This window comes from Rhododendron vialii, chromosome 11a (assembly GCF_030253575.1).
Source record: "Rhododendron vialii isolate Sample 1 chromosome 11a, ASM3025357v1".
Taxonomy (NCBI): Eukaryota; Viridiplantae; Streptophyta; class Magnoliopsida; order Ericales; family Ericaceae; genus Rhododendron; species Rhododendron vialii.
Window position 1 is genome coordinate 35467668 of NC_080567.1, and position 51168 is coordinate 35518835.

A 51168-nucleotide genomic window follows, 5' to 3' on the forward strand; every position below is an offset into this window, starting at 1 on the left:
TTCTCATGTTCATTCCTCCTGGATTTAGCTTTTTTAACAATCAATTTTGCAAACTAGTCTATAGCCGGCCATGCAGTTAGCCGCCTGATAGACCAGCCGCGAAGTGTCACTAACTGATGGGGATATGACTTTGATGATCACTAGCGTCTAGCCACCGCTGCAGCAACAATTAATAGACGAAAATTATGGGCCTTTCTTTGGTTTGGCCTTCTTTGGTGAGAGTGATGAAGAGTGAGAGCCTGTATTCATGGGGGCATATGCACTAGAGAAGTTTTTTAACAGAAGATCGATTTAGTTTTTAATTTTATGAACACCCCACAAGATCGATGTAGTTTTTTTTTTTGTTTTTAATCGATAGAAGAGGTCATTTACGTTATCATGAAATACTACAAAGTATAAATCCGTGACACTACATCAACTGTGAGAGTACATGAGACAACCAAGCCTAACAACTCAACCAATACAAAAAATAAACCTATTATATGGTAGAAATGAATAAAGAGATCGATGAAAAGCTCATTAAGGAAAGAACACATACACGCAGGTGGAGAGGATTTGAACTCCTGACCTCCTAACCTCCTAGTGAGATGCAAGAGTCCTGGCTAACTGAGTTATCCCCGGCCAGTTGGTTCCATTAGTAAGTACGGTTTGTTCATTTTTTGTCTCAAAATCTCCTATGCACAATTCCCAATAAATTTTCTCTATCTATCTCTCTCCAGTTTCCACTCATTACTCTCAAAATCCAAACCAAACCGGGTATAATTTCAAAATGTGCAATAACTAGCTACTTTCTAAAATGCCATCAAAATTCGTTTCTAACAACATTATTAATTTTGAATACTAGAATTTGTGGTTTCTGTTTATTTGTGTGGAATACAATACTTCTTAAGTTATTTCTCCTATCTCTGAAAAAAGATATATACTGATTAGATCACTAGATATAAGGTTGATAAAATAATCAAGCAGCGAATTATCCAAACTTGGTTAAAAAGCTGAACGAGCTTAATTTATATGTTCAAGTTTGGCTTATTTATCAATGGGGATGGATTTAGGGACAAAACATTAATTTGCCAAACTTTTAACACTAAATCCTAATCATTGCTTTAGATGGCTAGGATTAAAAATAAAAAGACCTCTCTCTCTCTCTCTCTCTCTCTCTCTCTCTCTCTCCGTCAAGTGTCAATTGTAAATCCCAAATCCAAAATAGGGGCACCCCCAAACATGGACGTAAATGAAAAACAAGCACAATAATCCAAATGAAAATCTAGGCAAAACAAAAAAAAAAATGTATCTCACTGAATCTTTTTCTTCCACGATGATTAATTTTCACCAAACAAAACAAAAATGAACAATAAATAGCAACAAGAGGATAGCATAGTTACATCAATTGAAAATAAAACACACCCATTTACAGATTTCATTTGACACCTAAATTAGATATGATTGTGTGCCGAGTCGTCTGCTACCGTTGCGCGGAGCAGCCGAATCTGCATTTCTTTCCTGTTTTGTTTCTTTCAAAACGGGGAAGGCCGAGAGCAGGGGAGGGAGAGAGAGAGGTTCAACACATATAATGTCGCGGACGAGCTGCAATCGAGAGAGCCCGTGGGTTGCATGTCTTCGTATGGTGATGCAATATCACAAAAAATCTAGATCTTTTTACAAGTGTATCTTATTTTTCCTTTTGATCTTGATGGATATTAGGGCGTAGTATCTAAAGAATAGTGGGTGTGATTTTTGTGTACTTTGTCTATTTCTCTAATAAGACTTCTTGTGACATTATATTGGACATTATTCCTGGAGGTAATTTGGCAATGGGGTGTTGGTAGGAGAGTGGGTGGGGAGGGGATGTCGTGAGGAGAGCGAGAGAGAGAGGTACAACACGTGAGAAAGAGGGAAAGAGAAAGAAAGTGTGGTCTTTTTGCTTTTAATCCTAGCAATCCAAAGCAATGGTTAGGATTTAATGTCAAAAGTATTAGCAAATGTCTTGTCCCTAGATCCATCCCCTTTATCTTTTTTTTTGAACACATTCAATTCATTTCATAACAAAGCCCGAAGGCAATACAGATTTTATCAAAAATACAAGAATTAGCCAAAACTACCCAGACTTCAACACAGGCACCCCCTGCAGAAGCAAGACCGGCGAAATCGCCAGATGAGAACCAATTAAGGCCTAGATAGTAGAGAATCCAAACGGACCGGACCCCAGCTCAAACCCGATAAGCGCATATGAAATCTGGACGGCGAGAGCCGTTCACCGGAGCAGAAGTCAGCAGCACACCCCATCACCGACAACAGCACCCAGACGAACCTCAACCCACCAACAACCCCAACTACGGACAATCCTTAATAGGCGCCGCATTATTTGCCCACCTCCTCTTCCACACCAGATTTGGGGAAGCCAAACTAGTATCAAACCGGACTGATTAGGGGGAAACCCAAATCAGCCGGTAGAACCGAGCCAAACGGCCGGACAAAAAAAGAAAGACAAAGAAAGAAACAAAAACCTAACCTCAACGCCGCCCCCCACCTCGCCGTTATTTGCAACCCACCTCCTACGCCCTCTGAACCGTCAGCCCCGCCACCAGATCTTGAGGTTGAGGAGGAGCCCGGACCAAACTAGGCTCACAGGCCGCCGGCCGGAGTCTAGAGGCGCACTCAGCAACACTCAAGCCAAAACCAAAATCAGAGGAAAGACTGAAAACAAACCCAGAGAAGAGAGAGGGGGAGAAGAGAGGGAGAGGAAGGGAAAGGGGAGGAGGAGCTCCGGGGGGAGGGGAAAGAGAGGAGGTGGCGGCCCCCTCCCCCGGAGAAAACCAGATCTGGAAAAAGGGGTGGGTTTTCTCGGGGAAAAGTCTAGAGAGAGAAATATAGAGATAGAAATACCTATGTTGATAATTATCTCTAGAGTGAACCTAGTGTGATCCATCCCCTTTATCAATTGAGTCAATTTCACAAGTTCTAATTGAGCTGATCTCGAGTAGGTGAGCTGAATAGTAGTTGTTCAAACTTAAGTTTGACAACCTAACGAACTTCATCCCTATTCAACAATTGCCTAGGTGAGTTGGTATGTGAAATTACCTTCTTGCCCTCCTCCAAAAAAAAACCTAACGAACTTCATAAATATTCAAGTTTGCCCAGCCAGCTTATTTGTGTATGGAGATCGAGTTCCAGGGTGGCTAATACCATGGTCCATAACACCAGTTTGCCCAGCCCGCTTATTTGTGTATTGTTGAGCCTAAAATTGGGGTTTGGTCCGAGTCAAGTTAAAACTATAAAGCCCAGATTATTCATTTTGGGCCAGGCTTCATGGTTGTTTAAAGCTACCCCCAGAATATTGGGTATCTTTTTTTTGTTTCTGAATTCCAGTTCCCTTTTTTATTTACACAAGAAAGATACGCCCAGAATATCGGATATATATTTTTTTATAACCGCATTTCCAAGTCAGCTTACGCGCATCTCGACTAATTCCGAGGTCCTGAAGGTAACGATCGGGCATAACCCCCAATGGCCCAAGGTTTGAGATGGTTGGCTTCCATGGGATTCGAAAATGCGAACCTCGTCGTCAAACGCTTATTATTTTCTCATATCCACTTTGCGGATAAAACTGGTTTGATGAACGATTTCAAAAGTTCTGTTACAAAAGAACTTATGAATAACAATGCATTTTCTTGTAGAATACCATAAATCGTCCTGGAAAAAAATGATCCCCACTCTCAAACTTGGGCCGAGTTCTTAAAAACCTACTGTAGTATTTTAATGGATGTTTGATCGTTTCACACGTTTTAGATGAGACCCTAAATATTATAACTGGACCGAATAATCTCTCCCAAACCATTTGTTTGAACAACCACCCGAAGGCATTGGTCTTTCTCTTTTCTCAAAAATGACAGATTAGCAACCAAAAGATTCTGGGCCAAAATGTAAAATATTAATAGAGCTACTTTTAAAAATATATATATTTAAAAACCTCATGTGTCCAAACCAGCTTGAGCGCATCTCGACTAGTTTTGGAGGATCAATTAATTCCACCATCCACTTGTGAGGGTCCTAATTAGAATCAAATCAAAACTTTGTATGGACTGGCGTTAAAAGAATGGATAGCACATGAGAAGCTTTAGAAGGGAGCAAATCTCTAAATTTCATATCTTTACCACTAATAACAAGCCAACCTTGGAGTTAAAATATTAGAGCTATTATCCTCAACAGTTCCGATATTGGTAAACCAAGCAAAAGAGTTACTCCGTAATACTTACTCCTAGTAATAATTGAAACCGGACTGGATTTTGTTTGGTGAACCGCCGAGGACCATGGAATTACGGTCTCGGTCTAAACCTGCACGTGCAAGTGATGATGATCTCTTCCAGATATTTCTCTGCTGTTTCTCTCAACAATTATTGTGAAGAAAACCGAAATGCTACTGGTACATACAATATGTGCACAGATTTTGTGGTGGAGCCCACCACGGGTCTCACATAAATGATCCGAGCCGTTCATTAAATGTAAAATATTTTTTTCAAGGGTTCCTATAAAAAATTAGCTCAATCCAATACCTATAGGTGCTTGATCTAATCATCTAACTTTTCATTACCCAGAAATCTGAATGGAAATTTAGATGATTGGATCGAGCACTTATAGATATTACATTGAGCTGATTTTTTACGGGGACTCTTGAAAAAATATTTTACATTTAATGAATGGATCGGATCATTTGTGTGGGACCCGTGGTGGGCCCCACTACAAAATCTGTGCACAATCTGTGCACAGATTGTATGTACCAGTAGCATGGTTCTGAAGAAAATCAGGTTGGCAAGAAACGAACGACAGGTCAAGATCTACATACAATCAAACTACAAGGTTTGGCTAGTTTCTTGCCACTTCCACATAAAGATAAAAAAAGTTGGGTGAGTTCAATGTAATGTCCCATTTAGAGTTAGGATAAGTTCAACGATTCGGGGCATGGGCATGGCATGCATGTCATTTTCATCCTCGTGGATGAGGATAATTAGTGAGTGAGATGGCCATATTATTGGTATTTGCTAGATTTTGTCAATTTTCTTTTGACTTTGCGTAGAGATACACTAAAAAGAAAAATACTAATAATTACCCATTAGTAACTTGGCAAAAAAAAAACCCGTTAGTGCTCCGACGCGCCAATGGCAGATCAAGTTATGTATCCGAGTCAAGTTACGTGCACCTTAACTAATTTTCTCTCTGGTCCGATTAAAAACAAATCATGCACGTCGAAATTAAAAAATTTACAAAAAAATTACTAGGCAATTATGCGGGAGAACAAACCTTTCATTCAACCGAACTAAACAAGAAATTAATTTCTTACTGCCTAGCTTCAATAATCAAGCACCAGTCAATTGTCTACCCTTGGGCTAAAATTCCTAGGTTTTCTTCTTGTCAAATGTCAATATCACTTACCAACAACTGGCCACGTGTTAGAAGCACAGCACCTCGATTTACTATTGGATTGTGCTTTTGGCGTAGAGGATCCGGTGGAACGTGGGCCAATCATGCTGTTGGGTGCTGACGGAATTACGACGTAGTTTACCGACTGCACAATCTATTTTACCAACTGCACAATTAATCTATGCACTATTCATTTCATTTCCCAAAATAAATTCTCACATCAACACAAAAAATTGAACCAAGTGGGTGTTTTTTCGTCGGGATTATTTCTCTTCTTAATAGGGGTTTGTAGTTTGGTTGGGTTTATGATGGTTTAATTATTGGGCTTAATTATCTCGTAGACTCTTACACAATCGATGTAGTGTCCTGTGAATTATACTTTGTAATTTATACATGATGTAAAAATCTCTCCTATCGATTGACAAGAAAAATACGAAAAATTGAGCGTGTTTAAACTTCTCTTATGCGTGTGCGATGGAAAGAGAGTTGGGGCACTACTTGACAATACTCATGCACTGGATAGGGGAGAAAATTAATTGAGGTACTCTAAGTTGAACTATACACCCGTAACCATTGATCAAAAATAGAAAAGGAAAAAGAACAATAACTTCATCTACCACATATTGATGCACAAACGTGTAATGGAGGAGGCATTGGCGCCCGCCACGTAACGCACTGAATTATATATCCATAAACGCACAAATTTATAAAAATGAAGGGCAAGTAATTCTTCTATATACGCGTTGGATAACCCTAACAAATCAAATCTTCTTCTCCAAAAAATTTCTTTACAGAATTTGTTATCTATCTATAGTATCTAATCTAAATACATAAATCAAGTTCCTCTTAATTTGATTAACTAGCATTACGTTTTTTTTCCCGCTGTAATGTGAACTTGAAAGAAAAGAGCTAGGAAGCTCTACCTAAAAAGAATGCCTCGAATTAAAACCTTTTCCAATTAAAGAAGATGAAAGTTGAGCTTGACATCCCTTTTCAGAATAGAAAATTTTATTTTTAAAAGGCAAATTGTTAGTGTTTATATTGAGCTTAAATTCTCCCTCGAGTCCGTGGCGACTCCAGGATTTTTTTTAGTGGGTTCATTTGATATTTTCGAAATGTTCGATCTAGTTCCGTTAAAATTGTTATTTTTTAAGTACTTATTTTATGTTTTATGAAACAGGTCATTCTTTCACTACACGTCACATTTAATTCAAAAATTAAGTACTTACTTATTTGAGTTAGGGGAACATTCCCAACACAAGCAAACCACAATATGTAACCCACAATTTCTACACTTGTACATCCAAAACCACCCGTAATTTAAAACGACGACCTTGAAACTTGCTTTTGTGCAAGCTCATCAACCGATGGTTGTCCAACACTCAAAATAATTCGAACCGTTCATCTTGTAGAGCTCACAAAATAAAGTATTCAGGCAAAAAAATCAATTTTATCGGACATTCAAAATTGAATTTTGGTTTATAAAATAGACGACCTAGATTTTGTCAATAGTTTTTAAGTTGAAATGTGCATGACCGTCCATTTTATAAACCAAAATTCAATTATAATATGAATGTCTGTTAAAATTGATTTTTTGCATGGATATACTGTTTTGCAATGAACGCGCGGTGAAGCCCACAATGAAATGGTTTCCGCCTCATCCGGAAATAATTTTTCATCCTATCACGTGGAAAACTGGAAATCGCAATTAATAGAGTAAAAATAGTGTGAACGCCTGAACGGGTGCTCCTGAAAACACGACGCAAGAACGCAACGATGCTCGATGACCAACGTAGAATACCGAAAATACCCTCACCTACTCCACGCCCGGTTTTAGATGAGATGATGAGACGTCGCCTTTCTAGCTAGTGCTTACCTTTCTTTCATCTCATGCATTGTCCCCTTCTTCTTCCTGTATATATATACACACGCACTAGACGCATCCTTCTTATCCCAAAGCCCCCGTCTCTCTCTCTCTCTCTCTCTCTCTCTCTCTCTCTAAGTTTTTCTGCCGAAGTTCGATCAAAAGAAAATGGGCAGTTTGGAAGGGGAAAGGACGACAACAGGATGGGCAGCGACGGACCCTTCTGGGGTTCTCTCTCCCTACACCTACTGCCTCAGGTAACGTAATCTCAACCCCTCCCTCCTCCTCCTCCTCCATCAGTTTTTCTCGATCTTTCCAAATTTTCAATTGCGTAATCCTCAAAAAAAAAAAAATTCAGTTGTGTGTATGCGTTTAGGTGATATCCTCTTCTCTCACAAATACGTGGTGGTGTTTTTTTTCTTAATTTACAGGAATACTGGCCCCGAAGATGTATTCATCAAAGTCATTTGCTGCGGAATCTGCCACACTGATATCCACCAGATCAAAAATGACCTTGGCATGTCCCATTACCCCATGGTTCCGGGGTCTCTCTCTCTCTCTCTCTCTCCACACACGCTCACGGAGTCACTGTATATGTATATGCACTCGTCTACATCGGGTCTAACTATTTAGTAATCTGATAGTACCGTCACGTGATGTTCCGAATTATTTTGGCACCACATATTTTTATGGAATCCACAATTGTGATTATGAAAAACATGTAAATTTGTGATTCTGAAATGATCTGAAATATCATGTGACGATGTTCTCGGACTATTAAATAATTCTAAACCTTGCAAGGGTCTGGTGGGGGCGCTTTACCACTTACTTTCGAAAGAAATTCGTTTTCACAATCACATCATTTATTAGGTGATCCTATGACCTTAAAAATGTTATCACAAATTTATCTTTATTCTTGTACGTGTCGTGCTTTTTCCTCATTATTTTCTTTTACCAAACTTGTACGATTTATTTAGCTCAAGTTTTACTTTATTTACTTTCCTTCTCTATTTATTCTCAAATTCTCCCCCCTTTCACTTTATAACATTTTTTCCTCCCATTTGTTTCCTTCACCAAAAATTCATCCCTGTCTTCATATTCCTCTATGTAATCACCGCCTTCAAGGCTCCACCCTTAACAGTCACATAATCTTTTAAAATGATTTTCACTCGCTCTGTGTTTGAACGATCAATCCTCGCATTCACAAATTTTAATTGTTTCGAAGGTTTTGAAATACACTTTCATATCTAGACTCGTGCTACGGCACCTGAACCCGTTTGCGCATTCTGTGACGTAGATCCACTTGTATGCATATGGATTACTACGCATCATTCCACTATGCATGACATTGATTAAAGAATTTAATTCTCCGTAATTAGCGCTAACATTAATTTTGCCTTTTCTCTCTTTGTAAATAAAGGCATGAAGTGATCGGTGAAGTGGTAGAGCTGGGATCCAATGTGGGCAAGTTCAGCGTAGGAGAAACAGTCGGAGTTGGGTGCATCGTTGGAAGCTGCGGAAGTTGCAGGCCGTGCAAATCAGACGTCGAGCAATACTGCAACAAGAAGATCTGGTCCTACAACGATGTCTACACCGACGGCAAGCCCACCCAGGGAGGATTCGCCGGGTCCATGGTCGTCGATCAAAAGTAATCCCACGTACCCTTTACAAATTGTGCTTGATTTCATCATGTACCACCATCGTTGCACTGAATTATACCCATTTTCCTAGTAGTCAATAATTTTGGATTTATAAAATACTCTTTGACATCATGCAATATTACTGTTGGAAACAAGTAAAGAGTCTTTTATGTTAGGCACTCATAATCTTCACCTAAAACAATATCTCGAAAGTGATGTGTATGGAATAGAATTAAAGGTCCCTAGAGTTTTGAGTCGTGTAGGTTACATCCAAAATGTCATTTTCTAAGTGTATCCACAGTCGAATAATCAAAAGTTAATAATAAAAAGTTGCCACATCATCTTTTGATTATGCATTTAAAGGGTTGCTAAGGTTAGCAATGTAGAGGTCCACAATGGTTTAATCAAATTTGAATAATCAAAACTTGCCACATCACCATTTCAATTTATAAAAATCTAAAACTTGTGAACATAAAAAACAATTTTTTTAAAATAGGTTTCAAACTAATAAAAATAGGTTATTAGGAAAAGAGAAAATAAATTTTTGAAAACTTTGATTTAAAAAAAAGGTTTTCAGGAAAAAGTAAAAAAAAAAAACCAGTTTTCAAATAAAAAAATAGTTTTTTAAAAAGAACAGTTTTTGAAAAAATAATAATAATAAATAGTTTTTGCAAAAAAAAAAAAAGTTTTGGAAAAAAAAACAGTTTTTGCAAAAAAATAGAAACTTTTTTTAAAAGTATTTTTCTTAGAAATATATTGAAAATGGAACAGAGAGAAGGTTTTTGTGTTATGATGGTGTACTTGAATGAGAAAATGTGAGGACAATTAAATTTGATTATTGGCAAAAAGTTGCTAATTTTGATTATCCAATGATCAAAATTTGATGAGTTGCTAAGAGATTGCTAAGTTTGATTATTCCACTGTGAGCTCTTTTTTGAGCAAATGTTGCTAACTTTATCAACATTTTAACTTTGATTATACCACTGTGAATGCTCTAAGTAAACATTTTTGGTACTCCCTTCTCCGTTCTCATTTAACGGTCCCTTGTTCCGTTCTAACAGGATTCAAAATGAATTATATTTTTAAACCGGTAATAAATTTTATATGTATTTTTTTTATAGATTTTAATTAGTTCTATTAGATGATGTTTTCAAAATCACATAAAACATTATATATTACGAGATATGAGCAATTGAAAAGTTGTACAAACTTTCAAAAGAGATTATCAAATAGAGATGGAGGGAGTAATTTTTTTTTTTTTTCATGGAAAAATCCTTGGCATGTAGTATTTCATGGAAAAGTCCCTTCTATGACAATTCTTGGTGTTTTTCATTTCATGGAAAAATCCTTCGTATTTCTACTAGAAGTCTCCTCCATTGGCCATGTTCCGCTAATACTTATTTTTTTTAATTAAAGATGATGCATTATGAGAGAATAACCTGTATTATAAAGCGAAAAATAAGTACTTAAGAAATAAGAACCTTAGCGGAACAGGACCTGTTCTTTTTGTATTTGTCACCACACTAATTTAGTTGAGCAGTAACTAACGTATTTCGTAAACTGACTCGTACACTTATTAAAAAAGTATTAAAATCTGGAATAGCGTTGTACTTCGAATTGGTGGACATTAATTTTTGTTTTTAAACCTTTTGACCATATGCTAGGTTTGTGGTGAAAATCCCAGAAGGGATGTTGCCGGAGCAGGCGGCGCCGCTACTGTGCGCCGGAGTGACAGTGTACAGCCCACTGAACCACTTTAGGCTGAAAGAGAGTGGGCTGAGGGGGGGAATACTTGGGCTTGGAGGGGTAGGACACATGGGAGTGAAGATTGCAAAGGCTATGGGGCATCACGTGACGGTGATAAGCTCTTCTGATAAGAAGAGAGTGGAGGCCCTGGAGCACCTCGGAGCGGACGATTACCTGGTCAGCTCGGACGCGACCCGGATGCAGGAACTGAGTGACTCGCTCGACTACATCATCGACACGGTGCCGGTGTTCCACCCGCTCGAGCCGTACCTTTCGTTGTTGAAGCTTGACGGAAAGTTAATATTGACGGGCGTCATCAATACCCCACTTCAGTTTCTCTCCCCTGTTGTCATGCTCGGTGAGTCATACTCTCTCTCACTTCCAACTTCGTTTTTATATTTCACGGTGTTCACGGCAATTTACGTGCACCAAAATTAATTTACGAGGATCAATTTTACTGTTTACTAGCGGGGTTCAACTAAAGTTGGAGTAAAATTCCGCATAGACTTGGCCCATAAGATTTAGCACTCATATAACTTAAGAAGTTTTAAACCGGAGACCTTAGGGAGGAAGAAACTGCTAAGGTCCTAACTCCCAGACCATAACATATACCACGAATTAAACATATACCAGCGTAAATAGGTACCAAGTAGTTGAAGAGTCTAAGTCACCTGTTGTTGCAAATACCACAGCGTTCATTTATCTCATCAAAACTTTTTAATGGGGTCATGTCAGGACCAGTGCATATTTGTGTCACATGTTGCCAGCCAGAGTTCGGCCCCGCCATCCTTTTTTTGGGGGCAATATGTGTCTTGGGCCAGTTTGCATGCACGTCAGAATAATTTTTATAGTCTCTTCCACATATTTTTCATGCGTTTATGCGTGGGAGTGAGGTGGTCTCAAAAATTATTGATAAGGGAAATCGAACCTAAGACCTTAAATGGGAACAATCAGCAAACCCTTCCAAGACCACCTGGCCAACCGTTGGCCGTTGGGTTTGCCCAAATGGCTAGCCTTAACAATATCATCTTCTTCTTTTTTTCAAGCAATAGTGTAAGCTACTTGCCTCTACTTTCTTGGATTTGGTTTGTGGACTCTGATTTGGTTTTTTTAATTAAATGAATGAATGAAGGGAGGAAGGTAATCACAGGGAGCTTCATCGGGAGCATGAAGGAGATAGAGGAGATGCTTGATTTCTGCAAAGAAAAGAATCTGAGTTCAATGATAGAAATGGTGAATATGGATTACATCAACACAGCTTTCGAGAGGCTTGAGAAGAACGACGTCCGCTACAGATTTGTCGTCGACGTCGCGGGGAGCAAACTCAATTAGCAAACACCCTTCCTACCCAATCCATATACAAGAAGGACCCGTTTCCGCACTCAAAGAGGGAGAGATAGAGTCAGCGCGTGTGTTTGTTGCTCGGTTTGTCGTCGTAATTCGCTTGAAACTGTCATGCTTAAATATGGTCTGTATTCTTTCTTTGTCGTGAAACATTGCTAACAAAAATGCTACAAACACAGATCCCCAAAACCGTCTAATGTGTATGTCACACATCTATCGTCGGTTAACAATGTGTATTTTGTCTGTATTGGCCGTGACATCTATTTTATACCTTATATGTGATTTTCTGTGTTTGGTAATGACAACGAAAGATACCAAACCTGGTTTCTGTTTTACAGCAAGAACATTGACGCGGTTTTAAACCCCTGGAATTCATACGTCAAATCCTCCTCTTTTTTTATTATTGTCATATCTATTAGTGATTTCACCCCTCCAACTTCTTATTTTGTGGGTCGGGTCCGGTTGGATCCAAAGCCGTGATCCTAGACATTATCTCGTAGAATCACGGTCGAGAACATGTCTGTGTAAAATATAAATGAATCAAGTATAAACAGTCAATCGAACCATTTACATTTTTTCTTCAAAATGGATGAAAAATATATATCCTGAACTCTTTCTCATAATTCGGAAACTGATCCACCAATCACAACCGCAAGTCGCGGGGCCACACCTTTAACTAGAGCCCCTCTCTCTCAGCCAGTTATCAAAATTTCACACAAGTTTTCGCTTGCAAAGAGGGTGATCCGTTCCTTGCCACTTGCGCTTATTATACTGTCTATTTTAAGCTTAGTAAAAATGTCAGCTTGGTCGTTGATGTTACTGGAGGGTAGGTTTACTAGGTCCCAGACGATCACCAACTCTCTTTCGATATCGAGTGCTATTTTCTAAGCAACCCAGAGACTTTTTCTTAAGGAAAATCTCACTTGAAATTAAAGATAATGTCAACAAAAACTAGTCCATCTCTTTCAAGCATGGACCCTCCCTCCGCAGCTTTCAATGATGGTGGAGGATAAGAATAGTTGATCCTTTTTTCTTCCTTCCACCAACCCCAGAATTTTGGCGCGCTAGAACTCTCAACGAATGTCTCGACCATCCGCAGCAAAATGGGACCTTCCACCCACAAATTCCTCTCTTGGTGGCCAGCTCAAAATTCCACTAGGGCCAAAAAAAGAAAAGAAAAAAAACCCTCCATGTTTGGATTATTCAGTGCCCTTAGGGCACCACGTGGCGGTGACCCAAACTTATTCCCACCACATATTGTTTTTGGGTCTGTATACTTAGTCTCGAGCCCCATAAAAATGTGCGGTTGAGGAAAGACCTGAGGTACCACGTGGCGGTACCCCAGGGACATTGAATAATTTTTCAATTCCAACAAATAAAATAGACTTTACAACATAGCGTTGCCCCAAGAGCATTAAATAATTTTTCGATTCCAACAAATAAAATAGACTTTCCCCGCCGAAAGACAAACACAATTTCACAACTCGTGACCTGACTCGACGAGTACTATCTACTACTACTATATTGAATGACAGTGCAGACTAAAGTCATTGGACGTTAAACTCCCTACAAAAGAACAAGGGAAATTTTCGATTGAACGAGTACAAAGTCTTTTTATATACTACTTCTACTAGCGTATCATTTTAATGCAAGAGAATATATGCTTATCAAAGAATTAGGTTTAGCCAGTTCACATTACCCACTTGAAGGGTAGACAAGTAGCCTCATTTGAGTGCTGATCACAATATTTATTCCTCCCTACGAAGTCAGGGTTCAAGTCTTGCCATAAGCGAGATTACCCTTCAGTAAAAGACCACAACTCCTGACTAGCAGAGTATGATGAACTCACTCTGAACTACAGTTCGAATAACAGCCCAAAGCTTGCTTGCTATTGGCAGATAGCTAGTTTAGCCTCCGCATCTTAATAAACCAGAACAAAAATATTGGATACTTGAAACAAAATTGTGAGTCTGTATATATTAGATTTCCAATCACATCAAGAATTGATACACAGAAATGCACTAACCGCAACAGCAAATGACCGTATTACTTAAGAAGTAAGCCAGTCAGCGGAACTTCTAGATTCATGATATTGGTTCCGAGTGAAGTTACTCCAAGTGGGGCGTGGGGCAAAAGGAGTTACATCTTTCAGAAATTGGTTCAATTAAACTCAAGGAAAAACCAGAATCGACAAGCGAAAAACCACTATAATTGACAAAATCATTAATGGTGTTCTCCCCCAGAGGGGCAAAACAACAACTTGAGCCCTGAAATCCCTTGGTTAGGACTTTTGCTTGGAGCAATCAAATGACCATAAACAATAGTAACTACCTATTGCTTTTCCACATGGTCGTACTTCTTCCTTTACAGTTCTATAAGAACCAATCGTGCCTTCATTAAAGCCGTCTTATGCTTCTTCATTGTCTCAACTAATTCCATCCGTCATAATTATATACGCCATATGAAGACTGAAGAGTAAACGACAGCGAAATCATAAGCGTTGACTGAAATACATGTTCATGAAGTATCTTGACGGATTGAAGCCGCTCAGAGTCACTGCAAAGCAAAGCAATGAGATGATTTTCTATTGACCCTAATTGACAATGACAAAAAACAGAATCATGTTGGCACATAACACTCACAGATAGGTGAAAGGATGATGACAATGCCAATAGGATACAAGAAAAAAGTGGTACGTTCCAGAAACGGCAGTACTGCAGAAGGAAAACCACAATTAGAAAGTTCATTAGTGAAATCAGCCTAAAACACCCATGCCATTTAACTACAAATTTGAACTCCACCAATGTCATGACTCATGAAGGATCCACCAAATTCAAATTTTAATCTCTTAATAAGCTAAGAAGCACGGACACGTCTATCAGACTATCACGCATTTGTGTTTGATATTTGGGGGACACAGAGTCACAGACACTCAAGACACATGCTTCTTAATAAACTAAGAAGCACGGACACGTCTATCAGACTACCACGCATTTGTGTATGATATTTGGGGGACACAGAGTCACAGACACTCAAGACACATGTCGGACAAGGCAAAAAATGAGTCAAATTTGTTCGTTTTATCTTTTTAGTCTAAAACATTGGGGATACACTAGGGCACCACAAAGACAATATTGGGACACACTAAGATGTCAGAATACAATTTAAAAAGTTGGAATAGGGTCAAAATTGCCATGGATGCTTAGCCCATTTGAAAACTTTTATTGAAATATTTGATATTTCCCCATCTAAACGATGTTAATTCTATTTGTGATGTTCTCTCTAATTTGATGGAAATCATAATTTTAAACCTATGGAGACAAGACAAGGTTTTTGGTAAGTAAGAGACAAGACTAGTTCTTATAGCCATATCTGAGGATGGTAGCCAGAAATCGCAAGAATAATTGTTGTCTTCATATACTGGTATATCACAGTAAGTTTTAGAATATGGATCTAATTGAATCCTCCTGTACCATGAAACTTCTGAATCTAGATGCTTGACATGCCCAGAACAAATGGGAATGCTCAACCCAACCCTAGAGACCTGAGTACTCCTCAACTGTATGAAACTAAACAATATCCCATGGAATTAACTTCAACTTACCATCATAACCTAAAAAGTTGAGATAATGATAGGAGGAAACAGCAACCATAAAAAGCAAATTCGACAGCAAAACCGGGATGAATCCGTGAGCTACCAGGAGCGGTGATAGAAAATAATGCATCACTGCAGAAACTAAAGACATCAGTAACATTCAGGTTCATAATTCATAGTTGAAAAACCAAGAGTGAGAAATAATTACCGTAAAGCATAACAAACATTGGGAAGAAAGAGTTGCAGTGTACATCAAAAGCATACAGCCTTCAGAAGGGTCATCCCAATCAAGGTCAATCAGCAAAGCAAACTTCGTGAGACAAGATTACCGCAATAACTCAAGGATTAATTCATTTTAATTTACTGAAATCAATAAATATTAAGCATAGGTATGGGCGGGATTCATCAATTTAGAACTAATGAACACACACATACAAAGCAAATCCACATAAAGACAATACAACTGACAAGGAATATGGTTTTTTAAACTTGGAACGTGCAAAGTTTCTGTACTTGCCATTCAACCCTTTGCTCCACCACATGACTATTCGGAGCTTCCTCCCGAAGATAATTATTTGTCAGAAACCTGCACGGACATTGGAAAACAGATTTAGAATTACAATCTTCAGAGGGGAGTATTATGTGTGCTTTTGCCGGAAATATAAAATCTACTTGCCATGCATATAAAATCTACTTGCCATGCAATAGGAGCTTTTATAGTAATATGGAATGAGTCAGAATGCAAGAAGTTCGAATGACCTTATAAATTCTGGGTTCATGTACGTAAGTTCCAGAAGGTTTTCTTCAGCTAATCTTACGTAACAAGATTGTTGCTTTTCTCATCTGTCACACAGTTCTTTCTTACCAATTGAGAGAAAATGTACTATTCTCTTGTATCATTTTAATTTGTCTTACTGACCAAAACAAGGCATCACAATGGTATCAATTCAACATAATATGTGGCTTGCATATTAGGTCAGCATCATACAAAGCAGAAACAAAACTTGGGACAAATGGAAAACTAAAGCCCCAACCAGACTTCTTAAAGTGAGAATACCAAAAAACGGATCACTGAATAAGTCTCAAAGTTGAGTAGACTGGCAAACGCTAGTACCAAAAATATATCTAAATACAACAGCCAGTGTGGTACAAAAATATTGGACCCCCTTCTTTGGTGCAGAAATAAAAGCTTTCGCAACCAAACCACTATCAGTTCCAGGAAACGACATCCAGATTTAGTCCTGATACCCAATTTTCTCTTCTAAGCAAACCACACTGATGGGACAAGAATTCAGCAGACCTTATCAGGTGGATAAATTGGTATGGTTGCTATCACTAAGAAAGTAAACAAAAATATAACTAGCTTCACTTATCATACAGTTTTCATGCATGCAATATTAAGTACTGTCTCTTACCAGCAGCACGTGGCCACAACTACTCCGGTTAGGTAAAAATGGAACAGCAATACTGAAATTATTACAAAAACTGCATGTGCCGTGCTATGGTCATACCTGAAATAAGTTAGATAGCAAGATTAGATTGGAATAAGCATGAATATGCACAACCCAAAAATCATATGCTTAAAAGTTTAAAAAGTACAGTCCATGCCATAAGGAGCAGGGAAGAAGTATTGGGTGTGAGTGTCGGACTGGTCGTATTTTCACATCACCAAGGACATTAAGATGGCCACAGTTCGTAATTTCATAAAATAGCTTGCATATTTCTCACAAAACAGCGATGTTTTCTAAACAAATGATGTCATTTAACGCACAAATGGATTCTTGTTCCAAGTAGTGCAGTAAACATGACAATTTAGGAATGCTTAAGGAGTCCATGTCCATAACTGCAGTGTCCAAAATGGGCAATTCACAGTACAAATTTAGAAAAGCCCAAAGACCATAGAGTACAATCACTCGGAAGATTATGATTACTCCTCTTTTACCCCCTCACACTCCTATTCAGAGAGGCTGAAAGACAGAAAATGGAGTGTGAAAACCATAGAATCCTCAAGTGCGGTACGAAATCACTCCCCACAACAAAAGATGAGATAATCCAACTTTGTAAATGATTTAGAGTCATGTCTTGAACTTAATTTAAAAAAGATAAAGTGCGTTCATGATAAAGCACTAGTCATGGCACATCTGCATCTTTTCTTTTTCTTTGCTTTCCTTCTGACAAGTGACCCGTGTACATGTACATATCAATGTCAACAAATTGAATTTCCAGGGCCATGACTATGATTCCTCCCCAAACAAGAATTTGGTAGCTAAAAGGAAAATTGCAAGGTTATTGTACCGTGTGATTTTTATACTAAAGAAAGTTGTAGTATTGGGGATTATATGGAACACTTACGCCGTGCAGTAAGCCAGAGTAGAAACAACCAAAAGAAGACTGCAGACAACAATGAAGGCTGGATCATCACGTGCCCATTGATTTTTAGTTTCTGAGACCAAAAAAAGATAGGTGAATAACCATCCAATGCCGACTCCTACAGGAATATACTTAGAATTTCCATATGGAGATTTAATCTAGTCACCAAATGTTGCTATATGTTCTTGTTTAAGCGATTATGAAAAGGAGATGAACAAAGAAACGAACCGCACCAAATGCATAAAAAGAAAACAAAGAAGGGAACATCCATAGAACTAATGATATTAAACTTCATATACCCCATGAAAACCTAACCCACCAGCTCTGAAAATTCCTTCCACTCCCCTTCGTCAATTGAAGTGACATAGCTTATACGAGGGTAATCTTGGCACTAGTCCTGATTTAACTGCCATGGTTGAGGCAAAATCCATGTGTACATTGAAGTGCATAATGCTTATTAATCACACTTGCACACACATCAATTGTTACAGCTCACATGGTCATTTGGCAACTATTTCTTTTGATGCAATCAAATATCGAAATGGAAATCAAGATTCAAAGAAAGGAGAAAATCCCACTCAAGAGGATAAACCCCAAAGGGTAGAGAGAGAAACTGTCTCAATCAATATATTCAATATTCTTAATAATCAAAAGTTAACAAATGAAAGACCAACTCATCCATTTATAGACTCAAGACTCTACTAACACTAAGGACACTAACATGACATAAGAACCCTTAAATCTATAGCATCATCTTTATATTTGCTTCAATATCTTTGTTGTTAGCACCCTCTTATGTGCGTTGGTCTCCATACATGCAAGAGGTCACACATAAGCAACAGGTGAGCCCTTTAATAGTTTATATGCATCATTGGACCCCAGTATATAACACCTTAAGCTTTAGGCAACTATAGTCACTAAATATGTAGATCGTGTACTATAACTATCACGAAAATGGAAAAAAACACTGATAACTCAAATTCCACTCTGAAAAGAAAAAGAACTTTTTCTGCATCCGATTAGATGCCAGCTGGGCTACAGATATGAGAACTCAAGAAAAAAAATGGGATGATGAAGGTTATGAAAAAAGCAGATCTACAAGGACCCAATTGCCAAAACAAAAAACAGAGAAACTACGTATCTAAAGGAATGATGCCATAGACAAAGAAAAGCATTTAATTGTTTTAAGCCCTCTCAAAAAATCGTCAAGCCTCACCAAATCATTACTAGAAACTTAGAGATAGACTTACGCTTATGGTACTTCGTATGCTGGTAGCTGCATCCATTGTTCAGTTCCACATGCAAAAAATCAGAACCAACCATTAGCATTCTCTGACAGCAAACTCATAACACACTTTCTAAACAGTGAACATTAGGATTGGTATCCATGATTTCCGTTCAGTAAAATGTGTACCCACTAGGGGTGTAAACGAACTGAGCCGTTCGCGAGTAGCTCGAGACTCAGCTCGCTAACGGCTCAGATCGACTCAGTTCGCATCATAAATGAGCGAACTCGAGCCCATACCTTTGGCTTGTTTTTTAAATGAGCCGAGCCCGAGCTGCAAGGTACTCGGCTCGTGTGAGCTTGCGAGCCAGTCTACATGTACATATATACCCACATATGTATGCGTATGTGTATATATACATAAAGATCACTGGTGTTAGGTGCTTGCCACGTGATAGCAGCTTTAACTGGGCACCTACGCCACACGTTGGCGAGTGTAAAATAGGGGTCCCCTGCATAGTTTTATAGAGGAATGCACACCTCTTGAACATCTTTTTACCGATGTGGGACAAAAAGCTTTGAGGGTAAAAAACGCTATGTTTGTTCATTTATCCCACATCTGCCAGTCAAGAGAACTCACATTCAAGGGACCCCTATAAAGAAGAACCCAACCTCCTCCCTCGTCAGGAGCAGCGCTTGAAGCTTTCAAAGAGCCGTAAGCGAGCTATACGAGCCGAGCTCGAGCCTACATTCTGAGCTCGTGTCGAGTTCGAGGCGAGCTCTAGCCCAGAAGAATTAAAGCGAGCCGAGCTCGAGCAGATGAAAGCTCAGCTCGATTACAGCCCTAGTACCCACCAAGAATGTCAATCGTAGTCATAATTTTCACATACCATTATCCAGCTATGACAGTTGGACTGTTGAACCCATAACTACCAAAATTAGGTACTCAACGCCGATAGAAACTAAAACCACTCCAAACTAGATGGTAGCCTTACACACTTACCAAAGGGGGGAAAAAACAACAGATAACTTCACCAAACAAAGACTAAAAGTTCTCACTGTCAATGATGTTGGATGATACCACGTTCCATAAGAACACCAACTTTAAAAAGAAAATACATTAGCTAATAGCACAACTTGCAACTACACAATGCACATGCATGAGAACAAATATAGAAATAAAGAATTAGGAATTGTCAGTACATGGTGCAAAGAGTCAATGCCAAATGATGATTTAAGGAGATCAAAAGGATGGCAAAGGTTGCTATGTACTATGGAGCAGAGAATCAAAGATAACTCTGCTGCAATGAGGCCAGTAACCTATCAAAGCAGGATAATGAACCACGAGAATGAAAGAACTATTACTCAATCTTCAGCATAGAAAATACTGAACCTATTAAGTTACCAATAAACCCAAAAGCTTAAGCTGATAGGACATGGGCCTTACAACGTATATCAAGCTATTCAACAGCTCCCTCACGAGCAACAGAATGCAAACAGAAAGACTTGAACCCACAACCTCTCTCAACCTGAGCTCTGTGTTAAGTTACTAGGAGTCCAAAACCTTAAGCTTTTAGGAAATGGGACTTAAAATGTATATCAAGCTATTCAACAAAGCCTGCATCACTTTATCAAATTTATGCACAATATCCTCAACTATGATCCAAGTCAATTAAGAATGATAACAGTTATGTTTAACAAACAGTCAAACTGTAACACCCCAACCAACATTTTCTTCCATCTTTGTTTCTTTTTTCATCTACCTTTGGTGTGCGGTCAGGGAGAAAGAAGATGGTGGCCTAACCTGGTAGAGAAATAAGACTCGAAAGGTACACATGGGGCAAAGAAAATAGTTCCCATGATAGTTCAAGACTTTTATCTGCTGATGGTTAAAAACAAAAAAGTCTAATGTGAAATTGAGTAGCTATGACCGTTTGACGTCACTCAAGGCCAGAAACTGCATCTGCAAAGACTTACAAACTTGATTCTGATAACCCCAGAAACTAGAAGGTGATCAAATTCAAGCGCAAGACAAGCAGTTGGGCAATTCATCTCTCTTGATCTCCAAAAATGGAAGCTCTCTAATCTCTAATTGGAGTTCCAGTTGAATAATCCCATATGACCAGTGTCAATGCAATCAAAGCAGAGGTGACTGAGTGAATGCAATGTTACACGAAAAAAACATTAAGAGTTCATGGACGATGCTACCAAATCGCATCAACAATCTAACCCAATGGAATTTTTTTTTTATTCTGAAATTTAATCGTCTTCAGAGGTACTCTTAAGTGTATGAGCATTCCTATCAAATTAAGAAGTATACCACCACCACCACCACCACCACCATGATTACCCAAATGACAACAAGAACAACAATACCAGTGAGGTATACATACACAATTTTAGGTGAGGTGCAGAGATGAAGCATCTGCCAGAAAGTATACTCGATATCCATTTGTTGCCACTGCAATTAACCAGCCAAAAGAAATAATCCATAAGGGAAAGAATAAGCAAATGAATATGTAAAAAGGTGAACAAGACTTTCAATTTGTATATGCGTAAATCAGAGGAGAATTAGAACATGACCTCAATCAAAACTTCTAATGTCCAGATATATCTGCTAAATGATTGGCCCCATTGAAATTATTATAACTTCGCTGAAGCAGTTCACTTATTAGAACTTTTCTTCATACTCTTAATTCTTAAAACTTGTCTACAAACTTTCACACGTTTGAGTTGCACCAATTTCCATTCTTAAACTTGTCCTCCAACTTTTGCAGAGAGTTGACATTCAACCAAAGCAATAGTTAAAAAATTCTGCACTGAGTTCATGTTCAAAAGCAAAAAACAATAGAACTTCTGCGGTGACCTACTGTTGTGATGGCCTTCAAGAATTCTGAACTGAAGTCAGTTATCAATAAGCTCTTTTATTTCATCTAAACTATATGTGTACAGCACTAATCGAGAGAATGTGATACGATTTGTTGGAGTTTGTCCCACATCGATTAATTATCTCCTCGAAAACTAGTATATATATGAGCTTTGGCAGCCTCTCCACTCATTGTCAATTGGCTTTGAGTTGGATGCTTTAACATGGTATCAGAGCTAGAGTTTCAGAGAATTTGTTCCCCTTGTTTGTGTCATAAGTGCACTGTTGTTTTTTATGATCCATGTGTTACGGGTAGTTTGTTTACCTCCCCACGTGCGAGTCGAGGGTCGTACGTGCGGGGAGTATTGGAGTTTGTCCACATCGATTAATTATCACCTCCAAAACTTATATTTGAGCCTGGGCGGCCTCTACACTCATTGCCAATTGGCTTTGAGTTTGATGCTTTAACAAGATTGTTGCCAAGAATTCCTTCAGATATCAAAAGGCGAGAAATATTTCCAAGCTACATGATGAAATGAATAAACTTGAAATTTGTATTGCCATGTTAAACTGGTTTACAAGACTACAACTCAACACCACAAATTATGTTAAACCCCAATTTGGCATAAGAATGAACGCAATACCCACGAAAAAATAACACTTAACACTGAATTTGAGCTCCTAAATGCAGCATCAGAATCCATTAGCTGACCCTCCTATCTAGGTACTCAAAGTAAGGGAGGCATCATCTTTGTAACTGTTTAATTCGATCTGCTTTAACTTCCAGTGTGGGAGGAATATTTGCTTTGTAATTGTATGAACATTTGCCTAAGAAATGGCGCTTACTGGTTCGAACTGGTCATGCCAACCGTATTTCGGCTGTTCTCCCTCCCTTCCCTTTCCATCAATGACAACTGAACAAAAGAACACCACCAAAACTAAAAGCCATCCAGTCATCCTCCTCACTCTCGGTTCATCGTAATTCACGGAATTTATCGTAAATTATCAAATCACAAGCATCGACGACAATTCCTTCTAAAAATTTAACTCTAAACGATCACAGTACACGAAGTCCTTGAGTTCAAAATCTAAACCTCGAAGGCTCAGCAGAAATTCTGAACAAGATCCCTCGATACTATAGCTATCCGATTTCTTAACAAAGAATGTGATACTGATATAAAATTCAGAATTTTAACTGGAAATCAGGATCAGATCTATTGCGTACAGGCATGTGGATATATAGGCGGAGAGAGAAGGCGTTGAGAGAGAGGAACCTTGACGATTCTCCGGAGGTACTGTGGGAAGACGGGATTGGAGTTGGACCGAACGTGTGAGGGCGTGCGCCCTCTTGATACAGTGGGCAGCATTTCGTCTTCTTCTTCTTGTACTAATTCTTCTGGTCCGACACCTCTAGAGTCGAAGATCTACCGAATTCCACAGATCTCTGTCTCTCCCTGAATTTGGAGCAACTGGAACGAGACGTGATACAGGGGCGTCTCTCTCTCTCTCTCTCTCTCTCTCTCTCTCTCTCTCTCTCGTACACAAACATCTACTTTGGTCGGGCCATTGAGTGGATCGCCACCTTGTTATTGGGCCGATATAAATAAATAATCCGTGAAATCTCGGGTCAAGCGAAAGGCCCAAGTACCAATTCTAAACTTGCTTGAGATTAGCCGGCCAAGAGCTAAAGATAGAGCTGCTACCGCTTTAAAAATTTATAGGGAAAAATGATTGCAGGTAAAAGAATTTCGCTGAGGTTCTTATTTTTCGTTTTACGAGATAAGTCATTCTCTCAATATATTATTTTTATAATTAAAAAATAAATACTTACCGGAACGGGGCCTGACAATTAAAAACCGAAATTATCAGTGATGGAGTATGATTTTTACGGGTCTTAAACATGATACTTATCTCTTTCTTTTTAACAAGAGGAGAAAACAATTTAATTTTTTTATTCATTTATTTCAGTCATAATTTCTTTTCTTCATGGGTTTTTGCCGAAGGCGATGGGGCCACCATGGTGGATGAGGTGGTGGTTCAGTATGGTTGTAATTAGGGGAAAATAACTGTCCATGACGTATTTTGATAATTAATATCTGCTAATGACATATTGAGAATGCTGAAAATGTCATTAGCGTGTAGGAATATTAATTATCAAAACACGTCAGTAGCCGTCATTTTCCCCTTTTAAAAGAAGACAAGTGGAAGAGATATAGGTCCAAGGTGGTAAGGCTAAAACTACGACGCAGACTCCCAAGTTAGCAATGTTTAACGCATATTTGTGGGATTCATTTTTATCCTAATACACACTTTAACAAATGTTTTGACACACACATTGCAGATGCTAATCCAGCGGGTAAGGGAAAAAAATTGTACTGGAGTAGTTGATTGTAGACCTATTTTTGGCTTTGTAATAATTCTGGATGATTATTTTTGTCTTTGTACAATAAAATTTTGCGTTTCTTAAATTTACATCAATTTTTTTTGGATTTTCGGCTTGCCAAAAAAGAGAGTTCAAAACTAAATTTTTTAATAAAGACAAAAAATAATTCAAAATAGTAAAATTAACAAACATAAAATTTATATGAATAAAGACAGAAAAATAGCCCAAACGGATTCATTAAGTCAAACTTATGAAAGTTTGAAATGGATTGTCTAAGTGGAGACATTGGTTTGCAACTTTCGTCATGGTATGATGGGGCTAGCAGGATCAGTGAAAAAATTGAGGGGTTTGAATTTCATAAATTAATTAATTGGGGTTTTTAGTTGGACAAAACCCTTTCATATTATTAGGAGAAAACGGCGTCGCCTATCTTCCCTAAAGATCGGGAATTGAATACGCGAGATGCATCCCTCTTCCTCCTATTTAGACCTTCACTTCTCTCACTCTCGAACGCGACAGCCACCGTCACCGATTCGAAGTTGACAACACAATCACGGGATTAGGGGTTATTAACGGACACAAAAAATGTTATCCGGCAGACCGGCGGCCGTAGCCGACGGAGACATGCGTCTGGTTGCGGTGCCGGAGAAGCAGACTCTAGCTCTGCCGCCTCGACCTCCGGCTGCTGGATCGAACGCGCTCGTCGAGTACACACCGCCGGTGCCTAATCCTGAAGAAGAGGACCTCGAGGTAAAGCTCCGTCGCATCAACGAACACGTTCCCCTTCGCGTCAACAACACCTCTGGTAGCTCTGCTGGTTCTGGCTCCGGCGACTTCCATCAGGTACCGTACCAAACCTTCTTTATTTCCTTTACGTAAAAAGCTTTAGTGTTTGGTGTGGAACACTCCCATGGCCCAATTCAAATCCAAGCACAAATTTGAGTAAAAGCTTCATTAATTCTAAATTTTGGAGGGGAGAAATAGCCTTGCAAAATATTTTATTTTTTGTTTTGGTGTTAGGAAAGGAAGGCCTAAGCCCTAAACACCAAAGCCACTACTAGCTACAGATCTTAATCTTCCAATGCCATCAACATCGTTCCGCAAATGCTCCAGGACCTCCGAAGGGGCTTGCTCGTGGATTAACTCTCTCTGCTCTAACTTCAAGCCTATCTTTGCTAACTCATGAGCACACCCATTAGCTTCCCTACACACAAAAATTAGACTGCCATTCCTTAACAGACCCATCTCTTGTTTAAATAAGCATAACCAGTTTATGGTTTGGGTCGTGGTTATTACAAAATTTGAGTCTCGCTTGATTTGAGTAAAAAACTCAATTTGGTGTAGGTTTGAGTCAAGGGGTGGAGAGTATTTTGGGGCTCTCTCAAATTTACAATTATGCATAACAGTGATGAATTTTTTATCTAAAGTTTTGCTTATTACATATGGATTTGCTGCATTTGCATTTGCTCATTAGAACTGGTTCAGGTGAAATTAAGGTTGTACTCAAGTTTTTGATTAAATTTGAGTTAAAGTATAGGTAAGGGCTGTTGGTGCTCTAATTCTCTCATTGGAAGTTTTTTTCTTCTAGTACTGTATTCAGATAGATGCACGTACTTAGACTAAATAATACGGTGTGGAACTGCTGGATGGGATCAGATTTGCAGTTCAGTAGCAATCCAGGTTATACCGTGTTTGAATGCTGAACTTTAAGCCGTGGACGAAGGACTTAAAACCCCTATTGTGCAAACTTTATCCTTGGGGTTCAAGCAATTACGGGTTCTATTGGTGTTTTAGGGCTTCGTCCACCTGTGTCATACGTTGAGTCTTACTATCTTTTACACAGCCAGTTCCAAGCCTGGGTAATGGAAGAGGGTTGTGTGCTATGTAGCTAACTGCCAGTACATAAAAAATGAATCCGATTATGACAATGGTTCATGTAGCCGACCCTAATTGACTGGGACTTAAGGATCGGTTTTGGTTTCAGTAGATTGGATTGGTGTTTTAGAGCTGTTGTAAATTACTCGTTCGGTGGTCTCTGTGTTGAATCAGCTTATTCAAATGGGGGAAGTAGTGAACCCCCCTAAGGTATGCTGCTCGCTGGAGTTGACTGCTTGATGATGGGGCTAATGGCATTGAGGTTGAAGGCCTGAGGGAGTTACAGGTGATTATGTTTGATATTGTTGCATCGAATGTCTGAGATAATGGATTTAGTCCAAATCGGCAACCTTTACAGAAATGATTGATGGTTTAATTGGGCTGCCTTTTGGAAAATCTTGATAGTTTGCAACAATGAAAGAGGAGAGTTTTGTGGTGTATGATATGACTTACCGTGGGTACCAAAATTGTTGGTCAGAGGCTCTATTTAATTTTTAATTTTTTTTTTGTCAATTGGTAGCAAATTTATTAAGCACTATCAAGTTGAAACATCAAAAAGAGCTTCCCTACACGCCCAGTCCGGAAAATTCTCATCCCATGTTGTAGATAGCTCAATGAAAAGGGCATATTTGGCCACTGCATGAGCCACCCTATTACAATCTCGAGAAACAAACGAAAAAGAAACTTTGCAAAATGAACTAGAAAGTCTAATAGAATCTCCGATGATCACCGCTAGGATAGAATTGGCAACCCTTTCTCCCTGAAGCATTTGAATAACACACCGTGCATCTCCTTCAAAAGAAAACTTCTCTCCACCTTTCTCCTTTGCCATAGTCACTGCCCATCTGAATCCCAAAGCCTCCACAATCTCAGCAGATTGAGCATTGAACACTGGGATAGCTGCTATCCATTTCACCTGACCCAAACAATCGCTAGCCACCAAACCTATACCCCCTCTCTTTCTTGAAGCATCAAAGGCCCTGTCCGAATTAATCTTTAAAAAATCTTGACTTGGTGGACACCATCCAATATGTTCCCCTTCTGTTGGTTGTCAATGCTTCATGGATGCCTTAGCTTAAAGTGGGGGGTTTTTAGCTTGAAGTTTAAGCCTTGATTATCAGCTGATTGTGTTCCACTGTTAACTGTTAAGTTGATGAGACACGAGCAAACTTCAAGCTAACATCTCAGGTGCACTGGTGTTTGTAGTGTCTGCATGATTGGTAGTATGATTTATGGGCAAACTCATGCAGCTCTGATGAGGAGATTAGCCATTCACATTTTCACTCTACTTCTTGCATATAGTATTTCCTTCAGGTCCCATTTCTTGTAAGCTGGGAGTTGTACAGATTTGATGTTAGAACCGAGCTATTTTGGGATTTTAACTATTAGTTTGTTACTCTGCCCTTTCAACATCATATCTTTGTCGGCAAAATCCACTGCATGAACTTTGTGATATCTGCTCTGAAGAAACTCATGCTTGTTTCTTAAAGAAATCATTTCCAGCTGCAGTGAAGTGGGGAATTACAGAAAAAATGATATGCCATGTAAGAAGTAACTTCCATCTTCCTGTGCTGTACTTTATTTGGTCGCAGTGTCTTTGGAGGGGTTTGAGGAAGAGTGTTCAGACTTGAGAGATAAGACTGTTCAGTCAATTGGGTAGATTATTTTGAAGGATATGCAGCATTTGCCCAACTGCAAAGTGGATGGTATGATTTTTTTTTTGTTCACTTTGTGCCTCTAGAAGTCAACTGGGTTCTTCCACTAGGAGACCACTCCTCTCTTTTGCTTCTTCCCTCAGTCTTAATGTGTTGTGTTGGTTTCCGACTTTCTCATACAAAGGAGAACCTAAGGGTGTTGTCAACCCCCAAGTAAACTGACCTTTGGCCATTGGTCAGTTTCTTCCGGCAGTGGGGCGTATATAATTCATTGTTTTGATTGGCTTTGACCTTTGAGGGTAGCTTTTATATGGAATGTCTCCAATGGCGAATGTGCAAAGATTCCATGATAGCGATCAACAGGAATTTTTTTCCTGATCAATTGGTTCAACAGGAATTTTTTTCCTGATCAATCGGTTTTGTGCTAGTCTAATCTTTCGTGTTACTCAAAAGACCGTAGTTTTCCAATTATAACAATGAGATTGTGTGGGTAAAGATGTTTTGTAAACTGAATAACAATTAGGAGGCCTTCCGGAGAGATAAGAATATATGGTTTTCCCTGCCTGATGCAGAAAGGAGACAGCTGATAGCTGTAAGGTTCATTTGTGTGTGCGTGCTGACTTCTGCAGTGGCCTGGTGCCCACAAATTGTTATCAAAGCGTTTGACCATACCACACTTAGTGCTGGATTGTGATATACAGCAGGTGTGGCACTGTCCTGTTAGTTTTTCCTTGCTATTTAGATGAGCTTGGAAAAAAATAATAAAAGCACTGTTCAAACACCATATTAGCTCCATTTTGTTGATTTTGTTAGGGCTTTTGATTTTCTAAGATGCCATGGAGCTGTTTAAACCATGCATATTGATTTCAGTTTCTTTGAAAAACTTCCTTGGACAGTATCGGCAAATGAGACGGAAAGAACAAGACCGGCTTGCACGGATGGATGCTGATTACCAGAAAAGGCAAGAGTTGGCAGAGTTCAACAAGAGGAAGGAGGAAAGAATGAAAGCTGCCGAGGAAAGGACAGCAAAGAATCGGTTGAAACGCCAGAAGAAAAAACAGAGGAAGAAAGTGAAGAAAAGTAAATTGAATGCTGGCGGAGAAGAGCATCAAACAAAAGCAGCTTCAGACGATGATGGGGACTCTGATAACGATGAAGAAGCGGAAGTGTGAGATTTTCACACAATTTTGTAATCCTATACTTCGGCCCATCTCTGGGATTATGAGGACTTCCGAATGGAGTAAATAGGCGACAAGCCATTTTGCAGGTTCTGTAATCTGGTTTTCCTTATTTGTGCTCATAGGATTTTGCAGAGATACTTGGGCAGTGGGGGGAGAAACCTAGGTTTCAGATTGCAAATTTGCTTTCTAATGTATCGATGTGCCAATATGTTACTATACTGATTTCTCTGATGGATTCCTACCTATGATGCTGACTATCTCATAATACCTGACTAAATGTTGATATATGCAACCTCCATTTCTATTATTGGATTAACAGTGACTGACTGTAGACTAACCGTAGTCGTCATTCTTCACGCATCAGGGTGGTAAAAGAGGCGAGTTTGTGTTTGGCTTGATTATCTTTCGAACTGGAATTGATGATCACAAGCCCAAAGTGATGATGAAACGAATATGACTTGTACAAATCTTTTCATTTTTCCAAGTCGATCCAATTGATTGTTCATAGAGCTATTTACTTGATTGATTGTTCATAGAGCTATTTGCTTAATTTCAGACATTTTCTGGAACACCTCTAACAGAGGGATAAGTAGTCAATTTTGAAAGGAACTTATTGTCAAACTCTTTCAGGTATGAGTCTATCTGTATTCGATTCAGAAATGAAGAACTTGCATCGGTATCTCAATTTTCGGGTAATTTGGTTGTTTTTCAATTTAATTTTGAGAGAATATAAACTTATAATGCCTGTGTCAAGCAGAATTTGGCACATGGTTATATGCCAATTTAATTACACTAACTAAATTAGGACTGCCTAAAGGCGATGATAGTTCCTTGCCATAACTAGGCAGAAATGGATTGTCAAAGCCATGCACGGCCCGTCCTAAACTTGGACCAAAAGCTATCAGGACCACCCCACCCAACCTGTGGAATAGATAGAAAGCACCTTCTAATTTGTGAAAAGATCAAGAAAATATTTTTTTCCCATCAAAAATTGAACTTCATAAATAGACAAAGAGTCGATACATGAGTTGACATATTACAGCTCCAATGAACAAAAGCCAGACTAAACTAAAAGATTGCAAGTTAAAATAGAGTACAAGTAGCATAAATAAGAAAGGGCAAATTTCACTCAGACCCCCTGAGGTATCTGACAATGACAGAAAGTACCCCTCAGTTTTCAAAAATGACAGAAATCTCTCCTATTTCACAGTTTGGGTTTCATTCCGTTAGTTCCATTAGTGAAATGGACGGAAAACGTACGGAAAATGAAATTTTCAATTTTATTTAGTTCTACAGCTATCTTAGGGCTCTTATTGAACGTCCTAGAGCACAAAATTAATTATGACCCTTTTGGATAAAATGATCAGAAAAATAAGATCTTCGTACCGATTCAAATGGATTAAAAATTGGAGTACTTAAGTATCTTCTCTTCATTTGGTTCTATGGCTCTCTCAGGGCTCTCATTGAAAGCCTTCGGGCCAAAAACTAACTATGACCATTTAGGATAAAATGATAAAAAAATAAAAATCTTTTCACCGATTCAAACGAATTAAAAATTGGAGCACTTAAGTATCTCCTCTTCGTTTAGTTCTACGGCTATCTTAAGGCTCTCATTGAAAATCTTAGAACTAAAAATTAATTATTGCACTTTAGGATAAAATAATCAGAAAAAGAAGATTTTCGCACCGATTCAAATGGATTGAAAATTGGAGCACTTTAAGTATTTGCTCTTCATTGAAAGCCCTAAAATCAAATAAAGAGCAAAATTTTAAATGCTCCAAATTTTAATTCGTTTGAATCGGTATGAAAATTTTATTTTTTTAATTATTTTATCCTAAATGGTCATAATTAATTTTTGGCTCTAGGACTTTCAATGAGAGCCCTAAGATAGCTGTGGAACTAAATAAAATTGAAGATTTCATTTTCTATACATTTTCCGTCCACTTTACTAACGGAATGAAACCCAAACTGTGAAATAGGGGAGGTTTCTGTCATTTTCGAAAACTGAGGGGTACTTTCTGTCATTGTCAGATACCTCAAGGGGTCTGAGTGAAATTTGCCCAATAAGAAAAGCAACTCCTAAAGCAAAAAATCCACTTGTGTAGATTATCCGTTGTCAAATAAGAAAAGCAACTCTCAATGCAAAAGACTCACTTGTGTAGACTATCCGTTGTCAAATATCAAGATTGCCGACAAATGATGCGCTAATCAATATGGTGGATAAAAACTCAATTATTAGGTCAGTCGATCCAGGAGTTCGTTATGATATTATTCTAAATTGTTTTTCCAGAGTTTATTACGATATTTATTGAACCACACTAGTGAACAATGAAATATTGATTTTCCAGATGAGACGGTAGTCGGATACCGAGTTAATAATAAATAAATAAAAACACCTTCTCGAGTTATTTAAAAAAGTTTTTTAAATCCAAATTGCAAATTACCGTCCCCGCCCCCTCCAAAACTTACATAAGTTACATCCCCTCTCTCTCTCTCTCTCTCTCTCTCTCTCCCTCTGGGTCAGTTTCAGAAGCTGAAACCCTAATCACCATGGGAGATTATCCTCGCATTTCTGTCCATCAAGCTCTTGGCGGTGGTCCAGGTCCTCGCTATATCTCGCCTTTCTTTTGATGTATCTATGTATATACATACACTGCACGCACAATGTTCTTCCTGCCTGTGTAATTTCGTCTCTCGGTTCGAAGTGACACTAATCTGACTCTAACCTATGAATGCCTTTTCAATTTCCTTCTACGCAATTGACCGTTTCATCATTCATGTTCACGAATTTTTAGGAGTTTTTTTTTTCTCACTCTTTATATGATTTTGAGAAGCATCATTACTTTTCATTCTCTCATAAATGTATGCATATTTTAAATTCCTTCTTTGCACCAACAAAAGAAAGAAAAAAAAAAAAGTTCCTTCCATACCATTGAGGTCTCTTTTTTAGATTATTTAGGAAATTATTGTCCTTTTACAGTTTCTTTTATACATAGTAACCATGGGAATCCATCCAAGTAGATTAGGCAATGCATTCTTCAAAATTCCTTCTTGGCACCAACAAAGGGGGAAATAATTAAGTTCGTTCCATACGATAGACTTCTATGATTTCCATATGCTATTCCCATATCCGTGTTTGTGTAGTTTTAGAAACTTTAGTTCACTTTTTTTGACGATTTGGGAGATGATTTTCATTGTACAGTTTCTTATATATGCACACTTAATTATGTTGTAGTTGCCGATGTGTTGCTGTGGAGGAGATGGCGTGGAGGGGCGGTTGTGCTAGTTGCTTCTACCGCTCTGTGGTTCCTCTTCGACTGGGCTGGATACAACCTCTTGTCCTTTGCATCACATGTTCTATTACTTCTAGTTTGCATCCTCTTCTTTTGGGCTAAATCTGCTTCATTACTCAATAGGTGGGTTTATATATTGATGTTCCTCAATCCTCAACTCTTGCAATAATTTGAGAAACTTTATTCATATGCAAGTTTTGTGGGTGTTATGTGGGTAGTGCACACGGTGACATACTTGTGTGGAGATATTACGTTATGTTATTTCGTTAGGTTTTACATGGGAGCAGTTTGAAACATTTGTTGTGGAATTATAATCACCGTTTTAGGAGAAATAGTTTGCCTTTTCCTTTGTTAAAAATGATGGGTTTCTTAAATTCTGATACAAAAACTTTCAGGCCTCAGCCTCCCCTTCCTGATCTGGAAATATCTGAGGATTTCGTTTTGGGGGCCGCTAATGTGACGCGAGTGTGGATCAATTGCGCATCATCAGTCGCACATGACATTGCAGTGGGTCGTAATTTGAAACTATTTGTTCAGGTATCGTTGGATGCTTTAAATTATATAGTCAATCTAATGTCTATTATGATCTTGGAAGAAAAAGAATTTACTATATTGGTCTTCAGATCGCTGTCGTCTTGTGGATTATATCGTACATTGGTGGTTTCGTCAACTTCATTACCCTGGTCTACATTGGTGAGTTTCTTTATGGCCTTTCGTGGCATGACTGCACAGAAGCCTTTCAGAGGGTAATTTGCTTTTATGTGCTTATCTGCTTTGATTTCTCCTCAGGCATTCTCCTTAGTCTATCAGTTCCTGTGTTGTATGAGAAGTACCAGGATCTAGTTGATGAGAAGCTGATTGTGGCTCATAAGATCATTCAGATACAGTACCGGAATCTCAATGATAACTTCCTCAGAAAGATTCCAATGCCCCATAACAAGGAAAAGAAAAGTAAATAGGTAAATTCTCTCTCTGTATGTGTGTGTTTGTGCTTGTAGAAGTCCGTTATAAGGCTTGCTTGACAGAGAGTGCTCTTTTTGTAAAAACTATAAGTATTTATGACACTTTCGGATGCAAGTAAAGTTGGTAACTTGTTTAGATCTTTCCATTATCACGTATATTATTCTGCAGAAAAAGACAGGAGTAAGTACAGTTTCACAAATACCGGCAAATAATTAAAAGTAGAATAAAGGTTGACACAATTAATATCTCCAATTGATGTTTCTAAAGACTAAAAGAGACCGTAATTTCAAAGGACAATTTTGGTTGTTAATTGCGATTTGGGGCTACCTCAGCTATGGAGTGCAATTTTATTCACCCTCCTTAAAAGAGGGTGAACATTACCCTTCCTCTTATTGGTTGAAATGGTATAGGTCCCACCCATGCAATGCACTTTTTGGTAAGCATGACATCACTTTATAGTGGGATCCACACCATTTCAACCAATAGGAAGGAGGGTAATGTTCACCCTCTTAATTGGAGGGTGAACAAAACTGAACTCTCTACTATGGAGAATTTGAGACTTATTCTGTTCGTTCATTTAACTTTATGGATTGAGGTGACACGATCATGGTTGCTATAAATCTCGATTACATTACTGTGCTAGCATTGTGGGTTGGAGGCTATCGTTGGAAAGTGGACAGCTCTTTACATTTCTGTTTTTTGAGGTTAATTTTGATTAATTTGTTCAACATGAATTCAACTACAAGAGTAGATTCCTAACATGATAAACCACGAAGATCCCAGATACTTAATTGCCTCTTGCTGCTGGTCGTTGCAAAAGATATTTTCTTCCTAGTTGGGCCATTGTGATCTAGAAACAGCCATTTGTATTGTTCTTTTCTTAGGCTTTGATTTCTTACATCTATTTATGGTAGTATGCTTTGAAGGGAGATTTGCAGGCTTGCAGCTACAATGCTGATTTTGTGAACCTTTAGATTAATTAAGTATTTACTTAATTATCTTTTTCCCAAATAAATAATCCATATTCAGTTAGATACTTCTATTTCAAACAGCCTTGTCACTGCGTCATGCGTGTGATGTGTTTCTGTACTATAGTTGAGTTTTCAGTTTATTCTTTGCTGCAAATATTCATGGTGGTAAGAAGAAAAGGAAAAATAATGAAGATTGAGTGCATTTGGGAGATGTTCAAAGTAGCACCAATTAAAGAAAAGATGAAAGGAAGTAGATTAAAGTTTGTAGTGTACTCTGGGTGAAAGTTCGTAAGGGCTGAGAAATACATGGGTTGAGATAGTGAGATTCCTTGAACATGGTTATATTCTTATAAATATAGCCTAGCCAATTTCTGTACCAGAGATGCTTGATCTTTTTCTTTGTAATCTGAGTAAAGGTCCCAAAAGCTTGAGAAATACATGTTTATGGCTTGTTATTTCCTACCAGAACCCACCCATACCTTGTTTATGTCCTTCTGGACACGACCATGATTAGGATAACACTTCCCCACTCAGCCTGGACTCTATCTTGTATTTTAGGTAGACTTATCTTGTTTTTGTTTGCATATGTAGTCTATGTATATTTGTAACCTTTTCCTATTGATTGCTCTGGGCATGAACCGAATCCCCATCCCAACTGAATCGCAACCCTCTCATACCCTTTTCAAGTCCTTTTGAAACCGTCCTTAATGCTGGTAGGTGTGCGGGTGGGTAAAGAGCTGAAAGGAATATCTATTCTGAAGTGAAGCTGCTTTAGTAAACATGCTGTGGGTTTTATTCCGTGCATGTAACTGTGAATCTGATTACGGCTTCATTCAGTCTTCTAACGGTTATCACATGTTTTCAGGTTTTCATTTGCTGGATACTTACTCTCAGTTACTGAACCCATGCATTATGGGAATTCATCGGGAGCAGGACTTTACTGCCATTTGTTTCGCCATTTTGTAGTCTTGGTTTTCTTTCTCTGATTGAAAATTTTCCCATGGGAACTTGGTCTTGGTACGGAACTCAAAAAGTTTAATACAGGGTATAGTTGTTTCATTTGGTTGTTTGATGTGCTTCTCTGTAGCTTATTGTTCTGCAGAGTGAGTTTTCTTAGGCGTGATATTTTGGAAAATTAGCTTGAAACATCTTCCAATATTGAGGGTTTAGTTGCAGTTATACTAATGTCCATTTTTCTCCTGTTAACGTGGTGCCCTCTGTAACGATTTAACAATTCGCTCCTACCGTGCCTCGTTCATATCGTTGTTTTAATCCCTTCTCAACTTGTTTTCATGGAAGTAGAGATCACATGTATCCGAGAGATTGGCCGAAGCAAATTTCCAGACACTTGTCAAAAGAACAAAAAATGGACCATTTTTTTTATCATGAGTAAACGTTGATGCACAAGCGAAGTGGTGCAATATAAATCGACGAAAAAGAAAAAGTAGGCAATGTACGGCCTTGTCACAAAAGTAGTTTGCTTGGCTTCTATAGGGTGTAATTTTGTTCACTCTCTCCCTTTTATTGATTGAAATGGTGTAAGTCTCACCCGTGCAATACACTTTTTGGTAAGCATGACATCACTTTGTAGTGGGATTCACACTATTTCAACCAATAAGAAGGAGAGTAATGTTCACCCTCTTAAGTAGAGAGTGAACAAAACTCAACTCCTATAGTATGCAAGAACAAGAACAATTCTGACAGTGCAGCTCAAACGAGTCAACAAATTTGGATAGGAGCTTCAAGCCATTATTAGTTCTGTAGGCTAAAAGAGCAATAAGATTATGTTAGTGTAAAATTTACTCTCATATGGACCACCACAATGCATCTCATTATGAGTACAAGCTTGTCAAAAAACCAGCACAAGTAAAAATGTAATCCTCAATTCTTATTTTGCCCCTGGAAATGAACAATATAATTTGGTCACCATTGTGTCCGCTTATGGGTACAATAATTCCACTAAAGGATTGAGCCGCCCACTTGAAATTTGTATAGAACTGAACAAGGAAAATGAGGTCGTAAAAATCAGAGAACAAAGATGCGTAGCTTCAAGTTCGTCACACTCTTGTGCAAAAATATGAACCACTATCTTTTTGACTATATGGCTGGAGTGGAGTTTTCTCCATAAATTCCCAAACTAGTGTTCATATCTAGTTGAACTTGAGCATGGCTATGTGATCCTCGGAACTGGAATGCTTTCTGACGGTGGTAAAGTCACCGACCTTAATAGCCCCAACGAGCAAACAAGTCCCAAGAAATGAGAAAGGATAATGTTTGCTGATGCCTGTAAAACAGAAGACAAGCTAAGAACGTAAGAGTGTGTTCTGAACTAGCAGAAAGGAAGGGAAAAGGAAGTTCTTTCTTTCCTCGTTTGGTTTCTATCATGGGAGGGAAAGAAGAAAATGAAAGAGAAATTAGAGAGAAACTTGTTTTCTCTCTTTGCTCACTCTTTGAGAGTTTTTCCTCTGCTTCGTTCGTTAGTTTTCTTATTACTATATTTCATATTTCCCCTCAAAATCAAACAAGAGTAAAATATGTATCTTCTTACTTTCATTCCTTTCTTTGCCAAACCAAATGACAAAATAACTACTCTCTCTAGAATTTCTCTCGTGTTTACTTTCTCTTTCCTGTTCACATGTGCCCACCATTGCTTACTAGGATTAGGTTTTTCACCCACTAAGGACTACCCGTCTTCAAATTATTGAAACCAAAATTTCACTTTACGGAAGTAAATCTGAATGAATACCTGCACCAAGAAAACATCCAATGCAAGAACAGGGCTGTAGCCAGGTGGGATGCCCTGGTAAAAAGGATTGACTGAAGAAGTTAAAGCTTTTGCAACCAGCAATCCTACAGTGGCTTGCATACCCAGGACAGCAGCACCCATGCCAAGAAGGTTCAATACTATGCTCTTTTTCAAGCTTTTCAGGACATCTGCTCGAGGAGGAGCCTGAAAATGCTGAATCTAGTGTCTGATAAAAATGAAAAGACACAAGGACATAACCTGTGTACATATATGGGCATGAATAATGTATGATAACAAATAAAAGCTACTTTTGGCAACAAAAGCTACAAGGTAGCCACCAATACTAACCTTGAATAAATTGGACTGTGATGAAAACAATTGGTGGAAAGCAGGAAATAAAAAGCTGCAGTTGTCGTTTATCACTATACGAAAGAGAGAATTAAAACCAAACTCAGGGCATTTGCAAATCCCTTAGAAGTGCACTGTTTTGCCAATTTCATATTACGGTTGAACCGACTTAACCACAGAAACAGCAAATCAATGCAATTAATTACAAAGCTCAAGAACATGCTATCTTTCTTCATCTCAAAAAGCACAAAAGGAATGGAAATTTACCTTTGAAGGCTCATTAGCAGTTCTTCGGAGCTTGTCAGACAGACGGATGAAACCAAATGACCAAAACACAGAAACGAAGGCTGCTGCGATTCCACCAGCAGTAGCATAAAATGTAGCAGGCGAAGTGATCTTTCCCTTAAGGACAACAGAAAATGAAAGGATCACAGCAGTCACGACAGTGCACACCAGCTGTCCCCAAAACCCTAAACTACCCAACCTCTTGAAGTACCTTGAAGTACTCTCTAACCTCTTTGCAACCTGTGTAAACAATGAAAGCATAATCCTCAATGTCAAATGTGTAATGGATCCAAGAACCCTTTATTCGATAACTGCATCTATGCAAAATTTAGCTCACTAATTGGATCATAAAAACCTTTCAAACAACCATGTTCACCTTCAAAACAAATTTGCATCCCAAATCCCTCTAGCCAAGGCCACAACCCTAAGCTGTGTAGAATCCAAAGTCGTCCTGTAGTATTCAAGCTGGGAATTTAATTGGTCAGAATAAGATTGAGGAGGTATATGATCTCAAAGCCATAGGGCAATCAATCATACTGGGCTAACAGTAAAAGGGAAATTATCACCACAACCCATAAGGTAACGTGTCCCATGTTTTTTATGGTACTGGTTGTCCAATGTATCCCCTTCCCCAATAGTTGCATTCCAGCATGGGCAATGAAATTTCACGGTATATGTAACCCAATCGATGTCCAATCAAACCAATCACACGGACCCAATATGTATGCGTTATCTCATTGAGGACCCAGTGGGTAACAACTTTTTCCCTTGGAGAACACATTTGCACGAGCATTGCATTCTCGGCTTCTAGAACAGTCTTGGACAATAAATTTGAAACAAAAAATCATCAAAACGTTAAAATCGTTCGATCAGTGGACTGGATACATGTGTTTAAGATGACTCATTGCGAACACTCATAAGAAAAAAGATGTTTGGAATTTCCAATGTATATCGCACCCATATGATACCGCAGACTGAAATAAACCCCAAATGTAACAAACAATTCTCAATTGGCTCCAGGTCACCTGAACTCCTTTGATTCTGTGCCTCTATTCCCGTGCAATTACTCTCGACATTTTTGTACCTCGGTACAATTTCAGCTGCAGGATAGCACATTACCAAACTAGCTAAAATTGCACGAGAACATAGTTATAGAGGTCTTTATGGTAAAAGTCATTTGAACTCTTCACAGTTTTTCTTCAAGTTCAAACTCTACTTAGCAGTTAATTCTTCGCACATTACCAGACTAGCTAAAAAATCTGACTTTTGGGCTGATTTTTATCCTTATTCAAGAAAATTTACGTTTGGGCCATAATTTTTTTACTTTTTTGATTCCTCTCGTCGAGTAGAATCAATAATCCACAAAATTTTGACGCGAATCTAACAAATGAGAATTCTTTTGGAATAAAAAAACAAAAAAATAAGCCAATTGGCTTATTTAACTAAAACACCCATAAGTTTTTTTTTTTTTTTTTACATAGTTAGATGAGTGATACTGTGATAGGGTGTAATTCAGTTGACATATACATATATGAACACAGAGGGAGGGAGGGAGAGATGACCTGAGCGAGTTTGGCCTTTTGGGGATCGTCATTTGGGGAAGTGAAAGCCGTAGAAATGGGTGAAGAGGAGAGAGCTGTTGTTCTCTTGGGAACCCTAGCATAATTAGACGGAGATATAGGTGGAGACGAAGAAGGGGATAAGTAGAGAGAAGGGAGTCTAGTGGGGCTGTGCTTGGAGGAGGGAGTTGGTCGAGGGGAGACTCGGAGGTACAGTGGTAAGGGCTTCGCCGCCATTGGCAGCTGCGGAGATGGTGGTGCGCCGCCGGGCCGACTTGCCGGCGACGGTTGAGCTTGCATAACTAGTGAGGTTTTGACGGCCAAGCCAAGACCGGGAGAATAGCTGCGGATGTGTACAAATTTTAGATTAGAATCGAGATGCATTATAATATTAAATTTCAATAAAAGCAGATAAATATAAAATATATTAAAAGTTGTAGTAAAAGTTTAGCTGTCGTTTTGCTTTCCTTTTAAACATTTAAAAAAAAAAAGAAGGTAATTTCAAATTTAAATATAATGAAAATAAAAATTAATTTTTTAATTTTTTTTTCGCTAAATCTCATTGAGATCTATCGAACACAATTTCGAAATAATATGGCCGAAAGGGTTATCATCATTTACATGACCAACCATGCTCAAACGCTCCTTTTAGACAAGGGTATGGATTATAACAATAAGAATTGGTAAAGATATGGGTACCGAAAGGGGAGGGAAAACGTACCGACCGGTCGCGCCGGGCCATCTCCGGCCACCGGACGGCCAATCTGAGCCGTCCAAATTTTTTTTATCAAAAACCGATGGGGCTACGCAAGAATCAATAGCATCCGATGTGTGTAGGGTGCTTGATCTAAACACACTTTTTTTATATATTTAATTTGTGTGTATGTAAATACATGAAAAAAATGTGTTTAGATCAAGCACCCTACACATATCGAATGCCATTGATTCTCTCGCGAGCCCCATCGGTTTTTTTTTTTTTAAATTTTTGGACGGCTCGGATCGGCCGTCCGGTGGCCGGAGATGACCCGGCGCTGCCGATCGGTACGTTTTCCCTCCCCCTTTCGTTACGCATAGCATGACTCAAGTAAGAAAATTTAGCATCTTCTCTGTTTTCTTCTTGTACATATGTACCTGTCGTGTAGTCTTTCCTGATTATGGAGGGAGAAGACTGACAATTTTTCTTCAAAAATCAGCTCAAGTCATCCCAAAATAGAAAGCAGGAAAAAAAAAGAAAGAAGATAACTGAAGCCATGAGTCTTCAATATACTTTACTCACATAATCTTTCAAAATGGCGCGGGCTCTTGCACTTGATTCCCGTATTATGCTCGTGCTTTCAATCATTGCTCTCGCATATTTTAATAGTTTGAGAAGTGTTTCAAAGACGTTTTTGCGCTCACGCACATGCACGTGAATTAGGTGACTCAGCTCAATACACAAGATCTCCCCATTGCGGGCTCTTTGGGGCAGTAAATGAAATATAGCAAAGAAAAAAAAAAAGGATATGTACTAGTAGTATTACTGAGAAAAATTAGGCTTTTCATTTGATCTAGGAACTTTGTCTCAAACCATATGGTTTTGAGGAACAGTTAAGACTTCAAACATATGGCCCGCCAAATAAAAGTGGCCATAACCAAATCTACAACTATATATCCTACTTCACTTGCCTTTGTATTGGACTTACCTGCCCATCCCAATAACATGCGCTTTAATAGAGAGAGATACAAACTATGGGCGTGTTTGATTGCAGATTTCGTTTTGAGGGGATTCGTAATGACGTGGGATTAAGATTGGGATTGAGAATGAGGTGGGATTATTAATGAGAAGATGAATTATTTATTCATGTTTGTTTTGCACGGGATTAGGATTGGGATTCGGATTGAGAATGGGAAGGGATTGTAAATAACATGTTTGTTTTGGTTAGGATTGGGATTAGGATTGGGATTGAAGTGTGTTTTTAAACATGTATTGCTCAATCCCATGGGGATGGGATTACTAGTAACACCCCCCCAAGGTATTGCTAATACCCCCATTTTGGGTGATTAACAATCCCATGGGACAACTAGTCCCCCCTCCAAAAACCTAACCAAACAAGGAATTAATAGCCCCATGGGATTATTAATCCAATCCTCCCCTCCCAAACCTCCTATCAAACACGCCCTATATATAATGAAGTATCTGGATAAGATCACCCAACTCTTTATTAGTAAAAAAAAATTAAGGGAATTGATTTTGTCATTCCTTTTTTTTGTTAACGCCACTCATCTGCAAGTATATTTTTGCACAAAAAATACACTTGCAAGGGAGTGACGTTAACAAAAAAAGGGAGTGGCAAAATCAGCAACCTAAATTAAACACGAGAAATCAAACTTGTCAAGCTAGTTGTCTCATTTCTCTCTCCAGTGGTGACCTAAGTTCGAGTCCCATGGAAAGCAGGTTTAGGATTCAGGGTTATGGATAGTCTCTGAACTCTCCGTTGACTAACATACTAACGCCCGCTAATTCTCCCTGATGTATACCGTCTGGCAAAAATAAAAAATAAACGCGCAAGCAGAAAATGAACGGTGGATTAGCTTGAATGTGTGCAAGGTTTTGGTTTTGACTTCAAAGCGGAGCAGTTTTAAGACCCAGATAGATCAGACCAAAACCAAGGACACCGAACCACATTTTTTCCCCATACATTGATAGTAATAACTACAGGAATGGTCCAAATCCACGGGTTGACCTGGTAGTCAAGATTTGGTATTTAGGAATTTGTTATCTTTTAAGGTCTTGGGTTCAAAGCATTTCAGAATGCTACTAACTCATTTGGGCCTAAGCCCATACAAACCATTCGTAGTTGACGGTGAATTTACAATTCTCATGATTAGGTGAGAGTGTAAGCTGGTTCAACACTTGGTTATTAAAAAATAAAAAAAACAAAAAAACGCTTTAGGAATGGCCCATTCCCGGTGGTGAAAGTTGTCAGGTAGTCCCTTTTCATGTGAACGTATTCACGGGGGCAGAAAAAAAAAACTGAAAAATTCATGTGAAGCTCAAGTGCTAGTTTCAGACTTCTTCCCCTTCCCTTTGATTTGATCTCTCATTTTGTTTTGGGGGGGCGGGGCGGCGGAGTTTGGGGTGCACAACAGTACAATACCGTGTGTGGGGAGCTGATGGGCCTGCCTGAGGTTCATCTATATGATAATATTCGACTATTTTGTACCACTCGCAAGTTGATCGGACATCGTGAGCCACATGATCGTACTACATCGATATCCAACAAAATAGTGGGCAAGTACGCTTTTGAGAATAAACCAAACTAGATCAGATCATGTGATCATTTGTGTAAGAGTTTTTTTTTTATCCGCCATTTGTGTAGGATGAATTTGTGTTTTTTTGAGTCATCTACTTAACGAGCTTTATGCATTGGATGGTTTGAATCACGCTCGAATTAGGCCCACTCAATAATCACCCCATGATCTATTTTACCATGCTGATGCTACCTTGTGTTTGAAGCAAAAGTGGGCATGGTGAGTGTAAGAAAAGTAAAAGGATAAAGGAAGGTCTAGCAATTATTGTGGTTAATTTGCCTACCTTTAACCCCTCATGAAAACTTTGAAAAAGGCAACAAGGCATGCCCTGCTAATTTTTTCTTCTTCGAGGCCAATAGGAACATGGTTCATGTTATACCATCCTACTTTTTGCGCCAAAGAAACATGATATTAGAGTGAATCTTAACTTCATTTTTCGAAACTTTCATAGAAATCACCTATGCTCGGGTAGTCGGGTGGCAACCAATTTTTGTGGTGATCGTAATACGAAATAAGGACGGTGTTTCTTGCTCTTTCCACTGAAACAGTGCAAAAGTATTGTTTGCGTTCGTAATCGTAAAATAGGTACACTATTTTTGCCAATCATATCAGCTATAGGATTGTTATAGCAAAACAGACCTAGACAAAATCGTATACATGATCGTTTGACAAATTTACTTTCATGTGATTTTAATTTTGATCTCAACTTCTACCTATACAATTGCAGAACAAAGGCTATGGAACTTCATATTTTCCTTCAAAACATTGTGCCAGATATTTCTTGATGTTTATTTATTGCTGCAGATAACAAAATGGATCAAGTTGAAGAATCTAGTAAAAACAGTCCTAAATTAAATAATGCAAAGGTATATAGGGTTAGTGCATTCTCTTGACTTTCCCCAACTTAAAGATTCAAATTTAAATTTTCAAATAATGCTAAAGGATGTAACTAATTTTGTCATACATTTTCGTCACTGTTATTTGATTATAATTTGTTAAATTGACCACCAAGTGGTTGGTTTAAAGAGCAATTATTTGAATTTTCTCGCCCAATGTTAGGGTTTAAGTCTCTATAAGTTTTTGGCAGTGCTAAATATGTTATTTACCGCTCCTAGTATATGACGAGACTTTAACTTCAGGCTCGACGTACTCCTAAACGAACGGCTATGTGATGCTAAATACAGTGAGCTTACCTGCAAATGGCTGTATGGTGATAAGGACAATACTCCGTAGCGGATACGTAGGCGGACTATCTACCCATGGTATGGTAGTATGGTACCCATTTGTTTGATTAGATAAATGCCTTGATATGACATAGTAATGACAACAGGTACCCATATTGGTGTGTGTGGAACATTTGCATCGAATAATTCCTTCTGAAGGGGAGCAAACTCATCAATGAAGAAGTGGACTTTGAGCTCCTTTGCATATATCTGCATATCTGCTGGGGTCCAACGCATCCTGATTCTCCTGTACCCTTCTCTAAAAGCCACACCAACCAAGCTTTTTGACTCTAAAAATAGAGAATAGACGTGATATATTGAGCATAAAATTTATAATTTAATTTCTTTCTTTTTTCAAATTTTGTGGAGGAATGTCCCTTTTTTAGATTGTGTTTTTAAAATGGAAATGTAGTCTCTATTTTTAGAGATCCAAAAATAAATTTGGAGATCAAATTTCTAACACGGATAATGAATCCTTTCAATATTCTCTCTTAATGTACAAAAAGTTAAAGTAAAGAGAAACAAATTACAAAATATCTCCTCAATATGTCACACCCATTGTTCATTTTAGAGTTATAGAGCTTGGTTGGAGTTGTAAAAGAAAATACTCCCTACGGTTAATCCGGTCGGTTGGTTGATTTGGATTTTTTGGACCACGAAGTAATTTCTTGCGATTTTTTAAATCTTGACATGGATGGTCTGCTTTTAATGGGACAGATAAGAAAATTTATTGAGATGCAAATGAACTGACATGAACACTCATAACCGCCCAATTGAAAAAAAAAAAAAAAAACCATTTGTCTGGATTTAGATGTGTTTTTAATCCTTCGATATATCTAAAATTTCACAAAATGCATATATAGTTCATTCGCATTGGACGATCCAGAGCACATCCATATCAAAACATTTTGTATTATTTTAATCATTTCCGTTATGCTAAATTCTATTCTTATATTCTTATACAATAAAAAACAAAACATGTGCTAAGGTCCTAAACAAACTCATCAAACAAGTGGACAGTGTAGTACACAGAAGAGACAACCATCCACTATGCTGCTTTTACCAATGTTTTATGAGCAGCTTCTATCAAGTTATCAACATCAAATATTCATTAGAGCAGAGAGTAATAAAAAACAGAGAACCTACCTTCCCCTCTCTGCTCCCCCTCTGCAACTCCCAACCAAATATACTCCACTCCCATTCCCATTCCTCTCTCTCTCTCTCTCTCTCTCTCTCTCTCTCTCCACATTATCTTTCTGGTCACCAAAACAACCATATCTGCAGTTGTTTACCCTCTCTCCCTCTCCTACTACATACCTTTTTGTTTCTTACATTTATACGCGGCAGGGATGTGAAATTGCAGAGACAATCATGGGGTTCACTGCACAAAGCCTCCACCTTTCCTGCACATCCACTCTGTTCCTTCTTCTTCTTCAATTGACTTCCTCTGCTGCTCTAAACTCAGACGGAACCCTCTTGCTCTCCTTCAAATACTCTGTCATCGGCGACCCATTATCAGTTCTCGACAACTGGGACTACACGGCCGACACTCCATGCTCATGGACCGGCGTAACTTGCGCCCGAATCGGAACCTGGTCACCCGACTTATTCCGGGTGACCAGCTTAGCCCTCCCGAGCTCCCAGCTCATGGGCTCGATCCCGGAAGAATTGGGCCAAATCCAACACCTCCGCACGCTAGATCTCTCCAACAATCTCTTGAACGGAACTCTGCCCGCTTCTCTCTTCAACTCCTCCGAGCTCCAGGTCCTTTCTCTCTCCAACAACATGATCTACGGCGAGCTCCCGAGTCTCGCCACAGGCCTGTCTGGCCTTCAGTTCCTCAATCTCTCCGGCAATGCCTTGGCCGGAAAAATCCAAGGAAATTTCTCCTCTTTCCAGAACCTGACTGTTGTTTCTCTGAAAAGCAACTATCTCACGGGTTTTATTCCCAGTGGGTTTGATTCTGTTGAGGATCTCGACCTGTCTTCGAATCTGTTCAACGGGTCTTTACCTGATGATTTTGGCGGGGAGAGACTGCAATTCTTGAACCTTTCGAATAACAAGATTTCAGGCTCGGTGTCTTTGAAATTCGCGGGAAAGATTCCGGCGAACGCTTCCATCGATCTCTCGTTCAACAACCTGACAGGAGAAATCCCACAGTTGACAGCGTTGGCTAATCAGAAAGCTGAGACGTTTGCCGGTAATATGGATCTTTGCGGCAAGCCTTTGAAGAAGCAATGCACGGTTCCTTCGACACTCTCTGGCCCACCCAATGGTACTTCGACTACTACTACTCCAGCAATTGCGGTAATACCCAAATCAATTGAAACAAATCCAGTGACGAGTACGCATGGAACAACGACGCCGAATGGGAGTCAAGGTCAGCAAAGTAGTAAGCTAAAGCCGGGGACAATAGCCGGGATCGCGGTCGGAGATTTCGCCGGGATAGGGATTCTTGCCGTGATTTTCTTGTTCGTGTACCGACTGAGGAGGAAAAACGGAGCCGGCGAGGGTGAACCGTATGACGAAGTGAGCAAAGATCAAGTGAATGGCCCAAAAAGTGAAGTGATCCAAACGGCGTCGAAAGAATCGAAGGGTGGTCATGCTACTTGGTCGTGCCTTAGTGTTATGAAGAGCGAAGAGACGTCGGAAGCGGCTACCGGGTCCGAAAGTGACGAAAACAACACCACCAAACCGGTTGGTTTTGCAAGAGAGCATGAGAAGAACAGGTGGGTGATCATAATCCTGAGTAATTCTATTTTCATTGTATCCAATTTTATATCCCAAAATGATTTCAGCTAGCACACATGTACGTTTGGATACAAGTTCGGATATAGATGTGTTCGCAATTATTCGTTACATATGAGTTCCACACGCATTGTGGAAAACCTACGCGTATCGTACAATTCCGAAAATATTTGTAATCTGTATCCGAACATGTAACATTGCTAAAAAGAAGTCCTAATTCTTCTTGGTTAATGTGCGCAAGGAGGAAGCTAGGAGGGACCAAGTTTACCATGGTCACCCTCAAATTTCTAATACTAAATTATTATTATACCACTCTAGTAATTTTGGAGATTTTTATTATATGCATAATTTGATCACTTTCATTTTCTAAAGTTTCTTTAGGAATATGAGACTTCAATTATTTATCATATATACAATACTTTCAATTTTAAAATAATAATTTAAGATATTTTTTATATTTTTAAATTAAAAATAATATATTATAAATGAATGATCTGTCTCGTAAAAATAAAAATAAAAATATAAAAAATAAGAACCCTAGTAGAACTTTCATAATGCGATGGTGGGAAAGATTAATTTTTATAATTAACCATTTCCATTTCCTAATTCTTGCATTGGCTACCCCAACTTTTAATTATTGACTATTGACTTCGGCTGTGGTAATGCAGGGAAGAGAAAGAGAGGGCGGCGCTGGTGATGGTGGACGGGGAGACGGAGATGGAGATGGAGACGTTGTTGAAGGCGTCGGCCTACATTTTGGGGTCGAGTGGGACGAGTATAGTGTACAAGGCGGTGTTGGAGGGTGGGGCGGCGTATGCGGTGAGGAGGATCGGAGAGGGCGGCGTCGATCGGCGGAGGGAGTTCGAGAACCAGGTTAGGGCGGTGGCTAAGTTGCGCCACCCGAATCTGGTGCGGGTCCGGGGGTTCTATTGGGGAGATGTTGAGAAGCTCGTTATTTACGATTATGTCTCCAATGGCAGCCTCGCCACCACTGGTGGTTACAGTAAGCTCTGTCTCTGTCTCTGTCTGTGTGTGCGTGCACGTTAGTAAAACTGTTGGTTTTCTGCTAACATACGCTTATTCTTCTCCCGCGCAACCCGTGAACTGCCCACTTCGTCGGTTTGTTAACTGCAGTGTTGTGTCTGTCTGGATTTTCATGGTTAAAGAGATTCCACTGGGTCCCCTGAGAGTTTACGAAAATGTTCCAAAAAAGGAAAAGAAAAGAAATTAATGGTACATTTGAGAGTCTAGGAATGATGTAGGCGAATATTTTAATTATTCTAGGAAGTATAGGAATTTTAATTTTATTATTTTGGAATAGTATTTGATTAGGAAGCTACACATCAAAGTGAAGTTGCGCTGCATCATACATGCTACATATCAAAGGGAATCACAATCACTAATTACTAATTTTATTTTTGATGACATTTTTTAGAAAACTTTTCGGGAACCATAGAATTAATGAGAAGATTCCCAATGTTTTACAGTAATACATTTCACTGGCTTTTATGTGCTTGATTTCAGTAAACAAATTAGCGACAAAGTAATCTCAAATTTGGATAGATTTTTGAAGTTAGGAACTACTCTAATTACTTGCTCGATTAGTACTCTAATTTGGATAGATCGAGCCCTTAAATTTTTATAAATTTATAATTAATTCTTTAACATTATGCACCAAGATTCCTTATTTGTTAATCTAAAAAATGACACAATTTTTTGCAAAGACCAAATAATCTGCGACAAATTCTTCTTTTGCCATAGTAATTACTAGTACTATACTATACTATACTATATTGTTTTTGTGGCCAATTCCTCTTATGTGGTGGTAGGAGTAGGACAGGGACAACACCTGGATTCTCAAAAAGACAGATTCCTCTGCCCAAAAATGGCACCCTCACCTCAACTCACATTGTGAATAAGGATGAGGTAATACCCCACCAAGGCTTCGTTTTGTGGCTACACTCAGTCTGATCTTGGGGAGATCAGGGGAACGAACAACCATGGAGCACACCACAAACACATAATGGTCCAAACCCATGTCCACGTTTCTTTCAAAACCCACTCGATCCGTCGTGACTTATCTGATTGGCCTTTTTATGTAGCCAATTCAATAGCTAGGGGTGGGAATTCCAAACACGATCCGTCGACACGACATGACGTTAGAAGGTTTGGGTCGATCACTTTATGACATGAACACAAATATGTCATTGGCTCTGTGTAATCTGCGATTTTTTTTGGAGCCAGCTTGTGAACAAGTTGACATGCTGCCTTAAGGTCCGGTGTAAGAAAACTGAAATGCCTTCACCTGGAATGATAGATATGTTGGTTAGCTAGAGTATAACTTGAAGGCCTGAAAACCTTGGGCTCAATCCAAATACTAGTCTAGTTTCGATTTTAAAGATGAGATTGTGAGTTCGAACGGATGGAGCGGTGTCAATCCTTTCGTACTTAATAATCTAGATTCTAATCTAGTAATATACAGACATTTTTAAACTGTGTGACAACAAGAAGATTAAAACTTTATATTGAAAAATCGTCGTTCTATCCTTCTTGTCTCGAGTCAGAGTCTTCAAGCGCCAAACACAAGAATAAAGAGGCTCATGGATTTTGGTGGCTCCCAAGGGCATTTGAGCTATGTTTTAGAGATTTAGTCTTGTGGTGCGCGCGCAAGGCGCAAGCTGCCCTGCCTGGGGACATTCTGCATTACCGAAAAAAAATTTCAAAATGCAGATGTCACAATATTTTAGATGCATTTTGTACTGAGCCTAGAAATAATTATTTCAGTGCAAATAGTAACTTGTTTTTCTTCCTTAAATTTCAGAAAAGATAGGTTCCTCTCCAGGCAACCTGCCATTCCAAATCCGTCTCAAGATAGCAAGAGGAGTTGCTCGTGGGCTAACCTACATTCATGACAAGAAACACGTTCACGGCAACCTCAAACCCAACAACATTCTCCTCACCCCCGACATGGAGCCCGTAATCAGCGATCTCAGCCTTGATCGACTCATCTCCGGTAACCACCACCACCGCAACGGATCCGGCGGAGCCACCCGCCACTTTGGCAGCAAGAGATCCACTACCACCCGCGATGGCGCTCTTCCACTAGACCTCCCAGTAAGCTGCAGCCCCGGTTTCGTGGGGTGCACGTCTCCTTATCATGCACCCGAGTCACTCGAAAACCTTCGGCCCAACCCGAAATGGGACACGTATTCGTTTGGTGTTGTTCTGCTTGAGCTTCTAACCGGGAGGGTTTTCTCGGACCGGGAGTTGAGCCAGTGGACCGCCGGTTCGGTGGCGGAGGATAAGGCCCGGGTTCTAGGAATGGCTGACATGGCCATTAAGGCCGACGTGGAAGGCAGGGAGGATGCCATCTTGGCATGCTTTAAGCTTGGGTTTGGCTGTGCTTCCTTGGCTCCACAGAAAAGACCCTCCATGAAAGAAGCCCTTCAAGTTCTTGAGAAATTGTATGCGTTTGGTTCTGCTTTTAGGGGTTGCTCATAGTTAGTATTGTTTGATGATATTGTAAGTTCTGGACCCAATATGACTTAAATAAGTTGAGAAAAAAGTTTGATTATCCAAAGTTATGAGATGTTTCAAATTTTTTTTTGCTTGTAATCGAGCAGTCTTGCAAACACAAATCAAAATGTAAATGCATTCGGAACGGTTTGATACACATGAGTTTCACACAATACACGTGAAACTCGTTCAAATCAAACGGTTTTAAATACATCCGCGCGTGTCCCAATCTGTCTGTACGCCGCATATGCTTTTCGATCATTTTCTCTGTAATGCTTAGTTTTGAAGCAGTAGCACCAAATTAACAACCTGATGCATGGTTCTTGGTATACATTGATGAAGCATATGGGCTTCCCAACAAAAGCGGGAATTGAAGGAGCTTTTTCTTGGGGCCTTTTTGACTTGGAGAAAGTTGCATAAAGAAGAGGGATAAATAAAGAATGTTTTGATAAATGCCGTGCCTTTGACTGGCTGATTAATGTCTTGTCTATACTTCATGATTAATATTGCTAATAATTTTGCTAGCCCATGATTAAGGGTGATGTTGACCTTTATTGAGACGTCACTTTCATGTTTTTGGGAGGATATGAGAGCCTCATTAAAGAGTGAAGAGATCAGGATTAAAGAGGAATAATCATGATTTGCAGGCAATCTTTTCATAAAGATTAAAGGGGGTAATTAAGCACAGGCTATATGATAGATGGTTGTGCTTGATTTATGGCCTGACTTATAGGGAATCCATGCTTGGTAATACTATGCTGAGGTACTACTTTCTGATTTGCTTTTCCAAATAAAAGGTGGTTTAATTGAGTATTGTGCTCTTTTTATGGGTTCCCTTGGTTAAAGCATGCTCAAAGCCCTTTTCTTAGCAATTTTAGTATACCATTTTCAACCTATATACTACAACGGAGGGGACTTGGGGCCTGCTATTGTGAACTCCTTACGGATTTTGTCTCGAGCTAATAAATGTGATCTGAACCGTTCATGTTTTAGACCAAAGCATTGAACTCAGACATTACTCAACATCTCCCAACACTTCATCACAACATTCTTGTTACTCCATGCC

The 51168-nt window shown here is 39.0% G+C and overlaps 6 protein-coding genes across 7 annotated transcripts; 4 read left to right on the plus strand and 2 right to left on the minus strand.

Moving 5' to 3' along the window:
- Positions 1–7177: 7177 nt before the first annotated feature.
- On the plus strand, positions 7178–12308 carry LOC131308624 (cinnamyl alcohol dehydrogenase 1). Its single transcript, XM_058335580.1, has 5 exons — positions 7178–7536; positions 7711–7824; positions 8700–8927; positions 10584–11023; positions 11798–12308. Exons 1-5 carry the CDS (start codon positions 7448–7450, stop codon positions 11995–11997), a joined length of 1071 nt encoding a protein of 356 aa, XP_058191563.1. The 5' UTR covers positions 7178–7447; the 3' UTR covers positions 11998–12308.
- Positions 12309–13960: 1652 nt separating this feature from the next.
- Positions 13961–23640, minus strand: LOC131308625 (uncharacterized). The gene is made up of 10 exons (XM_058335581.1): positions 23340–23640; positions 21593–21660; positions 19225–19250; positions 17957–18047; positions 17020–17115; positions 16122–16190; positions 15813–15871; positions 15614–15736; positions 14652–14723; positions 13961–14565 (listed from the first exon to the last, which is right to left on the minus strand). Exons 1-10 carry the CDS (start codon positions 23430–23432, stop codon positions 14501–14503), a joined length of 762 nt encoding a protein of 253 aa, XP_058191564.1. The 5' UTR covers positions 23433–23640; the 3' UTR covers positions 13961–14500.
- A 1287-nt stretch (positions 23641–24927) lies between these two features.
- Positions 24928–29466, plus strand: LOC131308626 (uncharacterized). Its single transcript, XM_058335582.1, has 2 exons — positions 24928–25291; positions 28875–29466. The coding sequence occupies exons 1-2, from the start codon at positions 25034–25036 to the stop codon at positions 29148–29150; spliced, it is 534 nt and encodes a 177-aa protein (XP_058191565.1). The 5' UTR covers positions 24928–25033; the 3' UTR covers positions 29151–29466.
- Positions 29467–31614: 2148 nt separating this feature from the next.
- On the plus strand, positions 31615–35445 carry LOC131308471 (reticulon-like protein B11). The gene is made up of 6 exons (XM_058335414.1): positions 31615–31761; positions 32395–32575; positions 32848–32989; positions 33076–33145; positions 33242–33411; positions 35252–35445. Exons 1-5 carry the CDS (start codon positions 31710–31712, stop codon positions 33409–33411), a joined length of 615 nt encoding a protein of 204 aa, XP_058191397.1. The 5' UTR covers positions 31615–31709; the 3' UTR covers positions 35252–35445.
- A 751-nt stretch (positions 35446–36196) lies between these two features.
- LOC131308444 (protein TIC 21, chloroplastic-like) lies at positions 36197–39703 on the minus strand. 2 transcript variants are annotated; one of them, XM_058335377.1, is made up of 4 exons: positions 39328–39703; positions 37748–38005; positions 37133–37358; positions 36197–36670 (listed from the first exon to the last, which is right to left on the minus strand). In XM_058335377.1, the coding sequence occupies exons 1-4, from the start codon at positions 39622–39624 to the stop codon at positions 36537–36539; spliced, it is 915 nt and encodes a 304-aa protein (XP_058191360.1). In that variant the 5' UTR covers positions 39625–39703; the 3' UTR covers positions 36197–36536. The 2 variants fall into 2 exon arrangements, with proteins under 2 accessions (XP_058191360.1, XP_058191361.1); XM_058335378.1 differs by having other exon boundaries at positions 36254–36670; positions 37133–37336.
- A 5175-nt stretch (positions 39704–44878) lies between these two features.
- On the plus strand, positions 44879–50201 carry LOC131308251 (receptor protein kinase-like protein At4g34220). The gene is made up of 3 exons (XM_058335118.1): positions 44879–46567; positions 47255–47589; positions 49408–50201. Exons 1-3 carry the CDS (start codon positions 44889–44891, stop codon positions 50085–50087), a joined length of 2694 nt encoding a protein of 897 aa, XP_058191101.1. The 5' UTR covers positions 44879–44888; the 3' UTR covers positions 50088–50201.
- Positions 50202–51168: the final 967 nt, after the last annotated feature.

Excerpts from the sequence above, each read along its gene's own strand:
- LOC131308624 (XM_058335580.1), top strand. The coding sequence starts at position 7,448 with ATGGGCAGTTTGGAAGGGGAAAGGACGACAACAGGATGGGCAGCGACG. Across the intron at positions 7,825-8,699 it reads CATTACCCCATGGTTCCGGG|GCATGAAGTGATCGGTGAAG; the intron begins GTCTCTCTCTCT and ends TTGTAAATAAAG. Across the intron at positions 11,024-11,797 it reads CTCCCCTGTTGTCATGCTCG|GGAGGAAGGTAATCACAGGG; the intron begins GTGAGTCATACT and ends GAATGAATGAAG.
- LOC131308625 (XM_058335581.1), bottom strand. The coding sequence starts at position 23,432 with ATGCTGCCCACTGTATCAAGAGGGCGCACGCCCTCACACGTTCGGTCC. Across the intron at positions 21,661-23,339 it reads ACCTCCGGAGAATCGTCAAG|TGGCAACAAATGGATATCGA; the intron begins GTTCCTCTCTCT and ends GGTTAATTGCAG. Across the intron at positions 19,251-21,592 it reads TGCACCTCACCTAAAATTGT|CTACCAGCATACGAAGTACC; the intron begins GTATGTATACCT and ends CAATGGATGCAG.
- LOC131308626 (XM_058335582.1), top strand. The coding sequence starts at position 25,034 with ATGTTATCCGGCAGACCGGCGGCCGTAGCCGACGGAGACATGCGTCTG. Across the intron at positions 25,292-28,874 it reads GCTCCGGCGACTTCCATCAG|TATCGGCAAATGAGACGGAA; the intron begins GTACCGTACCAA and ends TTCCTTGGACAG.
- LOC131308471 (XM_058335414.1), top strand. The coding sequence starts at position 31,710 with ATGGGAGATTATCCTCGCATTTCTGTCCATCAAGCTCTTGGCGGTGGT. Across the intron at positions 31,762-32,394 it reads AGCTCTTGGCGGTGGTCCAG|TTGCCGATGTGTTGCTGTGG; the intron begins GTCCTCGCTATA and ends ATTATGTTGTAG. Across the intron at positions 33,146-33,241 it reads CATTACCCTGGTCTACATTG|GCATTCTCCTTAGTCTATCA; the intron begins GTGAGTTTCTTT and ends ATTTCTCCTCAG.
- LOC131308444 (XM_058335377.1), bottom strand. The coding sequence starts at position 39,624 with ATGCAAGCTCAACCGTCGCCGGCAAGTCGGCCCGGCGGCGCACCACCA. Across the intron at positions 38,006-39,327 it reads AAAAGGCCAAACTCGCTCAG|GTTGCAAAGAGGTTAGAGAG; the intron begins GTCATCTCTCCC and ends TTGTTTACACAG. Across the intron at positions 36,671-37,132 it reads TGGATGTTTTCTTGGTGCAG|GCATCAGCAAACATTATCCT; the intron begins GTATTCATTCAG and ends TCTGTTTTACAG.
- LOC131308251 (XM_058335118.1), top strand. The coding sequence starts at position 44,889 with ATGCTGCTTTTACCAATGTTTTATGAGCAGCTTCTATCAAGTTATCAA. Across the intron at positions 46,568-47,254 it reads AGAGAGCATGAGAAGAACAG|GGAAGAGAAAGAGAGGGCGG; the intron begins GTGGGTGATCAT and ends GTGGTAATGCAG. Across the intron at positions 47,590-49,407 it reads CGCCACCACTGGTGGTTACA|AAAAGATAGGTTCCTCTCCA; the intron begins GTAAGCTCTGTC and ends CTTAAATTTCAG.